Source organism: Trichoplusia ni, chromosome 3 (assembly GCF_003590095.1).
Source record: "Trichoplusia ni isolate ovarian cell line Hi5 chromosome 3, tn1, whole genome shotgun sequence".
Taxonomy (NCBI): domain Eukaryota; kingdom Metazoa; phylum Arthropoda; class Insecta; order Lepidoptera; family Noctuidae; genus Trichoplusia; species Trichoplusia ni.
This window is the reverse complement of record NC_039480.1, coordinates 9665690-9737778: the sequence shown is the minus strand read 5'-3', so window position 1 is coordinate 9737778 and position 72089 is coordinate 9665690. Positions and strand designations below refer to the sequence as shown.

Here is a 72089-nt window from a genome sequence, read left to right as displayed (position 1 = left end):
TAAAAAATCTAAGAAAGCAGTATCCTGAAACGCTTCTTCGTCTGTTATATTATGTATTTCAAATTTTATCAAGTTAGTATTTCTTATAAAATGATGTAGCGGTTTACTCACGCGTATTTATCGGGGTAGCCCGACTACCGACAGTTCGACTCGCGATCCCGCCGCGTCTGCTCATGATTAAGGACTCCGGATGGGTCCGAAACTAGTCGGGCTACCCTGATAAATACGCGTGAGTAAACCGTTACATCATTTAATAATGAATCAGTCTCACGATAGTTATTATAAAAAAAAAGTTAGTATTTCACTGCATAAAGAGAGTGACTTTCCCTTTTTCTGTTTTTTTTCCATCTTGCTTGCTTGCAATGCTTTGATAGAAAATAATCTAATTTCGTCAATTAAAGTGCCTTGTTTTGTCCTTAGCAGTCTTTAGATACATATTTGTGAAGTAGGATTTGCTAGACAAGATAGAACAGTAGTAGAACATTAATTAACCTCTCAATGGTGTATAAAAGTTAAAAATCTTCGACTCGTGATAATAAAGGACCTCAGTTGGGTCTACATATAACTAGCGGGGCAATCCCGATAAATACGCTTCGGTAAATAAATGAAAGTAACGATGACCCTTAAGCGCGAATTAGCGATGTTAAGAATTTTATAATCTCCAAACTTATAAGTAAAAGAAGTCGTGGCAATGTTTAAACATTGATTCAAATAACTTTTGATTAGATGAACTTGCTAGTTGGATGAAGAATAAGCCAACTGAAACAAATATGCTAGGTAGTCTTGTACTAATAATTAATTAAAATTCGTTTATAACATATGAGGCTCTTTCGTAGGTAAACATATTTACCGGTTCATAAGTCACAAATCTATCTAGACTAGATAAAGTTCCACTATACAAGCGTGAAAATGTATAAAATGTATAGGTACATTGTTTATACTTTTTCTGGCTTTATTTAAGATAACCTGAGTTTTCGATGAAATAGCGCTTCCGAACATTTATACTCATCATCGTCTAGCCCACATCATCATCAGCCTATATTCATCTAAGTGCCTGAGCTTTTGACAGCTTTCGTACAGAAAAAATGTCAAACCGCCATATTTATTATTTTAGAAGTTAATTGATGATTGAAAAATAGGCTCTTATCCCGTTAAAAACTAACATAATTTAGATCGTCGTCTCGTCATCATCTACTGCTGGACATAGGCCTCCCCAATAGGGATGATGACTGGGTATAAAAAGAAAAAATCTCGTTAGTCCCTCAGTTAGATAATTGAAAAGTATGAGATACATATTTTTTCCTTTTTCAGAAAAACTAGAATTGACAAAGATTAACTGCTTTAAAGTTCAGACGTAACGATAGAGTAAATTTATACTCAATCGTGACGTCACGCGTAAGTTTCATTCACTTTAATTTGGTCAATTTATGTTTGAGGGACAAACTAAAAAATACGTATCCATTGTTATACAAAAAACCGGCCAAGTGCGAGTCGGACTCGCGCACCGAGGGTTCCGTACAAACCTGCAAGGTTATATATTATGTGATGTAACTAAAAATGTATGGTTTTCGTAATTTTTCCTTTATCTATGCTATAAGACGTTGCTTCGTACCAAATTTCAAGATTCTGAGTTCACGGGAAGTACCCTGTAGGTTTTGATTCCCTTGCAAGTGTCGAAAATTTGCGGCATAAACAGCTTTATCTTTTGATTGCGTTGGCTTAGAAGTTTGATTTTTTCACAGCTTCAAGGGACAGTAGACCTGAGTAATTGATATAAATTTCAGCTTCATACCTCCACGCGTTCCCGAGAAAAAGGGTCTTGACAGACGGACGGACGGACGGACGGACGGACGGACGGACGGACAGACGGACGGACAGACGGACAACAAAGTGATCCTATAAGGGTTCCGTTTTTTCCTTTTGAGGTACGGAACCCTAAAAGCTACACGAAGGACACTGGAAAAAAAAAGTCGTCATCCCTATTGCAGGGCATCGAGATCTATCTTCGAAGTTAATTGTCAGTCTTCAAAAAATAAACCTTCTTCTAACCTTACCAATTGTACCACGACGCATAAATGTAATATTATTTTGGTTGCGGAAGCCTAACAGCGCAATACACGGCGTAGAGCGGTATGTCTATTTCACACCCTATATAAGATTACTTTAAGACGTTGTAGAAGGCTCCACGCCTACTTCTTGGCACATTCAATAAATCTATACTAATATATAAAGCTGAAGAGTTTGTTTGTATGTTTGAACGCGCTAATCTCAGGAACTACTGGTCCAAATTGAAAAATACTTTTTATGTTGAATAGACCATTAATCGAGGAAGGCTTAAGGGTATAAACCATCACGCTGCAACTAATAGGAGCGAAGATACAAAAGAAAATGTGACAAAAAAAGGGCAGGTATAAATCATAACTTATACCTTCTACCCACGGGGCCGAAGTCGCGGGTAACAGCTAGTAATACTATATATGTACATACATAATATATTCCGATTATCGGAAGACACGTAAAATTGTGGGTCCCTTCTGTTATTCAAACATCTGACAATCGTTACAGGTAGTCAGAAGCTAGAAAAGTACTATTACAAGTAATTAAGAACTAGATTTTGACCGCGTCTTCGTCCGCGTGGACTTCAGTTGGTAGCACGCGATATTTCCCGATTCCGTGGGAATGCCGGGATAAAATGTAGCCTTGACACACCCCTCCATTACCATCCCTTAAAATCAATCATTTTTCAACTATTAAAACCTGTCGTAGAAATTCCTTAAGTTCACACTCACAAAAGAAAATCCCTAATTGGTCGACCCGTTCTTGGGCTAGCGTACATTTTAATGATTCATATGGATTTGGCATAGGAACCGCTCTAGACCTCATACATTGAGTTGAACAAAAGAATCTACATTTTGTATGTAATCTAAAATTTGACTAATTTGTATCAAGGCCCTGTGGCGCAATGGATAACGCGTCTGACTACGAATCAGAAGATTCCAGGTTCGAATCCTGGCAGGGTCGTTGTACAGCCGGTGACGTTTTGTTAAAAAAATACATTTTTTTCGCCTTTGGAGATATTTTTATAGTAAAATATGACTAAATTGTTAAATATGATTTATAACTTGTTCAACTGGTACCCAAAAAGCTCGGATGATGATGATGATGGCATAGTATAATTATATAATATAACTATACCATATACATTTTTTTTTAATTACAAATCCTCCTTTGAAAAGAGGATACATAATTATTAATTTAATAAAGGATAACACACGCGTATTGATCGGGGTAGCTTAGCTATACGAAGTTCAAAACACGATATCTATTCAACATGCTACTAAATAATAAAACGCGAAACTTTGTATGTATGGATGTACGAACGTTCTGCCTCTTTAACGCAAAAACCACTAAACGGATTTAGATGAAAATTGGTACACGCATAGTTTATATTCAGGATTAACACATAGGATAGCTTTTATCCAGATTTTATGTTCCCGTCGGCGTGTTAGATTTGTAGCGCCCGAGTCTATGGGCAACAGCTAGTTAGGTATATTCTGAAAAAGGAAGGAGAATCATTCGCTTCCATGCTTCCACAGCGAAGGACTTGCAAGCTAGCAAACATATCATTATCACCAGCGTTTGCACACAAATGATTGAATTATCATAAAAAAGTTTTACTATTCCGTATTATGATCCGGCAATGAAACCCGCTTCACGAAGATAATGGCTGAGCTTTCGATAGCATTTCTTCCTCATAACATTTCCTATGTACTGCGAAGTTAGAACGAGTTCCTTAATTGGGCCGTGCCACTGTGGAAGCGAGACGCTGTGTGCAATGTATAGCGCCATCTCGCTCTTACATTGAGCATGATACTTCTTTAAGAGTTTCTAGAACTGGTACTGATAAGGGATTATGCATTCAAGGAAATGTTATATTTTCCTGATAACCCTGATCTTTGAGTACTGATTAAAGATTATACGCTCTTGAAATGGAATCTTATACGCTATTGGGGATAAGGTATATTTTTGCAATAGTGATATTACGTTGGTGGAAGTTTAATACAATTTAAGTTCTTTAGACTAAATTCGTCATTTTTTTATTAAGCCCTGTGAGTTTTACTGCTGCCCAAAGGCCTACATAAAACCTAAACATCCTAATAAAAAAGAACAATAAAACGTAGTCGTAGGTATCAATCTGATCGAAGAATCAAATCTGACTTCTATAGTCTTTTATACAAAGACGAGATAACATTTCAATTATCTTGAAGGAGATTGCATTGCGGTCCACAAATCCGATGCAATCAATTCCATTTTATATCAATGTACAATTTTCAGGCATGAACGGTTAAACGAGTCCAATGTATGAAGATACAAATCTGAGAGACAGAATGGCGCAACGATGCATCTTATGAGATTTGTTATAACCAACCTATATACATATATAAAGAAGTAGAATATACTCCATAACATTCACACAACGCCATCTAGTGTCAAACTAAGCTAAACTTGTGTTATAAGTACAAGACAACTGATAAACATATTTTTTTTCAAAACGTGCATTTTACAGATAAATGGAGTATTTGACAATTAACACTATTTAGTCTGTTAGGCAGATTTTCAAAACCTATGGGATACGTATTGTTTCTTTTATTTCGTACAATAAATGAAGGGGATACAGTGATTTATAATCTTATGGAAACATTTTTACTAGCAAGTGACGTTTTTAGCCCACACTCCCATGTTTTTTTGCTGTTTATATTCTTTACTGCAATAAAATGAGAAATACAGATTCAATGTTTTCTATATATTATAATGTCTGACTAAACACATTTCTATGATAAGATTTAGTCAAATACCCTAATCCACGAAGACACAGAACAAATGTTAGTCTGATGAGCACTCTCAAACTAACAGCTGTTAACCTCGAACCCACAACCGTACAGAAGTCAAAAATCACCTTCTTTCGTGACTTCCAACTACGTAGACTCCACACATCTAACACTATCACACCACCTCCGCTTACCAAAGTTACCACAACAATAGAATTCTTACGATATACATAAAACTGGTTCACACATACTGAAACGGATCGTTTTCACTACATCTAGTATCTCCAATACAAAGCTCTCACTATCATTATGGAGCATAATGCTCTGTACCAACATTTCCATATGAATGCCGCGAATACCGCATTATGGAAATGCATTCACCAAGTTTAATGCAATTAACACAAGAATGGACGCATCGACTTCATATATGTAAACACTAGCTGTTGCCCGCGACTTCGTCCCCGTGTCGTCCACGTATATATGTACGTTATGATTTATACCTACCCAGTTTTTTGCACATTTTCTATTGTATTTTCGCTCCTATTAGTCGCAGCGTGATAGTTTATAGCCTTCCTCGATGAGTCCCTGAGATTAGCGCGTTCAAACAAACAAACAAACTCTTCAGCTTTATATATTAGTAATATAGAGTATAGATTGACAAAGGACTACCCTTTTTCACTTAAATATGTACACGTATTTGTGTAGATCAATGTTTTTTGGCTCAAGAAAAGCGATTTTTATTGTACATTTTGATAAGGTGCTGACAATGAATACGAACTAATTTGCTAAGAACTGTTTCCTGGAATTTACGTTGGTCTCATACGTACGAATATATTCAAATTGGATTTTTAAAAATTCTTAAGGAAGGCCGGTCTAATACAACTCTGGTACACGAAAACAAAAACTTTCTGGTAAACGCCGAAGTCGATTTTCAAAAGAAAATAAAAGCTTTCAAAAATCTATCATCTAACAAAAGTATGTTTATAGCATATTCATTGTTTTTAATGTATTAACACTTACTTGGAGACAAAAACTTAACCTATTTTTTATATAAACACGTATTTATCAAATGGATACAAAAGCTAAACTTCAAGTACGTGGGCGTCAGTATACATGTCCCGATATCATACAGTTCCATACATACATACATGGTATACATTCTGACAGATACTTCAGACAGTTTACCGAAGACTTAGCAAAGTTGGTGTCGGTTACTATCGAGCGGCCGACATGTCCTAGACTAAACTAACATGAGTTTGCAACTGATAGGAGATTAGGAATAGTATTTTTTTGCTCGGGGCTAAGCTATAACCGCATAAGTAAATCGATCACAGGTTAAGCTATGCTTGACGCGGTTGGTCCGTAGATGGGTGACCATCTTTGTCTTAACGAGTTCTTCCGTGTAGGGGAGGCAAGTTAAATTGTAGGTCCCGGCTGTCATTCCTACATCGTTTTTGACAGTCGTTACAGGTAGAAGCTTGAAAAGTCTGACAGCCAGTCTAACCAATTGGTATCGTGTTGCCCAGGTAACTGGTTTGAGGAGGTCAGATAGTTAGTCGCTCCTCTACTGGTACTTAGCTGAAACCGGTTAGACTGGTAGCCGACCCCAACATATTTGGGAAGAGGCTAGGCCGAAGATGAAGAGGAATAATATTTTTGTTACATGAAACATTAGGACCAATATAATGTGTTTTCGGGACGCTGATAACAGATTCAATGTCAGGTTGTTCGTATTCGAGATCAGCTGTCGTTTTAGCGATGCAATGAAACTCGTTTTAAAGATAAATCTATTTTTCACTAGGATTTTTAGTATTTATCGTAAAAAAAAGCTTTTGTATCATTTCGTGTTTGACTTTTTTACAAATGCCTGTTTTTTCATTAAGATTTAGAATTAAGAATTTATTTCCTTTTTAGTAGAATTTTTATCCTTTATCCTAGTTTATATTTTACTTTTTTATGGATCCATCCACAAAGTCGCCAATCAGAGCGTTTTCTTTTTCTAATTCATTAATCATTACAGATACAGTATATAGTCTAATTCTCAATAACTAACCAATGTGATAAACACGGCAAAAGATTTCCAAAGTAAACAAAACGAAAACATAAATATTTTCACGGATCTCGGAACAAAATTAATATTAATAATGTTTAAAAAACTTTTGACCTTTACTATAAAGGGAAAGTAACCAAACACTTTGCGAAACGAAATTAATATCTCGCAAAATTATAATAAATATGAAAACAAGTCAGACAAAATGAATTCAATGAAAACTTTCGAATTTGATATCGTTGCGATTGTTATTTTGAGTTACTGTGCAGGTTATATTGCTTCATTAATTTATTTTTTACATATTTTCGCCTTTTCCTTTTGGAATACAAATTCATATCCCTTATGAAAATTTATCACAGTCGGTCAAGCAATTTAAGCATAACGAACCACGCCAAACCCACTGTGCGCGTCGTGTCGCGGGTTCGATCCCCGCGTAAGACAAGCATTTGTGTGTTCCACGAATGCTTGTTCTGAGTCTGGGTGTCTTTGTGCATGTGAGTTGTATGTTTGTAAACCCCCCGCGACACAAGGATTCAATACCTTAGAGCGGGAGTCGTTTTTTAAATGAGATTTTTTTTTTCCATTAAATAGTGAACAACGTCACTTTTAACGCGAATTAACTCGATAGTATAGTTATAAAATAGGTGAGAGTTTTATTTAAAAAGTTTCATTGGTTCAAACATCACCATTTAATACGAGTACATTTGCTACCAAAATCAATAGGATTTAATTAAAATCTACAAACATAGCAGCTGAAACGATTCTCTATGATGAAAACTAGATTCTGATTTTCAATTATAACTTGTATTCTAGTTAAATTTGCCTCTAATCGAACACAAATATTCAATTCATTCGGTTTGTTTGAAAATAATTATTATTGGAGTTATATATCTATACTAATATATAAAGCTGAAGAGTTTGTTTGTTTGAACGCGCTAATCTCAGGAACTACTGGTTCGGAGTGAATTTTTTTTTTGTGTTGAATAGCCTATTTATATAACATCACGCTGCGACTAATAGGAGCGAAGATACAATGGAAAATGTGGTAAAAACGGGGGAAATTATTCATCCTTGAGTGCTTCCGTTGCATGCGCTGCGAAAACGTTTCAAGATTTTCTAACCACGTGGACGAAGACGCAGGCAAAAGCTAGTATTATTATATATAACTCCAATTAAGTTATACATATTATTGAGGTTTTAGTATTTAGACTTAGACTAGTAGGTTAAAGACAACACTTGTATAAGTAAACAAAATGATAGCCGAGGCTCTAACGAGACATTTAAAGCTGTAATCTTTGTGAAAGAGATAGCACTCTATGCCGTGTAGCATGCTATCTGGCTTCTACACCTACAAAAGCTTTTTAACTTCCAAAATAAATTGATGCCTAAAACTATTTCAGTGGTAATAAGTATTTAATACGGTCGTAATAAGTATTACAAAGTATAAGAAAGTACGGGATCACATTATATAGTTTTTTCAGAACAAATCCTTCTTCGACCTGAGCTTAAAGGTAACAAAACGAAACAAATTACTGAAATTTATTTCATAAATTCTAAAAATATTTACTTAAAAAATATAAACTGATATAAAAAAATCTCATTAAATGTCGATGGTAAAAATTCAAAGAAACTATTACAAAGCATCAATATAAGTAATGTACTTTACCCAAAAATATTCCTTTTATAAAAGCCTTAAAGTATTTATAAACGTTTTAGGCATAAAAGCCTTTTCATCTACAGCATGTTGAAACCTAATGGCATTTAATATAAAAGGTTATTTTTTTACAAAAGTTAAAATAATTCTTTAGAAATTTGTATATTGGATGGTAATGGTAGCCCTGAAGTTAGGGTTGTCAGTGCGTGATTTTATGTTTATCCCCGCAAAATACAGCTCAGGGTGCGTAGAGTTCCTCAATTTGCTCAAAAGTACTAAACTGACAAGTTAAAGTCACGTCATTTCACAAAAATAGTGTCATTCCTGTATATTTTAAGTATTGTATTCCGCGTTCTTTACGTAGAAAAGTGCGCAGCTTAGCATGCTGAATTTTCCTGCCATACAAAACTTATAGGCAGACATAGTTTCGAAACATTGTGAATGTTAAACATAACTAACGAGGCAAAGGCGTAGGCGTAGGTTAATTTTTTCACATAATAAACTCGAGCCTTCACAACGTCAAACTTTTACTAATTGCGTGACAACCCTATATTTAGGGATGTCTCGTAAATAACATCTTCACTTATTCAATTAATCATCTTATTGACAGCATTGACGTCGTTCGTTGAACAATATTAATAAGCGCCATCTAGTGTGTAATACCGCAACTAAGTTGAATGATTGCCGATCATGATATAGCAGGTTTCGTAGCACGATATTTGAATTATATTGATATAGACGTGGGTAGGGTTTTGATTAAATTCCTAAATAATTTAATGAGAAGAGCGACTAGACAGAGTAAATGAGACTTTTTGATGTGCAAGCAAGACAGCGCACTTCAAGTAGAGCGACGTCTCTTTTTTGCAACTGCTATTATGTTACTGACGTATACAGGCCGAGGAGGTGAAGCCATTTATATGTCTCGCTCCTTAGCCATTTTGACAGTCTTAGACTGTTACCGTCACCGTGTCACACTAATATTTTATACGCAAAAGTGTGAGAGTGCGTTTATGTGTGTATGTGTATGTTTGTTACATCTTCACAGCCAAACGCCAGAACCGATTTTAATGAAGTTTAATATAGAGATGAAACATACAACGCCTTGGATTAACACAAAGGATAATGTTTTTGCAGACATCTAGGCAAATGAAGCCGCAAGCGACATTAACCAGAAGCCGTATCCCACTGTGAGAGCAGACACAACGAGATGAGCACTTATTTACATATTTTACCCTTCATTGGACGTGCATTGTGACGTCATCGTCCGTGTCCAATCCCGGTGAGTCTGCCACCGGAACATATTAGCGATGCTAATTCACATTACGTCACATTCACGAGAAACGCTTTTGACCAAATTTAGCTCTTATCAGGCTTGCTAAAGAACAAAGCTACGGGTATATCTGTTGATTTTGACTTTGTAAGCAAGTCTATTTGTTATCGTTATAATAATATAGAAATTTATTCAGATCTATTCTGAGATTTTCCCGAGGGACTTCTCTGAAAGATTTCCTTTTATCTTGGAAAAATATTTCAGATAATTCAAATGTATTTATTTTTTTCAAATCAATTGTTTTCAAGCTATTGGTCTACAGTCCGGATTACAGTCTGACTAGTTATTTTGGGTACAATTTACAAACAACTATGAAAGCCTCGGTTCCTTTGATAATTTCAATCAAACGCATTCAGCTGTATTCCTTCGGTAATAATGTTTGAATATGATTTCGATTGAAAGTGAATCTATATTCTGGGGGCCTACCACGAACTTTTAATTTAGTCTTTTGCTTATGTGAAAAGGAGACAACGCTCTACGCAATGTAGAGAGCTATCTCACTTCTACAAATTCCTCAACTTAAGTTTAGGAGTTGGTATGTAGTAGCAGTTAGTATGGTAGGGTTTTGAGTGCATCAATATTATCCGGAATCTCAAAGGCTGCTGACCAACTGGGCCGGCTTCCCATAATGGATGTTGAAACACATTTCGACATACTAGTAAGTATACTTAGGTATAGGTATTATAATAAGCTTTGGTCAGAAGCAGAACCTGTTAGTATTATGGTATTTGAAGACTGTTTTGTTTTATAATGCAAGGTTTTTGCGATTATTATGATGTCATGGCGTAATCTGTAAAATTTGGTCTTAAAATGACACATTGAACCATAAAAACGTGTAGGTTTTTTTAATGATAACTGCTTGGAACTCATCGAATTTTTTTTTTATAATAACTAGTCATTTCCAGTATTAGGTTTATTTCGTACAGTTACTTGTATCATAAATAAAACGTGTAACATACAGGAAAATCGAATGAAAAACTATTTACAATTCTGTGAAATAAAAAATATGGACCAAGAATACAGCATTCGTTTCAAGGATGACGGTCACGGATAAATCGTAATCGAGCGAAAGTTGTTGTTTTACTGAAACAAAACGTAATAAAAAATAGTAAGGCATTACTTATTCCCGGCGTGCCGTATAAATATGAATACAACAACGACCCCCCAACAGCCGCTACTTCGTAATAATGTGCACGAATCCAGAGAATAACAAGGAGGATAAAAGAAAAAATACTGTTCCGCAAATCGAATCATAATGCCTTCAAAGAAAAATATATTGAAAATATCACATTCACAGTTCCTTTGTACATATATGTTGAGTATGTTATGTTGGGGAAATGTTAATCATTCCATCGTTAAGGTTTTAGGGCATGATTGTAAACATGTAATAGATAGCCGAGTGTCTAAGGTCATCACACCTCACACTGTTCACGACATGTCGATTGTACATGTAGGTTCGATCCCCGCGTAAGGCAACCATTTGTGTGAACCACGAATGCATGTTTTATGTGTGTTTTGTGCAAAGGACTTGAATGTTTGTGAAATTCATTGTCAGCATACTTTTAATTGACTTCACACGAGATTTTAAAATACTGTATCCCCTTTCATTTCATTGTTTATGAAATAAAGGACAAAAAATGGACAAGTTGTAGTTTGACGGACTAAACAGTTTTTTTTAATCAAATGACCTATTCCGTGTCAATAAGTGACCTTTACAATTTGAAGCATTTTATATTATGACGTCAATACAAAATTCTAGACTTTCTAAACGATTGTATAAATGTTTTGGCTTGGAGGTCTGTACTGCGTTCTTGTCGTTCAATGTTTGGGCACACCCTTACACATCCCAGTGACCGAATTTTAGTCACGTCGGGCATCCTCAACTGAGGCCAAGCAACATTAAAGTCCCCGAATGGGTTTCCAAATGCAATTCCTATTTCCCCTCTGTCTTGTTTTTGAATTTATGAATTTCTCAGTGAGAAATGGTATTTCAGCTTTTTGATATAAGATCTGTTAGTAACATTCATATTTCCGTTTATGTTACTAAAGATTCTATTTGAAAACCGGGTAAATTCGATTCAACTTTGCAGACTAAAGGTTCATTATCATCTATAAAATGGCAAAAATACATATTTGTCTGTCATATTGGGGCACCCTAACCAGTTGTTGTGTTATCTTGTATGTTTAGTATTTATTGTTTTAGGCGCAACACAATGCTGCACATGCTAATATTTTACGTATCTACACGGTTCATAAGATACAGCTTGGTGATGGACGAAGAAAAAGTCTTAGCAATAATGTACCGTTTTAGCCTTCAGGCAATCCTAAAAATAAAGAAATATTTTTAGAAGAAGGCGGATCTAACCAATATGCACACACAATTTAGCCATAACATAAAACTGCAAAAAGCGATACTTCGGACGATTTCCTATTTAAAACTGAGTGAAACTTTAAAAAGCATTTCAAAGTAACTATGGTCTTTCTACCTAATTCTCATCTCCGGTGAACACACGGTTACGCAACACATTTTACCGCCATTTTACCTCAACATTAAAGCACACACCTTGAATTATTATACGCCAACAGTTTCAGCAAAATGTAGCGAAAATACAATTAATTCGTGCTGTTTGTTACAAGTCAGATGCATTTGAAATCCTAATATATTAGTGTCTTTACAAGGATAAGCTTAATACGAAATATGAAAGGTAATGTTTGTATCAAAACGTTACGAATTGTTCTATTTCACTATATAACAGAATTTATTCTAAATGTTTCATAGAAAATTGAATTTGTCTCTGATAAAAAAATGACTGCCGTGGAATTAAAAAACTAGCTTAGTGTGAATCGAACGCGCACTTAAGGTTCCGTAAAATTATATTTAAAAAAAAACCACAGAAAAACATATTTATATCTTAGCATATTTTAAATTTTATTGTAATTTGGTATTTTAATGATGCAAAAAAATAAAACGATATGTCTTACTGATACGATTTATTGTTGACAGGCGAAGAGACGTCTTTGGATACGAAACCCAAAAAACGCCCTTAAACTTTCATATATACATTATAATTAAATGCAATGTGAATGACTAGATGACAATGCAATCTAGTTATCATACAAGTTTTGTAGGTTGTAGGTTTTGCTAAGAAAGTGTCACAAAAACCTTTTAAAATAAAAATTCATATCGTAATCCCGATGATCCCATAGGATCGTCACCGCACCGAAAAAGCTATTTGAACCTCGATATTGGAAACGTTACATCCAGGAATGGTCATGATTTGAATCACAAAGCGGTCAACATCAACCATGACACGTTTTTGTATACGTGAATGTGGGAATACACACACATCTTAAAGGAATATAGGGTATTTGACTAAATCTGATAATAGGAATCTATATAGTGCATCTGGCTGATTTCCAAAAAATATACTACTACGAATACTACTAACACGCAGTTTGGAAGTGGCACCGGTTACAGAAAAACTACGTGGCAACCGGCTGTCATGGTATGGATGGCATGTTATGCGGTGGAATTAAAGTCATATGGTGAGGGAGGTGTTGAGTATGGATGTGGATGGATACAGGAGAAGAGGACGACCAAGGAAACGATGGATGTATCGTTTGAAAGACGATATGGCTGCAAAGAGTGTTTCTTGTGAGATGACGTCAGATAGAAAAATATGGAAGGAGAAGACATGTTTCGCCGACCCCAAATAATAATTAGGATAAGGGCAGGGCAATGATGATGAATACTAAAAACACGACAAAATATAAAAGACGGTTCCCCTACAAGCGAAACCCTCATTGAACCCTCAAATTAATTTCAATGTCCATCATAATGAAAGCACTACGAAGGACAATCTAATTTATTGTAATTATTTATCAAAGCACTTGTTACCTAATTTAGTTTGGCCTTTTTGGCTCGACCCAGTTCCAGTAGAACCTAATTTTATTAGGTTCTGTCCTCGTTTGGCTTATTCATGGTCATTATTACTTAATTACGTTATCCCAGTCATTGTATAAAACCTGACCATTTTATGAGGGAAAAATTACTTTTCGAATTTCAAGAGTAGATAAAAAAAACATACATAAAACATTCTTGTAAAAAGACGATATTTTATCGGTTTTTCTTTACAAGAATAAGCTTAAAGTTACCTGGTTTGTTCGGAACAAATGAAATTGTTCATTCTGCAAATGGTATAAATTCTATCAAATGATTGTCATGTGAATGTCAAATGATTTTTTAAGTTAAGACATTTAATGACTTGTTGAGACACACGTTACCCTGAGAAAAACGTCGAAACAACATATTTCACACATTTTTTTTTATTTCATATTCTTAAAAAAACTCCTTTAAATATCATAGTCGGGTAGATAATCAGCTTTTAAAGTAAAGCCCTATGTGTATTGTGATATACCAAGAGCAAAGTAGAACAAACTTTACAACTTTGACGTCCATTGCGTATTGTCTTACGAGTAAACTGTTACGAGGCGATCAAACAGATCAATGTAACACGTATTCCTTTTCATGTCAACAATAACCGTCATCACCTTTTAAATATTATTTAAAAGGTGATGAAAAAGGTGAAGGCCCACAGTATGACAGTGGCTTCTGTATTAAATTCTCCAAATTATTGTATTTAATAGTGTACAATTTTAAATCGTATCGACACACCTTAAAGTAACTTTATCTTTCTATTTGTGCAGTCAAATTCAACAAATATGTACATTATACATCTATACTCTATACTAATATATAAAGCTGAAGAGTTTGTTTGATTGTTTGTTTGTTTGTTTGAAAGCGCTAATCTCAGGAACTACTGGTTCAAATTGAAAAATTATTTTTGTGTTGAATAGACCATTCATCGAGGAAGGCTTTAGGCTATAAATCATTACGCTGCGACTAATAGTAGGATCGAAGGTACAATGGAAAATGTGAAAAAAAAACAGGGCAGGTATAAATCATAACTTATATCTTCTACCCACGGGGACGAAGTCGCGGGCAACAACTATTATTAATATACGTAATTTACAAAAGCTGTATTTTATTCTATTAGTTACAAGATTCTTCTCTGCACCTAACACAGTATACTTTTTTCCATACAACAGTGTCCGTCCTTCACGGAGTTCTATTGTGAATAGTCTTTGTCCACCTCAAATAGCTTTCACAGAAGTGTCCCGACTCCATTACGGGATGCACTTCTTTCAAATCATAGCGCAATAGTATATCCCATAGCTTTCCGCAATAAATGAACTGTCGAACACGAAAAACATTTTTACATTGGAGAAGGTACTTCCTGATATTAGCGCCGTCAAACAAAGAAACAAACTCTTCTTTATAATATAAGTTTGGATTACTAATATTGACTTCTAAAATATTAGTTTTATAGTTATCTATTTAATTTCGACACCCACTGGAAAATAACATTGCATTCAAAGCATACCTGAAAGTCAGACAAGGTCAGATCTCTTGGTCATCAATTATTTATTTCACACTAGCTGTTGCCCGCGACTTCGTCCGCGTGGTTACAAGATATGAGTTATGTTTTATACCTGCCCTATTTTGTCACATTTTTCTAAGTATCTTCGCTCTTATTAGTCGCAGCGTGATGGTATATAGCCTATAACCCAACACAAAGCAACATGAATCTTTCTTCAATGCACATTTAAAACATCTCATAACATATCTGACAATGTCAGTCAGTAAGTCATGTTCAACCATATTTCACTTCAACCATATTTCACTTTAGTCTAATAATACCTACCTAGTAGATAATTTGTGAAAATAGGCCAGAACTAATTACACTTCAGCGCGAGATCTAGCGGTGTTAGATGGCGAGAACAATGGATACGTAACACAAGAACTTTCAGTAGGTTAGATGTTTTAATATATTCCCATTTCTAAAAGGAAACATCTCATCTATATGAGGCTTTCTATTAAAAAACACATGTGGAAGCCTAGCAGTTCTATGTACAAAATACACGAAACACTTCTGCATCCCGATGCAGAAATGTTTCAATGTGGCTTTTTTAAAGTTATCAAGCCTATTTTAAATAATCTAAGAGTTCACTATAAACGGGCATTGAAGATAACATCGAGGAAATTGATTCAAATTTTTGGAATAAAAAACGCCCGTCGACAGTTAGCATGGTGATTCATGTTCAAACCTTTTCTATTTGGAAACAAGCCTGGGCCCTACTGAATAAGTTTAGGCTGGCATTATTATCAAAACGAAATCTTCTTAAACAGATGATGGATGTACAAGTATATTAAATTTGGATTATTATTCTACTTTTGTACTTTCTTGTCCTTCTGCACTCATTTTAACACTACATGATGGGTAGCACAGTCTTAGCGGAACAAACGAGTATTCCAACCATTCTTTGTGTCCGCAATCACGCCTCTTGGCACCGTCTGAAATAAAACACTCATCACCCTTTGGGCCGGTCAGATTATGCCTTTGTTGTTACTCTAAATTTGCATTTTTGACTAGACGAAAACTATATTAAAAACGACTATTGAAAGTCGTTTTTAATATAGTTCCAGTGTACATCGAGAGAAAAGGATGAATGTTAGTCTATCGAAAGAGAAGATCGAAGTAAAAAACAGTATTTTGTTTTACGAAACCTATATCCAATGGAATTGGGAAGGCCCGATAGCAATAGTTCTTAAAGGGTCAGGACTAGAATACTTCCGTTCAGGACTTCAGATCAGAGTTCAATAGGTTAATCGATATCCGATAAGTCAAACAGTCGTGTGCATACATTTCTAAAAAAATAAGGTAATCGTTTAATTTAACTCTAAAATCGCCCACAATTTTGCGACAGCCTCTTAAGACTCACACATACCACAAAACATGATGACACTCAAATTAAGATCACGAGAACTCGCTTCAAACAGAGCCTATCAAAGCCTCTTAAAGTAAAATTATCACTGTTGCGAAAGCGGGACAGCGCACTACAAAACCTCACCTCGTCTCTCTTACACGACTCATATAACATTACTCTAAACGTGGTGATAGTCGGGATGTTCGCACTTATAAACAAGGTAGTGTTTCAAACAATAATCAACATAATTGGAAGTTGGAGAAACTCGAAACTCGTTTAAACCGAGTTAATATAAACAAAGTTGTTATTACGAGGTCTCAGGTCGAATACAGTCGGGATTAATTTTATCAATTGTCTCTGAGAATAGTTTCGAAATAGGGATGTATTTGATTACTCGTTTTAACTATTTTGGATGAAACAATGTTGTAATTGGCCGCACGAATAACAGACCGGTTGAGGCTGCCACGCCAAACGTTAGATTCAAATCTAATGATGGAATTGAGTGATATGGTAAACTGTGAAACGGAAATCATCTTAATACTCGGGATAAATTCATCCATATTACATGGCCTATTAGTCTGTGGACTTATACTTGCCTGATTATAAGAAAAAAAACGTTTGCTTGTGTAGCCTTTTTTTTTGTTAGGCGGGGGAATCTTCATAGACCCCACTCCCTCGGGGGAGGAACTGGGTAGTGTCAGACTCTTACTGATTAAACCTGAACCGGCCGTACTACGTCATCCTCGTTTTGTGTCGGTTTATGGCAATGCGTTGTAATCCTTCACACACTGGTTGTGTAGCCTAACATACTAATTTAGTAAAGTATTTGAATTCTATTCTAATCTGATATAATTCTCTAGAGATCCTTTATAGAAGACATTCCTTACGTGTTCCACAGTCCGTCGAGTCACATGTTTGCTGAAATCGATTTTCACGCATATGTACGTTGTCTCCAGTGCCTTGATATGAGCTTTCCAGTTTCATTGTAATTGTGGAAGGGAGGCAAAACTAGGTACTCTGAAAAGCGAATAGCTAAATAGCTTGTATATTTTGTAAGAACAAAAACCTACAACAGACTTCAAATGAAAACTGCTGAGAGAAACTTTATGAAATTTTATGGGATCAAACGCCAGCCATTTATTCAGTCCAGCCATCATACAAAATCGATTCCTCCAGTTCGAAGTTATGATGTAACAAGCTTAATAAAAATATTTTTTTTTTATACTCTGAAAAATTCGCGATGCCACACTGTAACGAATGGGATTACTACTCTTTTAATCAATTGTATTTCAGATCAACATGAAATAAAATTGAGAAGCTCTTCCTTTTTTTAAGTCGGTTGAAAACGTGCATGTTAAGTATCTTGTCAAAAAAATGGATGTATTTTTTATATTTAAGATAGTCTGGCGATTTGAGTAGATCGTTACCTGACATATTATATTGTCGTGTCACTAGGGGTGTCGTTGTGGGTCGGGTTGTGACGAGATGTTCGAGGCGCGAGATGAAATACATTGCCGTACAGGATCCATAGTGAACTATACTAATATTATGTAACACCTTTTCTACATATGGAGTGCAATAAAAATATTGAGTATTGATCTGAGAATAGCAATGTTTTTTTATTTCACGTCCTGTATTTTAATGCTTTTTCCTTTCTGATTTTGTGAAGCGTCATTGGTGGTACTACTACTACTAGTAGTACTATCAACTATATAAAAAAAAAAACAAAATTAAGACCTCGTAGTGCACAGACTAGGTAAATTCGATTATTAGCTGAAAGTACATTAAAATACGCGGACACGCGAATGTTTACTCCTTAATATATTTCGTTCGTTTGATGTCAACTAAAGTTTTGGATTAAAACTTAACTACTTTCTGGAACTTTCCAAATAAAATTATAGATGTTAAAACTTTCTCCTCAAATCTGAATAAGCGTCTATTAATATTTATGATTCCAGGAAACTTGTACACAGATATTATTTTAAGTTTTATTTTACTGGTTTAGAGTCGTTTTTTGAACTGTGCACCGCGGGGTACCTGCACAAATGATGATTCTGTTGTTTAAAGTTCATGCAAAAGCGGTCAGTAAAAGGTTAGCTATAAGATCCCCCATTGTTGCACCATTTATCTATTTATTTTTGTCAAAACCTGTACTCATCTGAAGTACAATTGAGTATACAATTATTTGTTTCGGATAATTTACTATAAGACTTTACCGATTTCGATAGGAATTTCTAGGCTTCATGAAGTAAAAGAAGTATCTTGTATTCTTACCTAAAATATTTGTCAGCTGCAAAACCTAGGGTCAGAGTCTGAACCACCCGTAAGACTATTATGAGGCATACAACTTGGAACATTTTCAGATTCGCTGGTATCCTCAAGTCGTTTGCTGCTGGATCGGGTTTTTGTAATAAAATCAAATTTACAAAGTCCTTGATAAGTCCTTGACATATAAAGAACGAGCGGATTCGCGGGGCTCAGCTTGTATTATACGGTCAGAACGGCCATCACATCCATTAACTTCATTTAAGTTGTGTCACGCCAGTCAAAGGGCAAAATTAATGTGCAGCGGCCATTTGTCACAATTCGTCATTTCCCGGTTTCCACATACATTATTGACAATGGAAGATTTATTATTCAATTTCAGTAATGAAAATTATTGTGCAATTATATTACAGTGTACCATTAAGTGGGTACTGATTACGGTTCAATTTACTTACTATAAGTGGGTATTTATTATCAGACATTATATTAGTTGTCAAACGCAAACTTGTATATTGATGAATAGTATATGAACTGTAGGGGTAGGTGTTGTATAATTTTATACAAAGTGTAAAAAAACTTTATACCTATAATGTAAAATATATATTTCTTTTTTTAATTTTTAAGAAACAGCCAAGTGCGAGAAGGCCTCGGACACGAAGGGTTCCGTATTCGTTCCATTATCTATGTATTTTAAACAAATAAAAATAATGTTAGTAGCAGTTTGTTGTAACTAATATTTTTTACTGCAGCGACAATATCATTCTTCCTGTGTAAAAACGTTAACTGTCGTTGACAGTTCATGATTGACATCATGATAACAGACGATCAGACAGCAAAGTCTTAGTAATAGGGTAGGTAACATTTCATCATTCGACTACAACCTACAGTTTTTTCATAACTCATAAAGAAGAAAAAAATATAGTCACTACTCCCCCAAGAGACACTTGGTTCAGTATTCAGCACCATTAATCAGTCCGCCAGCTTTTGATCTACAGCAAGTAGGTCGAAGTAATTAAAACTATTGATGACTGTACTAATGATTTTTATAATAACTATCGTGAGACTGATTCATTATTAAATGATGTAACGGTTTACTCACGCGTATTTATCGGGGTAGCCCGACTAGTTTCGGACCCAACCGGAGTCCTTAATCATGAGCAGACGCGGCGGGATCGCGAGTCGAACTAGTCGGGCTACCCCGATAAATACGCGTGAGTAAACCGTTACATCATTTAATAATGTACTAATGATCTTGGTTAAATATTTTTCTTTTCCGCATAAATTACAGGACGCTAAGGGTTCTTACAAAGAGGTTGGATTCCCACTCTGACGACTGTTTACCTACAGTCAGTGGTACATAAAACATTCTATTCGAAATATTTTTAAGAGGTAAAGTGATCTAGAAAACTTTGGACATTTTTCTGTAATAGAATGCCACATTATTTTATAAGACATTAGCCTATAAAATACCGACTAACAAAGGGATATGGCTTATTATGGTTAACCCACTAGGACAGTATAAGATAGAAATATAGGTACTACTTCTACACCTAACCTTAAAGATACGGTGCTGCCACAACAGAAACCCTAATGCGAAATAAAACTTCTCTTACTGTAAATCAAATTCAATAAATTGACCTTGTTTGATCTTACTAAACACGAAATAAGCCCAAAAGAATCTCCCCATCTCAATATAGAGAATACTCATTCCAAAAACAAACCTTTTCAGAAGTTTCCTTGTTTGCATGACGCCCACATGGTCTGAAAGCGTTGCCAACTGTCCCGGCGCCTGTCACTCTGGCTAATTGAAAGTCGGTGAAAAGGGCCGTGTGACGTCATTACTTAATGAAAGTTCACAATGGAGTGACGAAGGGTGACGAGAGTGACACTCGGAGGCGTTTATACACCTGAGCTAATGTTGTGATAGACATGACATAGCCCTATTATGATGAGCAAAGAATGTATCTTTTGGAATTTGTTTCAAGTGGTCTCTGCAGTGGACTAGTTAGCCGAGTCGTTTAGGTCAGAGTAGGACAAGCTTAAGTGTGATAAACGAATATTTGTCTTGAGTCTTAGCGTCTCTGTGCATGACACTTAAATTTTTGTAGACCCTTCGTGATACAATGATTAAATACCCTCTAGAAGTCGTTTTTAAAATAATGTTTGCCTGAGCATTGGCTTTAACTGCTTCACTGGAGATATTGGTACGACTTAAGATACCACCCTCCAGACAGACAGAAGACAAAAGTCTTTGCTCTGGCTGGAGGTGAAGGAGCTCCTGTGGGATTCGGGCCTCGACTGCATTGACAACAATCTAATAAGGCTGAACGGCAATCGGCAATCTAGTAAGGCTGAATCTAAGTTTCATTAGTTATTGGAGCTTTATTTATTTATCAGTTTGGACGGTTTAGCCCAGCCTGATCTAAGGACAGGAGGGCGCGTGCCTCAGACCATCATCTGTTAAAAGACATTATCTGTCTTTCAACAGAAATTAGCTATGTGAGATGTATATATCAGAGCAAGTATCTCTTTTCGTATTGTAATGGGCTGCAAACAGGCAAAACCGGAGAATAAGACAAAAAGAAAATTATAATCTAAATTGATCGATATGAAAGAAAACAAATATTACTCTAGAACTGTGGACTTAGGAGCTACAACAAGCAATTACAATAAATTAAAATACATAAAATGAACATAAAATTATTTCTTTGTTTACATAACACCAAAAAGCTCAAGATAGAAACGTTGTTCTGTACCTACATTACTTTAACCCTTACACAATTTACTGAGGAACACATTGTGTAAGGGAATAAAACAGTTTTATGGACCAAAATTTTCTAGGACACAGGCATACTCGCGTACTGCCTTGTTCTCGTATTATCAAAAGACGAAAGTAGCATAAATTCAAAATGTAATAGAGCCGTCATAATATTCAGTAAAGTACCCTTAATGTACTGTGTTACGTTTTCTCATTCTTATTTTCGTATAATATTACACAACACTAGCTGTTACCCGTGGGCTCGCCCGCTAAAAATGGAAAATGATCCAACGGGAACACACACTGTTTTAATCCAGGTTAAAAACTATCTTCACTTGCTTCTTTTACCTTCTTTCATCAGTGCTTTTGTATTCAAGTAAAAATGTTACTTGCCTAGATGAGCAGATGTGGAAGAGAGACACCGCTCTACATCGATAACGTTATCTCGCTCACACATCTGCAACAATCCCTTGGTATGCAAACGATCACATCTATCCATTGCGGTCTGATTGATGTGACCGTAGTAGACAACGCTTTACAAGTGATGTATGCTGAACGGCTGGAATACTCCGAGTACCTCACTAGGGATGGTATTTATCGGTACCAAGTACCACAAAGTTCCATTGGAACAACAGACATAATATATTATGTAATTTCGTAGTGAGTTACAATGTATCTTAATGCTGTTGGACTGCTGAAGTAAAACAATTAAAATTTCAAGTTACACTTTCCAGAGTATACTTTAAGTATCACGCTTTTAATATCATACAGTAGTAAATTAACCGTACGTCTACGCCATGTTTGCAACTTCGCCGGTCCAACTCGCAGAAGAACTCTGTACAACATGATCACCATTCCAGCCTTCCTGGCCAAGTAGGCCAAGTTTCATTGTAACAATCTTTAGTGTTGATGGATATCGAAACAATATATATCAAGACTAGTATAAATAAATAATAATAAATGCGTTCTGAACCCAAAGTAAGTTGCTAAAGCACTTGTGTTATGGAATTCAGATACAACGAAGGTACCACAAACACCCAGACCCGAAACAATGTAGAAATGTGAATTTTTACATTGACCCGACCGGGGATCGAACCCGGGACCTCAGAGCTAGCGACACCTTGTAACCGGTGCGTACGCCACTCGACCACGGAGGTCGTCAAAAGTAAAGTATTAACTACTACTATTACTGCACTGCACTTCCCGTGCAGTCCCGGCTAAGAATAGGACTGTCCCTTATCTTCCCGTGGGTGTCGTAAAAGGCGACTAAGGGATACATTGGCCAAATATGTAGATAATGTGCCAACGGAATCAAGGTCAGAGAAGGAAAACTCGAAAGAAACCCTGTGCCAACCCGTCTAGCCAGCGTGGCACCAGTAGGCTAAATACCTCCATGAAGAACGCACCAGGAACCAGGCCCCTAGTCCCCGGCAGCCCCACTAGTCCTGGCCACGGTAGCAGCCAGATAAACGGTGGGGCAGGGGGTGCTAAGAATCTCCGGCAGACGCCAGGCTACCACCCCAACCGACCACTGGCCCTGGTAACACATAACGTGCGCACTTTGAGGACAGACGAGAAACTGGTTGAACTGGAAGAAGTATTGAGCAAGTTGTGTTGGGACGTAATAGGTTTGTCGGAAATCCGTAGAGAGGGTGAGGATACGATAACCTTACAGTCCGGTCACTTGTTCTACTTCCGGGAAGGAGACAGAAAGTCCCAAGGTGGTGTCGGGTTCATCGTCCACAAGTCTCTCAAGAACAACATTGTGTCCATCGGAAGTGTGTCGAACAGGGTAGCGTACCTTATACTCAGAATATCCAAGCGGTATTCGCTGAAGGTCATACAGGTCTACGCCCCTACAAGTACACATTCTGATGATGAGGTGGAAGCTGTGTATGAGGACGTAAGTAGAGCCATACACAACACCAAAACACAATATACTGTTGTTATGGGAGATTTCAATGCAAGGCTGGGCTGTAGAAGTGATGGTGAATTGAAAGTGGGGCAATTTGGTTATGGGCAGAGGAACTCCAGGGGACAGAGGCTGGCCGACTTTCTGGAAAAAGAAGGACTCTATATGATGAATTCTTTTTTCCAGAAGCCGCCTCACAGGAAATGGACCTGGATGAGTCCCGACGGTATGACCAAAAATGAGATAGACTTCATCATGAGCAACAAAAAACAGATATTCAATGATGTCTCTGTGATCAATATGGTTAAAACCGGAAGCGATCACCGCATTGTGAGAGGCACATTGAATATCAATGTTCAACTCGAAAGATCGCGTCTGATGAAGTCTACGCTCCGACCGTCTATTGCACATATCGAAAACCCCGAGAACTTTCAACTCGAATTAGCAAATCGCTTCGAATGGCTAGACAGCTGCGCATCGGTGGACGATTTGAATAGCAGGCTGGTAGACACTGTCCGTACGATTGGGGCTAAGTATTTCAAGCCCAACCGTAAAAATAAACCTCAAAAACTATCCGACCACACCCGGAATCTCATGGCTAGTCGACGTTCTATGACGCTCCAAACTTCTGAGGACGCAGAGTCATATAGGCAGCTCAATAGACAGATCTCAAAGTCCTTGCGACGCGATATTCGCTCCTTTAATACGCAGCATATTAAGGAGACGATTGAGCGGAACCAAGGCTCCAAAGTCTTTTCAAGAGACATGTCTATTGGGCAAAGCCAGCTGACGAAGCTGAAGACAGAGGATGGACGCGTAACGTCTGATAAGTCAGAGATACTACGGGAGATAGAGAGGTTCTATGGACAGTTGTATACCTCGGTCTCAGTTGAGCCACCTGGCTCGGAGGGAGACCCAAGAGCCAAGCTAACCCGACACTACACCGAAGACATCCCGGACATCAGCCTGTACGAGATTAGGATAGCTCTCAAGCAGCTTAAAAACAACAAGGCGCCGGGCAAAGATGGAATCACCACAGAGCTTCTGAAGGCGGGCGGATTGCCGGTACTGAAAGTCCTTCAGAAGCTTTTTAGTTCCACCTTGCTCGAGGGCAGAACGCCGGAGGCGTGGAACGGGGGTGTTGTGGTACTTTTCTTCAAGAAAGGTGACAAGACCTTGTTGAAGAACTACAGGCCCATAACACTGCTGAGTCACGTCTATAAGTTGTTTTCGAGAGTTATCACGAATCGTCTTGAACGCAGGCTCGATGACTTCCAGCCTACCGAACAAGCCGGTTTCCGAAAAGGCTATAGTACCATAGACCACATACATACGCTGCGGCAGGTTATACAGAAGACCGAAGAGTATAATCGGCCACTTTGCTTGGCGTTTGTGGACTATGAGAAAGCCTTCGATTCCGTCGAAATTTGGGCAGTCCTTAGGTCTCTCCAGCGGTGCCGTATTGACTATCGGTACGTCGAAGTGTTGAAGTGTTTGTATAGTAACGCCACCATGTCAGTCCGAGTACAGGAGCATTGCACGAAGGAAATCCCTTTAAAAAGAGGAGTACGACAGGGAGATGTCATATCTCCGAAACTGTTCACAGCTGCTCTAGAGGATTCCTTCAAGCTTCTGGAATGGAAAGGACGAGGCATTAATATAAATGGCGAATACATCACTCACCTTCGGTTTGCCGACGACATCGTGGTCATGGCAGAATCGCTGGAAGAACTAGGGCAAATGCTCGGAGACCTCAACAGAGTATCACAACAAGTGGGTCTCAAAATGAACATGGAAAAAACTAAAATTATGTTCAACGTCCATGTTAGACCCACCACAGTCACTGTTGAGAACTGTGCTCTTGAAGTTGTACACGAATACATTTATCTAGGACAGGCAGTCCAGTTAGGTAAGTACAACTTCGAGAGAGAGGTCAGTAGACGGATCCAACTCGGCTGGGCAGCGTTCGGTAAATTGCACAACGTTTTCTCGTCCAAAATACCTCAGTGCCTTAAAACAAAGGTGTACAACCAGTGTGTGTTACCAGTGATGACTTACGGCTCTGAGACGTGGTGCTTCACGAAGGGACTTTTCCACAGGCTCAAAGTCGCTCAGCGAGCTATGGAGAGGGCTATGCTCGGCATTTCTCTGCGGGATCGAATCAGAAATGAGGAGATCCGTAGACGAACGAAAGTCGCCGATATAGCCCGTAGGATTAGCAAGCTGAAGTGGCAATGGGCGGGCCACATAGCGCGAAGATCGGACGGCCGATGGGGCAGAAAAATTATGTTTGGGGACAAATTAAGTACCAAGGACAGTTCTCAATTAGGATAGGTACCTACAGAATGTTATTGGAAAACCAATTTCACTTGTTAATCAAATTGTTCGTTATAAAGGAATAATTTTCAAAATTTCATAGTCAATATTTGCGTAATAAATAAAAAAGACAGTAAAAGAAAAACATTACATAATCAACAAAAAAAAACAATCTTAAAGTTTGCCGAAATATTCATTTTTTTCTCACTCGTACACAATATTATAAGAGCTGCCTTTCACCACCTCCCATAATATTTTTCGGGATAGAAAGACATTTGCATTATTATAATGAGCCATTTACATGTTTCTTATATCTTGAAGACAAACATAACAGGAAACTTATAAAGTAGGACATCCATCGTGCTAATGGCCAATTTATGTAAACGCCACTCGGAAACTGTCAACCGAAAATAAAGGGATGCTTCAAAGATAAATTGAATAACATCAGGAAATCGAGGGGTAAAAGTTAAAACGTTTTACATTTTATTTTTAAGAACGACGTTTCGATTTGAAATGCTTGTTCACGGAGACGTATCACTGTCCGTATTTAATCGAACGCGCTGATAAAATGGACATTTAAAAAGAAATGAACGATCGTCTGACGTTTATGACTCAGTGTGTTAGTTTTCTGTTTCCATGCTCGGTGACAGTTTTATATCAAACACTTATTTGACTTGTTTTTTTTTAAAGAGATGCAAAATCAATTACTTACATTAACTGAAAAATTAACTTCCTATTTCATCAACATAACACAAAACAAACATTTCGTATCTATGTATTTTCCATCAACTTTAAATCTTTGAACTGAAAAAATACAAATAAAAAAACATGTAAAAACAGTATCAAAAGATATTTTTATTTCCATAATGTATCTCGGTTGGCTTGCTACACTGACAGTTGATTGCGAGACCAATGAAAACGGCGGACGATCGAACGGAAATTGGAAATCTCATGGCGTAATAGAAATTTCACTGTTCATATGCAGTATGCAGGTTTTTGATTCGGCATTCATCCATGCAGGCATGCACGGACACGAATATCTTTGTTGCGGTATTTCTGTTCTCTCGTGTTCGAATGTTCGATATTTAAAACGAATCGCATGACATTCGAATATTTAAAATGGTTTCTTTTTTTAACTGCTGGCTTGTGAATGTCAGATACGTTAGTGCAATACCAATTTGAATTCGGTTTGTGTGGATTGTAAAATAAATTGGTTTTCTGTTTTTTTTATTTGTCAAGTGTTCATAAAAATATTGAACTGAACTAGAAATTAAAATTTTATAGATCACTAGCTGTTACCCGCGACTTTGTCTGCGTGATTTTCAAGATGTGAAGAACTATGAAATTTAATAATAACCATCATCGCAAAAATTTGTAATTGTAATTTTGAAAATGAAACACTTTTTTTACATTTTAAGCTTGCTTTCTTATTTCTAAATTATAATGAATCTTGAGCGGCAATATTTTACAGCTGTTTTAATGACTTTTTCTTATTTAATCCCAAAAAGAGGGGTTTATAACTTTGAAATCTGCCTGCCTGTCCGTCTGTGACATCATAGCTTCCGAACGAATTGAACTATTTTAATTTAAACGTGAATTATGTGCGAGTAGATCATAGTAGACCATATTACTATTACATATATTTTTTATGTTTCCTGAATTTAACTTTTATTGTAATATAATAAATGTATTTCTAGTAATCCTACTATATAATTAATCTAATTCACATTGCAATTATATATATATTGGTAATATGATATACCTACTTAATATTATTTAAATAATAATAATAAATATTGTTTTTATATAATAAACCTAATTTCAGTAATGATCTAATGTTATGTAAATCAGGCAATTTTTATCAGTATTTTGTCGTAGTAATGTAATGTTTAACTTTCTTGATTTGTTTTTGAGACTTCGTGTGCGCATAAATTTTTAATTACATATAATGTTAACACCAAATGTCAGGAGCCAGCTGAAAATCAGCCTTTGTTGCACATGTACCTACTCTGAATAATATTTAAATGTATGTATTTTCTTTACTATTGTATTTATATTGTGTAACAAAAATAAATGGTTTAAATAATTTACTGCATATCATTTTTTTTTGTTCCGTAGTTATAATTGGCTTCCGTACACTTGAATGGAGTAAAACAGAAATCTATTACTAAGGCACCGTTGTCGATAAAAGTAAAAGACTTCCTGCAGTAATAAACGAGATGAAATAGTCCGGTTTGGCAAAGCATAAGGAGTAGCAAGAGCTGGTTACCAATTCGTAAACAAACTTTTGCTAAAAGTTATGACCAGTTAACAAAGCGTGGTCCATGGCGACTGTTGTGTCACGGAACTTTTCCGTCAATGTAACCTCATCGACAATCGACTACCCTCGAATACAGTTACCTACCCCCTTTTATTTGGTAAGGCGGGGGCATCCTCATGGACACCCGCTCCCTCGAGCAAAATTAGTATTAGACTCTTACCGACTAAACCTGAACTGCCGTGCTACGTCATCCGATTTTTTGTGTCGGTGTAAAGCAATGCGTTGCAATAATTCGTGCCGTTTCCTACGCCCACTTGCTGAAGTAACGTTGTTGCAATTGTGAAAAAGATATGCCGCTAAAGGCGATGTAGTGCGATGTCACGTTTTTAAAATGTTATTTGTATGGAGAAGAGCCGGCAAGAAACTCCAAATACTACATTAAGTATACCTATATATTTCCTTACCTTACCTTACCTTTTTTAAGACAAAAAGATTTTATTATTTATAACGGTACTATCTACTAAATTAGCACAACTTCATATTTGGCGTCAGTTAAAAAGTATTATCTGGGTGATTCTCCGGAAAAAAGTAACACAAATTAAGAACATGATTATCCTCACCACACTTTTCATACTGCAGATTGCTAGATTTTTTTTTTTTTAAGAATCACTCTTCTATCAACACCATTTTGCAATACGTTTAATTTAAACATCGAATTTGAAGTTGCCAGTGACAACTCGACACGGAAGTCTTGTTCAACATGAAGATTTGATAAAATCAATTATGCCAACATTGCCAATATTTTTTGTGTTGGCAACCGTAGCTTGTTTACAGTTCACAAAATAAGAGGCCATTTGTTATTAGTATCACGTAGTTAAACCTCATAGGATTATTCGCATCACGCCTTAGGATAGCTTTATCACTGTTATCGTGTTGACGCAGCTAGCAACCCTCTATATTTGTCCCAACTCCAGCCCCTTACTAAGAAATTAAGTTAAATTGAATAGGTACTCAAATATGTCGTTTAAAAATATGTTTTTCAATTATCGTCGGATAACAGATCGGTTTTAGGTTCCGTGTCCTAAGGGTAAAAGCGGAACTTTGCTACTGGGGTCTGTCTGTCCATTACCAGGCTGTATCGAATGAACCGTGATAAGTTAACAGTTGTCATTTTTCCAGATGATGTATTTAGAGAAATTTTATAACACGGTTTTTACGTTTATGAACTTCTGTCTTCTGTTTTTTTATAGCCTTTTTGACGGAACCCTCAGTTAACATAATCCGATTAACAGAGTGCCAGTTTTTCCAAAGATAAAGATCACAATATCTACATATTAGCCCATTGAATTTGATGGTGCATAGACCAATCAAATGGCTTTCAAATTCAGATTGTACGTTTTGTGCGACTACCTGCTTAAAAACAATAAATATCAAATATAAAGAAAACTCTTCTACGTGATAAGGGCGATTACGAAGACGACAGGAAAACGAAAGACCTTTGATGAATCATTTATTTCTCATAAATAAAACTAAGAGTTAAATCACACAATATTTCAGTTGGCTTGTAGATGTCAGTCCATAAAATTTACTGGAATGTAAGTAAGCCTTGCAAATTACTAATAGACCTTACGCTTTATTTCTTCGTGATTTTAATTCGGATCTCGATTCAATACTTTAATAGACAGTGGGTACCACACTATCGAACTAAACCAAGATAGAGAGTTTTCAGTACCGAGGTCGCTCGTTTTCAGAGTGATCGAGTAGCGATCGAGTGTTATCAGAATCGTTAACAATAGCGTAATAACAACTCGTGCCATTGCACGTATTAGCGCTTATTTCGAATTACAAAGTAAACAACCAACACGATCTCTATTCGATTAAATAAAACTTGATTTTGTCGGTAGCAACGCCGCCATTTTAAAGACGTAAGTTGACATTAGGTACATTTTTTACGACTCCCGTACTAGGGAATTTCATCCTTGTGTCGCCGAGGGTTTCACAATCACCCAGACAAGCATTTGTGCATGATACAAAGGCTTGTCCGCGACACGTCGCGCTGTCAAAAACGACTTGCGAATGTCTATTGCAAGACGTTCTTTTATGTTGCTTTTAACGTCCGAAAAACGTCATGTTTACTTAATGCGACTAGGTTCCAGTCTATCAGCAATTTACAGGCATTACAAAGGAACAGATTAGGTACAGGTTGCGTGAAAAACCGATCTTAAATATATATACTTAGATCAATAGATAAGGATAGATAATTAATTTTATTAATTTCATGTTCTTGTGCGCTACAGTTGCGTAGAGTATACCTAGGTTAACAATGCAAGTGTGTATATATATATGTATTATATAGATACCTACACTTTAGAAATATTCATATATATATATTAAATATCTACTTAATGTATATACTACTCTCACTAAGTTTCCATAATACAAACACAGGTGTATAATAATAATAATAAATAATGTTCAATAGAGATCAATTAAATAAGATCATACATATACGTGCACTTATAAGCTAGTTTAAATCACAACAATTAATAAATATAGCCAATAAAGCTAAATTAGAACGCATGTTACAAGTATCGTACAGACCAGTCAGTTCATTAATGAACACCAGTAATTTATTTCAGTTCCAGCTTAAGGGCAATAATATAAGGGTAAAAATATTAATGGCCGTTTAAAGGAAATAAATAATAAGTATTTATTTAAAATAGGTAGAAACTGTAGAAAGGTATGTGTGCAGGATCGGTGGTTCTCGTCCAGATTCCCAAATAAAACGTTTAACTGTGCTTTTATAAAACTTATATATATTAAAACTGAAATTATCGATACAACATGACAATCGGTGTTGCTTGCAAGAAGGGTTGAAGAAGAAGAAGGATGGCGGGGGCGTCGCGCGCCAAAAACGAATAAAAGGCGCCAATCGATAGTCTGATACACTTTGTCGCTAGATGGCGACACATTACCACTGACACTACGCACAAAATGTTTAGTCCACACTAGCGTCAATAGATGGCGCGAACATGGCCCCGGCCTTGGAAGCTGCGGCTTCCAACATGGTATCGCAAGTGATGTTACAAATCTTCGCTCGTCGGTCGCAGCGGCAGCGGACATATCTTTGCCACAGCCCGACGAATGATGCCCGAAGCAGTACGGACGTCGGCGACTCGAGTTACTCCGTCTCTTCCAGGATGAACCCGTACCACTCGCCCCAGATGCCAATTCAGGGGTGGCAGCTTGTCATCCTTGACAAGTACTAGGCTGCCTATATCGATGCTGTCTTGTTGGGTCTTCCATTTAGTACGTTTTTGTAGTTCAGAGATGTACTCTGTAGACCAGCGTCTCCAAAACTGCTGGCGAAGCTGTTCTATTCTCTCGTAGCGGGACAGCCTCAAACTTGGCCGCTCGGTGAAGTCGTCCGATGATGCTGGTGCGGTCAACGGTCGGCCGATGAGGAAGTGGGCAGGGGTAAGAGGAGTGAGGTCAGAAGGATCAGAGGATAGAGGTGAAATCGGACGGGAGTTGAGGACGGCCTCGATTTGTGCCAAAGCTGTGCTAAACTCCTCGAAAGTTAGTCTCGCGTTACCTACTATGCGTCGCAGATGATACTTGCACGAGCGTACCCCACTCTCCCACAAACCGCCAAAGTGTGGAGAATACGGAGGAATAAATCGGAACTCAATGTTATTATCCGTCGCGTAATTTGTAATATTCTCCGCTTCTCTCTTAAGAAACAAAGGAAACTCCTTTTCAGCCCCCACAAAATTTTTACCGTTATCGGAAAAGATAACGTTTGGTTTACCTCGTCTACTAATGAAGCGTTTTAAAGTTAAAATATAATCACTCGAAGTAAGACTAGTAACAAGTTCCAAATGCATAGCTCGCGTCGTGAAACAAACAAATACACAAATGTAGGCTTTGGTTAACTGAGCTCCTCTGCCTTTACGATTTAAAATATAAACTGGCCCCGCATAATCTACGCCTGTTCGAATAAATGGGAAACCAGGCTCTAAGCGATCAGCCGGTAAGTTACCCATGATAGGTGTCAGCGTCTTACCTTTCACCCGCGTACATTTGACGCACCCATGCACAGTCTTTCTGGCTAAGTTTCTCCCGTTTAATGGCCACCAACATTCACGCAAAGAAGCTAAAAGCAGTTGAGGACCCGCATGTAGTAACCGTAAATGTTCATATCGAAATAAAAGAACAGTGAAAGGATGTTTGCTGCACAATAAAACAGGATGTTTTTTATCGTAGTTAAAATTAGACGAATTACTCAATCTTCCACCGACTCTAATTATTTTATCCGTATCAATAAAAACATTCAAACTTGAAACCTGACTATACTGTTTACAACTTCGCTTTAAAGGAATATCATTAACTAAATTATTATAAACATCTGGAAATGATTTACTCTGAACTAATCTTATTAGCATTTTTTGAGCGGCATTGCATTCGCTCACTGATAAGGAACCGGTTCGACGGCTGTCCTTATCCATCTTCATGCGTACGTTATCTATAAATCTAAGTATATATGCAACTGTTCGTTTAAGTTTAGAAAGTGAACTGTATTTCTCAAAATCAATTAAGTCTCCGTATTCTGTGTTCAATAAACACGTTTGTTTACATTTTAATTCCGGTAAATTCTGAACGTCCGTAATATCGCATCTGTTATTATAATTATCTAAGTTCCGTAAATATGAAGGACCGTTCCACCACAAATCGCAATCCTTTAATAAATCTAAGTTATAACCCCGCGACAGCAAATCAGCTGGGTTGTCCTTACTACCTACGTGTAACCACACGGAATCGCCCGTGAGTTCATTGACCTCGCTCACTCGATTCTGAACAAAAGTTTTAAGTAAATGTGGTGACATTTTAAGCCAACCCATGACTATCGTACTATCAGTCCAAAAGTATACTTTACTAAATTCTAATCTCAAAGAATCAACTATTTTCTTATACAATTTAGCTCCAATTAGAGCGCCACAAAGTTCCAAACGCGGAATACTAATCGACTTTACAGGTGCAACCTTACTCTTGGCACACAGCAAACGCACTGTTACGTCGGAATTATCACTATAGGTACGTATATACGCGCACGCACCGTACGCGTCTTGCGATGCATCGGAAAAAATATGAAGCTCTGTATACTGAGTATACGCTCCACGAACGTGACGAACAATACGAATATCTTTCAAATATCTTAATGTTTCAACAAAATTCTGCCAAATCTTAACAATATCTAAAGTAACAGGAGTGTCCCAATCGATCTTACTTAACCATAGTTTTTGTAATAATAATTTTGGAATAATAACTACAGGAGAAAGAAGACCTAACGGATCATAAATCTGTGATAAAATGGATAACATTACGCGTTTAGTTAATTTTGAATAATTACTATCGATATTCGTTACGAAATAAAGTTCATCACTAGTGTTGTGCCAACCTAATCCAAGTGTTTTCGTTTGAGAATGTTCACCTATAAAATGTTCAACGGATTCGCACTGATAAGTGTCTGAATTAAATGTCCACTTGCGCAGAGGAAAACAACCAGATTGCAAGACTTCTGAAGTCTTCTGACAAATTCTAATTAATTGATGATGATCATCATCACCAGTGATAAGATCGTCTACAAAAGTATCTTCGGAGATAACTCTTGCAATAACTTTATCCTCGCATTCTAACGCTAACTGTCTAATACAACGCATACTTAAATACGGAGCGGACGCAGTTCCGTACGTCACTGTATTAAGCTGATACGTATCTAATGGTTCCGTAGGACTTTCGCGCCACAATATTAGTTGTAACGATCTTTGATCACGCTGGATAAGTACATTTCTAAAACATTTCTCTACATCGGCACACGCGACATACTTATATTGCCTAAAGCGCAACAAAATAGAAAATATATCGTTTTGTAACGCGGGCCCCGTGTACTGAATATCGTTTAATGATTTGTTTGAGCTAGTCACAGCACTAGCGTCAAATACAACGCGTAACTTGGTGGTCGTACTACTCTCTTTAACGACCCCGTGGTGTGGTAGATAATAATTAGGATGACCACAAGCACTAATTTTTGTCATGTGACCTAAATCATGATACTCTCGCATAAAGTCACTATACATAAGTTTAAATTCAGGTGAACGTTCAAGTTTACGTTCTAAGTTAAGAAACCGTTTCTTCGCGAGCGTGTAAGAATCACCCAGTGTGTCTGGAGAATCACGCAGCGGTATCCGAACCGAGAACCTACCATTATCTTCGCGTAAATACGTATTGGTAAACAATTCCTCGCATCTCCGTTCGTCCTCAGTAAGAACTGAACGAGGCGATGTAGGTATACTCTCGAGTTCCCAAAATAATCTAAGTTGCTTGTCAATATCTTGGGTAAAGTGACACTGAACATGAGTTGTCTGAGCGTCCCTTGCGAATATAGGACCTGACAGCAACCAACCTAATTTAGAATTTTGTAGGTATGGGCCACTCGGTAAACGCATTTTATCACTATTTAAAAGGTCCCAAAATATATCTGCACCTATCAGCAAATCAATATCCGAACTAATATTAAATGTAGGATCTGCAAGTTGTACATTATCGGGAATACGTATATAACCTGATTCGATGTTTATTGTAGGCAAACTGGATGTTATGCATGGCAAGATAATACAACGAATCTTGTAATAATAATCGTTTACTTTTGATCGCATAGAAATATCGCATGAATGGCACGACTGTGTGACATACTGTCCCACACCAGAGATATGTACCGAAGACTTTAAATAAGTCGCATTAATTCGTTTAGACAATTTCTCCGTAATGAAACAGTTCTGGCTTCCGCTATCTAAAAGCGCGCGAACTGTATGAAACACGTTATTATTATCAGCTACTTCCACCAACGCCGTGGAAAGTAACACCGTGTGGATCAACTTAAAATTATTCGTAGCTTTGTCACATACGAGAATTTCATTCGAATCGGGTAAAGAATGTAACGCAGTTGCGTTCTGTGTGTGCGTAGTGCTCGCCTCTCCGCGCGACTCGTTACGCACACACGCATAATTGACGCTATTTTCGAAATGTAATAAACTATTATGTTTTCCCTGGCACTGCCTGCACGGACCAAATACGCAATCGTCAATTAAATGTCCCGCTCGTAAGCAATTTCGACACAATTTCTTCTCGTTGACAAACTTCGACCTATCACTTACCGACATATTTAAAAAACCTATACACGTATAGAGGGCGTGACCTTGATTACAGAATACACAATTAGGCAAATCTTTTTTAAAATTATTGTAACGATTAAATTTACCCTTCGTAGACGCATAACTATGAATACGATTTGAACTACGTTTGTTATCGTTGTGATGTTTGTTTTCACTCTTATCATGTGTTACTTCTTTCGGCTTGCTATGATTCGCGTTAATCATGTCGAGCATGTCAGCACGGTTCCTAAGGAATGAGAGTAAATCCTCTAACTTGACCTTGTCCTTGACGCCTAAAGACATCGCGCCTTTGTGGTTCTCCCACTCGCGTTCCGAGGACGCATCGAGCTTAGTTACGATAAGGTAGATAATAAGTGTATCCCATTTCTCCGTGGGTTCATCTAGGGAATTGAGAGCTCGTAAATTACGTAGGACAGTATCAATCAATTTTCTAATCAGCATAGAGGATTCCGATTTCAAGGTCGCACTATTAAATAACGCTTTCACGTGGTTATTAACCAATAATCTATCGTTGTGAAACCGATTTTCCAATAACTCCCATGCATGAATGTAGTTAGCCGGACTAAACTCTAAGGCACTGATCACCTGCAAGGCACCACCGGTGAGCGCTGACCTGAGATAATGGAACTTCTGTATCTCGTCTAAGTCCGAACGTTTATGAATCATAGTAATGTAAGAATGTTTAAACTCGAGCCAATTGTCATACGCTCCATCGAAAATAGGCAATTTTATCTGCGGTAATTTAACGTTAATAGGTTTCCGAAACGAATTATCATCCGAAGTCCTGCTACTAGTCTCCGCGCCATGAATGATAAAATAATTGGCACTAGCCATTGCCGTAAAATAAACTGACTCTAATGATTCTACATACTCTAAATTAGTTTGCAATTCCGCATCCGACAAAAGTGATTCGAGTTCGCTCTCGATTACGTTAAATTTTGAAAACAACTCATTTATTGCTTGTATTCTGATTTTAAATTCTTCTATTTGTAAAGGCGTCAAAATGGCGCCTCGGAAGGAATCTACGAATTTTTTAAATTGTGTAATTCGGCCTTTTATGATTCCTCTTTGTTTCTTAAGATCAGAAACTTTCTCGTCGGAAGTTTTATCAGGCATATTGACGGTTTACGAATAATACGATATGAAAAATTTGAAAGTAGGTACTCACGTGCAAGCGTCCAGCGAAGCGCCGCGCGCGCCGCGCAACGATTTTGAATTCGAATAGGAAAAAACACTCACGTATACGAAAGCACAGCTTTAACACTCACGAAATTAGGAATTGGATTACGGGAACACAGACCAAACCGTTGCCTATTTCTCTCGTAAACTTTTTGGCGGTAAAAAGTATGGCGACTGGCTGGTCGAACTCGGCGTCTCTCGTATTCTTCGTATGCTGCGATCCGGCTCGAATGACCAAATTATGTGCAGGATCGGTGGTTCTCGTCCAGATTCCCAAATAAAACGTTTAACTGTGCTTTTATAAAACTTATATATATTAAAACTGAAATTATCGATACAACATGACAATCGGTGTTGCTTGCAAGAAGGGTTGAAGAAGAAGAAGGATGGCGGGGGCGTCGCGCGCCAAAAACGAATAAAAGGCGCCAATCGATAGTCTGATACACTTTGTCGCTAGATGGCGACACATTACCACTGACACTACGCACAAAATGTTTAGTCCACACTAGCGTCAATAGATGGCGCGAACAGTATGGAAGAAGAAGAGATGTTGCGACGACCCTGAATGAAATAATTTTAGTAGGGCAGGGGAAAGATGATAGTTATTAAAAACAGCCTAAAGCAATATTAAGGGTATTCACGGATGGATGAACCACAGGAGGCCAGAGACTCAGACCTTAGCGCCCACCAAAATGTAATCCCCCACCCCATCCTAACTTTATGATACATTGCTGAAGACTTTATGGATTTTCAAAAGTTCAATTAAAATAAATATAGGAAAGTACTACATGTTTCTTTTGTCTGTTAACTCGCAAAACACTCAACTGGTTTTCGTAGAATTTTCTCAAAGTAATAAGCGATGAAGAACAGTTCAAGACATGTGACGGTTCGTCAGCGTTAGTGCTTAAAAAAAAAATAGGTATATATTACAATGTTTATACAGTCCTAGATTATCTTCCAACAAATATATTGAAAATATACAGATGAGTTAAAAGGTGTAAATAAAAGCACAATATAAGGCAATCCCTCACATCACACTATCTTTGGCCTAAATGTTACAAGTTTCGTATAATACTTACTTAGATCTAAATCTCAATTCTCGTGCTTAACTTTAGGCACTACAAAACCTTTAGTATTCACTACCTGACTATTTTGAGTTTGCACAGTTTATGGTGACCAAAAAATTACTTCATAAATTAATACTCAACATTCACCAATGTTTTTAAAGTTAAAGTATACAAGTCAATAAGTAAACTTACACATTTCATTAAATGTTTGTTAAATTCTACGGTCTGAGCATCTACTACCACCATAATATTATTATTGTAGAAGCTATGGCCATCATGTTGATGACGTCAGTTGTCTGTATACAAGGCGTTCTTATTAAGTCAGAATTACGTCATTTTCCCGAGCGACAAGGTTGTCTGTTAGCAGTTTGGAGGATTGCAATGTACTGCAATAATAATAATCTAATATTAGTATTTTAAATGAAAAATATTACTATTAAACTGATTTTTAACGCGAATTATTTTTCAATTCATTTTCTAATGCTTCATAGTCAATAGACTGAAAGACGGACACTGAAATCGAAATGTGATGAATATCAAATAAATAGCGATTAAGGAATATTTAATTACTAGCTGTTGCCCGCGACTTCGTCTGCGTGGTTAGAAGATATAAGTTATGACTTTTTCTTCGCTCCTATTGGTCGCAGCGTGATGATATATAGCCTAAAACCTTCGATGAATGGTCTATTCAACACAAAAATATTTTTTCAATTTGAACCAGTAGTTCCTGAGATTAGCGCGTTCAAACAAACAAACAAACAAACTCTTCAGCTTTATATATTAGTATAAGTATATTAGTATATAGATGCCAACGATATCTTCGCTACGTTTCATCGATTTTTAATTTCTCGCGCGGAGATTTTAATATTACGATAACTCATTACCTATTCACTTTTTTGGTGTAGTGTAAAAGGCAATTTTGTTCTATATTACATGTATAATATATCTAACTTATTTGGATAAGGATTAATACTGTATTGTTAAAAATAGGTTCGTAAATAACCCATAATTTTACTGTATTAAGAAAACACATAAAAATGGTTATTGTGGGTTATCCTTGGAAGATAGACATATACCACCGCGGACTTTTTTGTAGATTTATTAAAGAGGTACAAACCCGCCATACATAGTTTTGTTGTAACTCAAAAGGTTTTGGCAGCGTTCTCGAGGAAAGCTCTCGAATGGCTTAATTTTTTCCGACATGTTTAACTAATATCGTTGTAATATTGTCAGTTTACACAAAACCTAAACTTATTATACACTAAAACCTTCCTCAAGAATTGCTCTATCTATTGTTAAAAACCGCATCAAAATCCGTTGCGTAGTTTTAAAGATTTAAGCGTTCATAGGGACATACAACATGATGACAGAAAAAGCGACTTTGTTTTATACTATGTAGTGATGTTTAATTGACTAAACGCTCGCAGACCATCAGATAGTGAATACTTAGACACATATTTAAATTCATGCATACAGTTAAAATGCCACAAATGTGCACAATTTATCTCTTAAACTCGACATCCAACTTTCTACAACTGCTTACTAAATTCAATTCAGTGGCATTCATATACATGAATTTTAAAATGTACCTCCCCATACATAATATTGCTTAATACTGATAAAGTTATTATAACTAATTTTAAATATTTAGAATATTTCGAAAATATTTTTCGTTTTATTAAATATTGAATATCATTTCAATTTCAGTAACACTATAAGAATTGAACACTTGACAGCTAAGAGGCATAATACTTTAATCGAAATCCATTTAAAACTGTTTGATCATAGAAAATAAATTACAATAATACGCTAAATTATTTTTTACTGAAACTATAACATATGATAAAGTACATTTTTTTAAAACTGTAATTTTCTGTAAAAATAAGTTTAGAATAATTTCTCACAACAAGGACTTGCTTAAAGTTAGGAACATTAGGGCACTTAATACAATATATACCCGAGACAGTAAACTGAACTTAATAAATGGAGATCAAAAATTACATAAACAATATAACATATCTCGTACAGGGAAATTTAAAAATAAATAGGTAATCAAAGTTTGACCTAGACTAGTAACAGCTAATATAATACAACAAATATTACTGTTAAAAGTATTCTTTGGCATTTTGCAAAACAGTTCAGAATCTATACAATGAAAAACAGTTCAAAACCCGATTCAGTTCTGCAATTTGAAAAGTGATACAAATCATATTAGTTTATCATGACGGCAGTGAAGAACTTTATCTATTCTTAGTTATTTTAGAATTTTAGAAACCACTGAAGCTTACTTTAGAACTCCTACATCTTAATATGAATAAACGGCAACAAATATGGTAAAGTTATAACAATATATCAAGGTAATACTGGTCAAAATGTTCTGAAAAAATCAGAATTAAATAAGAATAATAATTTTTATACAAGCAATATACAGGACCAAATCTTACAGATAAGGGACATTTCTACAACCATGAAATAAAAATTACGCAAGTGACAATACACTTCTGTTCCTCCTTTTTTGACATGCTACTTCTATACATTTAAGCAATGAATGCAGAATTCTGGTTGTATAAATGACACTTGTCTGGAGAGGACTAAGACCCTAGCACAAACAGAAAGTATTAGTTTACATTCATGATAGGGCCTGATCCCTAGATCATACCTCTTTTTGTTTAAACCTATAGTACAATAGCGACATCTGGTATCATTATGGTGCAGTTTTCATTGGCATGCGGAGACAGGCACTGTTGATACCTTGGTTCCAATTTTTCCATGTCCACTTTTATCCCTTTCCTTTTCGCCATTTCCACTATATATGCCTTCAGCTTCAAGTCACTGGAAAGAGAGTTTGAATGCATTAACATCTTTAAGGTCAGGACTGATGTTTCTGTAGAGCCAAATACCCTAACTATGCTTCTTCTGCTTTTCATATGCTTGATCTACAACCTGGTATTTTTATCAAATTCAAATTGTTTATTGCTTCATGTGTAGTTACAAGGTGTTATCAATACATTTAATAGGTATCAACATGACCCTGTTGCAACTTAAGGAACATAATATATGTATGTATCAGAATATAACACAAAGATTTTAACTAAAATTAGAAATTATGTTGTAATATTAATATTTAGGATACAAATTAAATTCTCAATAGCAAAGTAAGTTTATATATTTTTATTTTTATCCTTTAAAAACTCTTGCAAGTTTCACCACTGAACCTTTAATGTGTCTAAAGAATTCCTGACAAATTTTCTTCTGCGCTTTTAGCAAGTGATATTTACTCTCTAAGATACACATAATGCAATAAGTAATGATGTTCATAAGGTGTTTCTGAAAGCAGAGTTTCAAATTTACGTCTTTTGCACACAGAGGGTTGAGCATATACCAATCAGGTATCCAATATACATGCTAAATATGTTCAGACTACTGTGTCATCACAAAAGACATCAGTGTGGACACGGGAAACTCTCAATTGAGGATTCTGTGCTCAGAATACACAAATTGATGCGACCAAACACACATATACATCTTGTATTCTGTAGTAGATGTATAGGTATGTTGCCATATTTAACTATACTACCTAGCTCTCGGAATATGTTGATATTCAGTTTTCATATTGCAGTACTATAAAAATAAAACTGCTTTGATGAAATTTTAATCCCAATCATTATAAATGTGCAGCCAGTGGATAAACTATATACTTGCAGTATGAAAGATGGACTTGTTCAGTGTAATTATGCATGTAGGATACAATTGAGTATACCTTGACTCTATATTGCTTCTGATCTATTAATACAGGCTTACAAGTGACTTGTGACTTTACTTACCTAAATTTCATACAAAGACAGCACAAGCAGCTCAGCATAGCCATGCTTATTAAAACACCGAGAGTAGTTATCACCATATCCATCAGGCTTCCATCACTCATGGTTACTATGATAATGTATATTATATTCGCTGAAATCAACACCATAAAACCAATTTAGTAATGTAAACCATTAAGAGGGAAATATACAGGCAAACGTTTCTCAACAGTGGAACTAACTTCTATTAATCAACTTTTGTTTAAGAATGGGTATTTCGTATTCTATGTTGTTTTAGTTAATGGCTTTTAAGAATCAAATTGGTTTATCTCTTAAACGTAACAAAGTATTCATTTATAGTTATATTGTATTTTAATCTGCATGCCGAAATTACCAGGTATAGTATTTAATTACTGGCGGATGAATAACGCTAGTGAATTAAAAAAAATAGATAAGTAAGCAAGCACGACAATCCATTATTCTTATGAAGCAAATGTCGTTACATTTCTTCATATAACATTAAATTCAATAATTGTAAAAACCAAGTAATAAAAACAAACATTAAAAACAAATGAATTTTAATACATAATATTTTGAAACAGATGAGGTAAACACAAAATTGTATACTTACTAATAGGTGGAACTATAAGTGCCTCACACTACAATACTTAACTAGGATGTTGTTTACATTCTATTTAGAATATGTTTTTTAGAATATTCTACCTTAAAAAATATTAGAATGATAGCGTCAAATTGTTGTGAACCCAACAACTGATATCAATAAACACACGAAGCCCGGAGGTCGGGTCACGTCTCACGTCAAACCGTTTCGACCAATCAAACGGCGATGTTACTACGTGGAAAACAAAAATGACCAATAGAAACAGTAGAAATTTCTTATCATGTTTCGTTCAAAAATTCTTAAGTTCCGTATTATTGTAATAAAAATATGCTAAAATTTCATGCCATTTAAAGTCACTGTTATGACAATTGGTAACTGAACACATATGAAAAATAGTTCATGCAAAGCGTCTGTTAACGTAAAATTAATGTTAGAATCAAGTTACTAGTTGCTGTTCCAATAAATGATTTTGACTTATTTGATTTGATTTATCTAAGCTTCAAAGATTTTAAAATATATAAATTTATTTGTTTTCAAATACTATAGTTGCATAAAAAATAATTAATGATTAAAGAATTACGAAGAAGAATGTGAAACCAGATTCACAGTTAAAACCAGTGGAATGCCTTATATCTTCAGGATTTAAAATAAACTATAATTATTATAAATGTATTCTTTATTTTTTACAAAAATAGTCAATTGTTTGATGCATCTAGTCATTTAATTAAACGACGTAAAGTCCTGCGGGCTCAACAACGACGTTACAACTTTCTGCTTCTGGTGGTGTAGGCATACGCTTCTTAGGTATTTTCTTAGAATTGTAATTCTTTTTGAGTTTATTTGCTAATGCCTTCACGTCACTTTTCAATCTCCGATCTCTGTAATAAATGGTTTCAGTAGTAAGGTTAAATATGCCTATTTATATTTTACGATGGTTTATTGAAAAAAAAAACACTGTGGTGGTATGTGCTTGTAGTATTGCACTTAAAGATATTTAAAATTCGGTTTATACCATAACAAAGAATTTCAATCAGTGAAATAATGGAGCAATACTAACGTATAATTAATACGACAGCAGTAAACGCAGGCAGTTACAATACAGACTCCTGCGCACACCATGAACAGGAGTACTGACACCATGATGCCTTTGAATATCTCTTCGCCTTCAATAAAGATCTGTTCTGAAAACATTAAATCATAGTGAAGTGAAATCTCGGATTCGGAATCCCGTTTGAGAATTAAAAATCGAATAAGTCTGTCAGATAGGTTTGCAAAAATTTTGGTAATTTTTTTTTGTTCGTACGTTTTACTAGCGATTGACTTTGTTAGCCCCTACATTAAACGTTTCGTGACTCTCGTGCGCTTTACCGTCGTTTTTTGTTGATCTTATCAAAAATCTAATATATACGTTACATACGTAATATCTTTTGAAATCTTTCTGAAGTACTAATCCGATCTTTTTGTCAAACCCCTCATTTCTAAAGGAGTGTTACGTGTTAACTTAGCTAGTTTGCTACAGTTAGTTAAGCCAAATATGCAAAAATCGGAGTTAATCCGGAGTTATACCTACTTAATATAGTTGGTGCTTGTATTAGGATTCAGGAATGTAAAGCGACAACGCTTACACCAATAAAGCTATGCTACACTAACCAATACAACTACACAATTAGGTGTGTCCCACTAGTTTTAGTAAGTAATAATGTTTCGGTACTGATTTTTTGAACAAAGATACCTAATGTCAGGGAACGGTCTTTGTCAGTCTTCTACAGTCTAGAAGGATTCTATCCAAACATTTTGCCGTTTTATAGATAGTAAGTACAGAAGCAAACACCAATCGAGCACAACCTGACTCGTGCTGACATTTTTATATGTATTAATGTCCAGAAAATCAATACACTGAAATAGGACAAATGCGTGCAAGTGCCATTTCCCTATTGTGCAGTGCCTTTTAACTCTTAGTTACCTACTGAAAATGTTAAGCGTAGGTAATTCGTTTATCCATCTATAAGTAAGCCACTTTCGTGAGAGGTTTTCAAATTTTTGCGTATCCATCGGGATTGCCTGTCCAGTTTCGCCGTTTCAGGAAGTACCGAATCGATCCCGATAAATACGCGTAAGTAAACCGTTGTATCATATAAGTAAGCTATTTTAGTGCATTTTAGTTATTATTAACAGTGCCAGCCTGTAAGTTAAAAAGGCTGCTAAATAATAGGTAAACACACGTCACATGAAAACTTACTGGCCATGGAGTCATCGGGTAAATCATCAACATCTGTGGAATTTATAAATGTACATCCTTAGATTTTTGCTTTTTTTTTAAGTTGTCGAAAAGACACAAACTTTATCATTTTTGTAAGAATTAAATAATCTACAACGACCTTTTAAAGCAATATTACCTATTTCTGTTTTAAAACTCCGTAAAACTTAGTGCTTTTAATACTTTAAATTACACATAGCAAAGACGGTAGCCATTAAAATAATTCAAATTAACGACACTGGTTAACCCATGTCGTTTAACAATAAAAAAGCCGCTTAAAAAAACGCGTTCATACTCACGAGGCTTTGGGTATGGGATTTCAATTTTTCTCATTACTTTATCAAAATTTATAAGACAACGATCACCGACTGGGTCGTAAACGTACATCCTGAAAACAAGCAAATAATATTGGAAACAAGAAAATATTTTTAATTACTTATCAAAAATAATGATGGAAAATACTAACTGATTGCATCCACATTTTGACCCACACTCCAAAGATTCCTGTGAAATTCAAGGTAAATTTAGTTAACTAGAGATGGGGTATACGTGGTCTACACAGATAAATAGTAATAAGAACTGACTACATTATATATCTCACTGTCAAAAACAGGTCTCTTTCGATATAAGTACATAGGTTTGTAGAAATTCACATTTCCTTACAATGTTTTCCTCTACCGGTCGCCAGTATTTAGATATTATGTTATAAAGATAAAGATAAATCCTTGCTTTACGAACTCCTTTGACCAGTTAACCTTATTATTAAATGGACCGCCAAAAATTGGAAGCCCACACACATTCCATTCATAATCAAAGCTTATTATATTGTTCAGTTAGTTTAGATACTTGTAACAATGAAAGGACAATAAATAGATAAAAATGTTTTACTTACATCCTTGTTTGCTTGCAACTCCTCTGCGACTGTTAAATATAAAAAAAAACATCAATGGATAGTAATGGATACGGTTTATATAACACAATCCAATCATGTATTTGCCGGTAAAGGTAAAGATAGAGAGAAAAAAATTGAATGATATAAAAAAACGAATACCTAACGCCGGCCAGAAAAAAAGTGACAAAATAATAAAAAGCTTACCTGCAATTTTACACAAAAGTAGAATAACAAACGGCGTTGCGTTAAGCATTTTCTGTTTTATTTGCGTCCGTACTTGCGTCATTATTACTTTAAAATGTCTTTATTCACAACACAATCTGAGGTAGACACGTTTTGAAATAAATTTAAGTATTACCAACAACTCTATTTTTCCGATATAGTTGCTATTGTACTCTCGTATACCAACTATTAGTAAAATTACTGTGTTTGCAACTTTCAGTCGACATACATCTTTTAAAGCGAGGATACCAAAATAGAATCCTGACCTCGCGGGCATTCGGGAATAGAGTTATTTATTCAATTGCCACTATACACCTTTACAATCATATAATTTACTAAATACATCAGTAATTGTAATTTGAAATTCTTATTTACCCAATTTACCAGAAATATAAATAACTCATTAAACTTTGTTGTTTTATTAGAAAAAATTAAGAGCGGTTTTTATTAAGTAAATGTTCAATTAACTCTGTATCAGTAAGATATCTTAATTGAAGTTTATCCAAACTAATATTATAAATGCGAAAGTAACTCTGTCTGTCTGTCTGTCTTTCTGTCTGTCTGTCTGTCTTTTCTTCACGCCTAAACTACTGAACCGATTTGTGTGAAATTTGGTACAGACATAGTTTGAAACTTGAGAAAGGACATAGGATAGTTTTTATTACAAAAAATAAAAATAAAAAATAAAATTTATTACGGACATACTATATAATAGTGCCATCTATTGGTCAAATGTCGAGCTGTTCCTATGCTCCGTAGATAGATGGCGTTAATCGCGCAATGGTGTCATTACACGTGTTCGGTTCATGTTATTGTTTTAATTCATCGGAAAATCCATCAGAAAAATGTAAATAAACAGTAAAAAGGTGTAAAAAAAATAATATTAATATAATAAAAGTTTTACTACAAAGAAAATGCTCTAACGGAGTATAGATAATTCTATTAGTACTACGCGCAATGGTGTCGATCGTTACACGAGTTCGGTTCATGTTGTTTTAATTCATCGGAAAAAAGTAAATAAATAGTAAAAAGGTATGAAAAAAATAATAAAATAACATATAAAAAATAAAATACTACTTTTAGTACAAAGAAAATGCCCGAACGGAGTATAGATAAATAATCCGAGTTGTCACTATGGTCGATAGATGGCGTTGGGATCGAAATAGATCGCGCTATGGTTTCGTTACACGCATTTGGTTGGACATAGGATAGTTTTTATCCCAAAAATCCTGCGGGAGCGGTAACGTCTCAAAAATCCCGCGAGATCGGGAACTATGTGAGTAAAACCAAAAATCTGCCGGAAGTCACTGTTCCACGCGAACGAAGTCGCGGGCAAAAGCTAGTACTAAATAATATAGCTAAGCTTACAGGAGATTTTTTTATTTTATTTCAGGTTTTATCTTACAAATATACATCGAAATCATTGTTAATTGTTTCCTAACTACATGAGTAACAATAAAATTGGAAACGGCTTTCTGCTACCTTTACTTAAACCAAGGTGATACTCGCTAGTTAAAAATTAGCTATTCGTAATTAAAACATGACAGTAAGGAATAAATTGCGATATCCGGCGGTAATTCTCATAGCAGGAGCTGCGTGGCAAGGAACGTAGGTGTCACCTTCGTTCAGAAACATACTTGTACTACTTTTTAATTGACTTTACATTAAAATAAGTAACGACTTTAAGTCGTGGATTTGTGATTCTACTTATTTCATTAAAAATTGTTGAATAGTAAATTATCTCAAGTAAGCGGTTTTTAATGTACAGTAAAACTTGCACCATTAGAATTATGACACATATTTCGATCTCTTTTTGTGCAATGCATTGTCAAATTTAAACGCAAACATGTGTGAGCGAGTAAGCTATATTTTTCAGACTCTATTCAAATCCACCAGTGCAACGTCATCCGGTTTGCTCAACTCAAATTGAAATCAAAAAACCAGTTTATTTACCGACCACATTCACGACGCGCGCGTTCACCGTCCCGAACTTGTCCGTGTTTTCTCACAATTAAAATCTATGTCTATTCGTTCATTTAGTAATTGTAATTGTTTATCGTAGCAATCGAATAATATTGTTAAATAAAAGTGTTTTTCTTTTATTCGAATTTCGAAACTCCGTAATAAAGTACCCATTCGTAGTGCTAAAAAGGTGTGTCGTGGTTCGAATTTTGAACCGTGAATAAACTTTTGTGCATTCACGTGAAAAATACAAGTGAATTGTTTAAAAGGGTTTTGTTTGTGAAAAAGAGATGTTCTTATAAGCAAAAAGTGTGTAATCAAATCGATTGTCAGTTGCATAGTTCAGTGATCTTCGTGTGATTTCTTCAACAAGACGAGTTCGCAAGGTAAACGTGAGTAAAAGTTACGCTAAAATAACTGTTTCTAGCCTTTAGATACTAGCTGTACCACTGTATGGTTCAATTAACACGGGGAAAAGTTCCCAGTGTGGATTTCTAGCTAGATTATAATTGGAAATAGGCATTCCAATAGGAATGATAATAAAGTAGTTCCAAATGTTTTGATTTGGCATTCCTTTGTGCGTTAGTGTTAGTATCGGTCGGAGACCGGTTTACAAACTGTAATTACACAATAAAGTTTATAATGCAGCCAAGTGCTAGGTGCATGTTTTCGTGTTTATGCAATCGCACATTATTATTCAAATAGCATTCAATTTTTAGCGTTCGTTTACACTTTCGATTTTCAAACTTTCGTTAATAGTATGCAGATTTAATTTAGCGTATTCAGCCAACATTTATAACAAAATACATAGAAATATAAAAAAAATGTAATAAGAATAACCCTTCAGCTTTTGAAACTTAATTGAAATTGCTCTTATCACTTCCAAAATGAAACTTAACATATTTTAAAGCAATGGGCATATCAAACCCTTAGTTATATAAATTATTGTCCATCACAGATGTGCGAGTCAAGAATCCCTTCACATCAAACAATCACCAGTCAGCCCTGATGCAATCCGGAACATTCCATGAAGTTGGCTGAGTCATGCAGCCATGGCCAGTGGCAAGGCTTTGTATTCAATAGCGGTGGTCGCATTGGGCTTCATTTGCTTCGTAGTTGGTGCCATTGCTGTTGGACTACCTACTTGGGGGAAATTCTATAGCTGTAAGTATAATACACTGAAAAATATTGTTAAAAGTAACTAGGATTTATGAACTATGCAAAGATAATGAATATATATAAGGTAAAGCATTTATCCTAAAGGAATCCTAGAGAACAAAATCTCTTAGGCATCAAAATTGGTCTTGTTGTTCGAACATAAAATATGGTATTAAATATACTTGAACAAATTTTAAAATTTGCCTTCTATAATATTTGTTATACTAGATGATATATTCAACTTAATTCAGTCATTATTTCAAATGTATAGATCTTAATTTTAAAACATTTTGCTAAAATACCTTATTAACTCATTATGTTTTGTTGACAAAATACATAATAACATATTGGCATATAAATACAGGTCTATTTCGAATCTTTAAAATGCAATTCAGCATGACTGACAAATTAACAACAATAGAACAATTTTTAATACAAGCATTTACAATACAATAAAAAAAGTATTGCAAAATTTATAACATTTAACCACTTTAATTTTCGTTACCATAGCAATTTTATAAAAGCAATTTATAAAAATACTTCAATTTTTTATTTATAATCTAAAGTTTTGTTTATACCTTTGCGCTATATACATACAGTTTTAAATAATCTAATAGGTTTACTATTGTAAATATACAATTAATTACATTAAAATTAAATAAGGTCAAACTTATTCTTGTCTAGATGACTTGAAACCTCAAAATGTAGAGCATATTCATAATTACAGTAAAAAATCATCAAAGTGATGCACTAGTAGTTTACTAATACATCTTGTTCAATAGATCAATTAATTCTAACCATTTCACAGTCTACTTGTTAATGATATTTGCACACTTTATGCTTTCGTCTTATTACTTTGAAGTATTTGAGGCTAATAATCTAATTAGTATTATAAATTAAGTGATTCTAAAAAAATGTGAAGCTTTTAAAAAACTGAATCATCCCGACCCTACTAGGTATTCAATTATGACTTCTATAAATATTACATGTTAATAAATTAAGCCACAAAAAATTACCTAAATATAGGAATCCTAAATTTATATTTTTATAAAGAATTATTTTTTTATGAAGAGAAATTGTTAACCCAATAAAATGTTTTTTTTTTTTATATAATCTTCATGACACTTGAACCTATTTGCCACATACAACTATATAACCGTTAACCTTATAGAATACCTATTTATATTAATGTCAGTAATTTTCCTTTAAATTAATTAAACAGACAGCGGCTACAGATAATTTTTTCCTTGTCTGTAAAGCAGGAAAACAGATACCAAATCCTTTGTTTCCTCTTTGTTGTTAAATTAATATTTAAGCATTATAATAAAACTAATTTAATATACATTCTGTACATATGTAGATAAATATGAATCATCATTAAAATATGCAGAAACAAGTGTTCAAACTTAAACAAACATGTTAATAAATAATAAGATCAGACTGCATGGATAGCTGAGTGGTACAGGTCGCCACGCTAAACTCATTGTGCGCGACTTGTCAAGGGTTCGATCCCCGCTTTGGACAAGGATTTGTGGGAATCATGAAGGCTTATTAAAAAAAAACAATGTATATTCTGTGAACACATTATAGAAAATATTCCGCCCTACTTTTAATCTTCACGGTAATTAGAAATCACTAGTAATTAATTACCAATTAATTAATTTGTAATTAGTGGTAGTATTAATTAACACTAATGTCACAATTTGCACATAGATTACAACTAAACAAATTCTTGCAGATGACTCTGATATTCAGCTGTCGATCCCAGGGTACTATTGTAAGTATGACAAACGAATATTCGGTGGTGGTGTATTTATCAGTAAATTAAGGATAAAAGCTTTTTCTGGGTGAAATATTTTGGTTGAGAATACCTCAGGTAAAGTCCGCCATTGTACATAATTTGTACAGGAATTATTTATTAAATAGCAATAACTAATAAAATATAGATTATGGTTTTGGTGACGTAAACTTGATGCGAATGTTTTTGGGTATAAGGCGTAAAGTATTTTATTGTTCTGTACATGAAGAGTCGATCACCGCGGCCGCTAAAGCCCGCTAGATTACGGTAACCGATTCTATTGTATCTAGAACATTAGAGCACATTATAATGTCACTACATTACAGATTTGTGTCAGAAATAGTCAGAATATAATGAGTGCATATAAGTTAGAGAAGATAGTAATACAGTGTGACCACAGCTCGAAGATAATGGTCCCGTTTTTAAATCCTAAAAGAATCAAATGACTTCTCCCGCTCTGGGTAGAGCGGAAGGGAGTGTCAGACTTTAGCTTTTGAAAACGCCACCTATGTTCCTTCTTTTGCCATTTGTGCACCAGTAAGAGGAGGTAACGTTTCGAACAATCTAGCTATCAATATATTATGGTGACTGCGCTACAGGGATGTTGCGATTTTTGATTCGATTTATCTTATTTCTAATGACCTCACCCCATTTACGTTTCACGTATAATTTAAGCACATAAACTAATAATTGAGACGTGCATTCTTATAAACCTAGTAGTAAATAAATAACTGAGTACAAACCGGAATGTAAGGTAATAAGAGGCGTTGGTCAATAAACATTGAATATGCAAAATGCACACAGAGAGAAACGATATAAGTACATACTTTGTAATATTATGTATTCTCGTTCTAGTAATTACTGATACTCTCATATGTTTGCATACGTATGTAGGTATGTAACACGATATATATCTAAGATATTGAGTACATATCATTTCACTAAGCGCGTGTTTTACAAGGATATGGACACAAATGTTTTAAGAGAATTCGAAAAAACTTTGTTCTAACCTTCCCGCTTTATTTAACTATGTACACAGTGTGTATGTGTGTGTCTCTTTTATCTTCGAGTTTGAACGGAAGTGCAGGCCCAAGCCCCAGTGCGCGCGAAGTGGGCCAAACCACGCTCCCACCTTCGTCTACTGTTACCTTTTGATACCTTTGCCTTTCTAACGTACCTTGGCTATTTATAAGATAACCATCAATGATTGCCTGTCGATTCTTTTTAGAAATACAACTCGGAAAAAGTTTTTTTAAGACCAACCATTATTCAGATAGCACACAATTTCGACCATTTATAAATAAAGAATGTTATAAATTAACAACTAATAGATAAACTTCACCTATTTTCTTTTCATTTAAAAATATATTGTTACAAACATTAATTTGAACACATTAATGAGACACTTGGCAGACTATCTATCTACTCAATGTCTCATAGCCTAGAAGTAGCACCTATAGTATAGGCACTAGGGTAGTCTAAATGAAATAATGTATAGTTTATATCAACCTCCTTACACATTATGCATGGCTTAATCATAATAACTTACTATCGATGTAATGATAAACCTATTGACAGTTTACTTAAAAGGTATGCGGCAAAGAAACTTTAATTCAAGAGCAAGTAATTTCTAATATTAATAGGTTTTCGAACTGCAAGATGTAAAACATAATAACTATTTACATATAAATTACATTGTAGGCCGTCCACGATGTTTACTCGAGCTGGTATCTACACTGCATTTAAAAAATGTGGCACGCCCGCCAAACGGGTTATTGACCCGCGAGACCTTTGTGACAAAACTTGTGGGAGATGTGCCACCGGTCGCAGTTATGGTGGAGTGTATTTTTTTAATTTCAAGTCTTCGTACATTCAACCTCCTTTTAGAATACTAATATTTCAGACATGATACGACTAAACAGTTTTGTATTCGTTTCGTACTGGCTGGCTAACGTTTTGAATTTCGATTAAGATTCAAATCAGTATTTAAAGACGCTTCTTATTTTTCGATTCGTGAGTTTGAAATCTGGATTAAAAAACTACGTATTGTTACTGTGCTTTATAAATAAAACGCTGACTTAAGAGTGTATAATAAGACATTGAGAGAGCATTAATAAAACGTCTCTTAAGCAAATTAACCACAAGTTTCCTTTGCGCGATCCCTGACAAACAGGTCTCAGGTTCCCATCCCTGAGAAATTTGACCTTTCACGGTCATATTACGTTTGAGTTCACAACAGACATTGACTTCGACGGGTTTTATAAAATTTTGTTTGCTGAATTTTAATACATGGTAATTTCGTATTTTAGCATACGATCTCCTTATAAAATAATAATACTTCATGCAAAAGTCGCTCGTACATATTTTCACGTATTATACAAACGTTTTGATGGATTTATAATACCGTAACTTAAGTAATTGTGTTAAAAGCATATTTAGTGTAATTAATAGTGTATAAAGTTAACAAGCCATCTGTACAATAACGCCATTATATTGCTTTATATCAGACAAGCTGTATTTTCCTCCCACACTAGTAACGGTATTATCTCAAATGGAAAAAACGATGATAAGTTATTAATATTAAACCAAAAATCTATAGAACGCAGCGATTGACCATGACTTACTGAACTAAAGTATTTGGTATATCTGAGTTAATTAATAATGTAAAAACATTACACTTCAAGGTTATATTTTAATTAGGCAGGTACCTACTTGTCATAACGGTCCAACAATTGTTCCATTTCCCACACACTATATTTTTACTGACGAAAGTATTCGCATACAACAAAACATTCTTAAAGCGTAGTTTCTCTTCATAAAGAAAAAAAAAACAGAATAGACCCCGCGAAATCTGGCCCAATCTGAACTGTAAAGAATGTACATATAGTAACAATAGCGTCGTATTGAGATCTACTCGTATCAAGCCATCAATGGTCAGCATGACAACACCGCTTTTTTTGACTGGCAGACAACGACCTCGGGCTTTGAACGCAAGCACGATACGCAAAGGTCCTGAGAAAGAACCTTTTTTTGTCTAAACGTTTTTGTTTAGTAATTAGTCTTCGTATCTTCGTTGTCCATGACTTTAATGCTAAATGAAGTGTCAAGTCTGCCTTTGTAACTGTTATTTTTGTAACAAACTATTATGCATTTCTTTTTACAAGCATAACGTGACTTGTGTTTTACTGTATCGATCAAGAGTTATTCTTTGTCTCGAATCGTTTAAACACTAAACAATTATACTACTCCTTTCTTGTATTAAAAGGGTCTATCTGTCTGTCTGTCTATGTTCGTTTGGAAAGTCTAGATTTAAAATAATGATGAAACTTATTTCTAGCAATTGAGTAAACTTTATAAAAGCCTCCTTTGTGCTGTCGTGACGTTCGGAAATAGATATTTTGTTCCACTTTTCGTGTTCCACCCGTGCAATATCGACGGAACATTATCTTTAAACGATTTCGTTTATAGCTATTAATACTTTTAGTTTCATTGGTCTTTTTATAACGTTTCTAAGCACATAGAAATGCTCCTTAATCTAGGCTATCGGTTTACCAGGACTGGGCTGGATCGTAAAATTTATCGTTGCAGTTTATGACTTATTGTTCTGCAAAGTTCTTCAACGTTCACAGTTACATTCTGGCCCGCCGCTGTAAATTACAATTGCAGTCACGAATGCCTTAAACACTACTGTGTGGACTTCGTTGTCTTTCGACAAACGAGGTCTCAGATATACGTATACAATCACTTAAATTCTAGATTAAAAATGAAACCAAATTATGTATTTGTATACAGCTACAGTTCTCGCTTTTGCATACAAATTTGACGTCAGACGTCTCAAACTTTCACAATATCGTGTCTTAGCAAAAATTACAATCGTTTTTACTGTAATTCGTTCCAAACCTTACTTCTTTACCGAGAACCGTTCTTTATTGATTGGCTTCTGAGTGTATAAATATTAAATTGAAGCCTTCACAGAACATCGTATCGCTTCGCTGCGCCATTTGAATTTCTTCGACCCCACAAACGACCCATGTCCAATCTAAAACGACCGATGTGTCTCGTTTGCAAAATTTTGAAATTAAATATATTAAATACGTAAATAAATATATTTCTCGTCAACAAAACTTCTAAAATTATATTTTTCGAAGCATCGTTTAAATATCTCATTTTACGGTGTTTAGACACAGATTCTGGTGTCATTTAAATTGAAAATCATCATTAAAAAAGTTGTATTTATTATCTGTATCAATATTAAGCTTACACTATAAAACTTGTAAGTAATTAATTAAAAGGAACTAAAAGCTTTCGGACACCAGAATAGGGGTACATATATTTGCTGTCTATTGAACAGCATAATTTCAGTTATTTTTTATATTACCTAATCGTCACACGATTGCATATACTCAATGACTCAAATTCAAGCATCATTAATTTTTTTTAATAATTATTCTGAATTGTATTGTTGACCTGCACATTGTGTAGGTGAATGTCGGATACCGCGTAATCAATTGACATGTGACTTCTGACTCACGACATCATTAAATCCAGTAATGAAGGGCATAATTATTAATTACGTAACGTACCGATTTCATAATTTCTTCCTACCAGTGTAATGGTCAGTAATAATTATCGTTAGTATGAATTATTAAGACCACAATTTCATCGGTATCTATTAATGATATAATAGGTATAATAGCATTGCTATTAAAATTGAATATCCTTTGCAATTTTAGAAAAAATAACACCATATAAAATAACACGACATCTTATTCCATAAGAATTCTCTACCAGGGCCTCGATTCTAAAATTATTGAGTATTGAGAGAAGTTGTGTTTTTTGTAATCAGGGTATACCTAGAGATTTAGACGTCTAGTTAAGGTAAATCTGAAAAATTACCTTCTAAGATTACTTTGAAACTGCTTCTATGATTTTAATTCGTCATTAGTCTAAACACTGGTAAATTCCGTTCTGTCCTTACCCAAGAAATTGCAGTCACGAATTGCAATAATTGGAAAATTGTATAATGGGTTACATGTCTAGCAGCAATTATCGAGATTTCTAGAAACGACTAATGACCACTAATGCAAATTTTTAATACCTAAAATTAATTAGAAATTGATCAATTAACAACTTACAATGAGTCATAAATGCAAATTATAAAAATTACGTCACACATTCTTAATCAAACTAGCGGTTCCTCGGGCCCCGCCCACGTGTCTATTGTTTAACGCTGTAAAGCATGATCTTGTTTCTAATAAAAAAGTGTCATTTTATTCTTAAATCTATCTCAGTGCCAAATATCATTTAAATTATCCGTTTAGTACTTTTTGCCTGATAGAGTAACGACCATCCATATACATCCTTCCAAACTTTCGCGTTTATAATGTGAGTAGGAAGTACTTAAAAGCTTTCTCGACACGTCTCTTTCTTGAATACTGCTTAATAAGCATAGAAATAGAAGGAAGACCTAAGTCGTTAGACAATTAGCAAGGTCCAATTCGCAACACACTATGAATTGAATTAGTATGTAGGAAATCGTGACGAGGCTCTCTGTACTCTTAGCGTGTCGCTCACCTTCATTCTTACAGACCTTCAAAGTGTTCTGCCGAAACGCTGATTGTCACTTAGTACCAATTTTACATGCCTTCGAATGACCCTGAGGCAAATTCTTAGATGCGTTCCAAGACAACAGTTCGAATAATGTTTTACAAACGTTCGAACCATCAAATCGGCACCATGTGATCTTACAAGGCCTTTAACACAAATGTATCATTCATTCCTACCTATTAACTAATTGTAGTGTAAAGATATTTCAATAGCCAACTTGTCCAGCTTGTTGTGTTACCGAACATGTTTGCTTTATTAAGGTATTGTTATGACAAAATCCGTTTAAGTTATGTATGCGTAGGTGGTTTTAAGGTCGTGAATGATGTGTTTGCTGCCAGATAAATACTTTACGTTACATCACATGTTGCTGTGCCTATTGACGATATATTTTCGATTATTTCCTTGACCTCCTTCATGCGTAATGTGTTCTAGTCTCTCATGCGTTAGAATCCACAATTAAGCACTTCGTCGCCACTTTAAAAAACCTAATTCGATGTCTGTTTCTTATTTTGTAATATTGATACTGGCTGGTACTTGGTACTAGCTCGCACGATTGTGGATATCGGCTATCGCTGTTAAGCATCATTTTTCAAGATGAATAAAAAATCCTGTATGTGTTATTTCAGGCTATAATCTATCTTTGTGCCAAAAACAAAATCCTTTCAGTAATTTTTGCGTGAAAGAGTAACAAACGTCCCAACATCCTCAGAAACGTTCATGCTGATAATTTTCTGTAAGATAAAGAATTAACATTTCCCGCTGTCTAGGTGCTTAAGATTTATGTTTAAAGGAAATTGGAATTTCATAAAAGATTGCAAAGTGTTTATCACCATAATTTTACTACTTTCCTTTCAACAATGTACCGGAGACCACTTTCCTATCATTATCAGGTCTAGTTGAACTTGTCATTATATCTCAGTCTGCATATTATTTTCCGTTACATAATTGAGTGGCCTTGGGTGACGGATCATTTGCAGTTTGCAATATTATTTGTGTGACATGTTAAATGGGTTATGCAGCATGTTAATTAACAAAGCACGATGATATAACTAATAATTATTTATCTAAAAACTAACATTGTAAATGTGTCGTAATAAAAGGTTACTACGAAATTGTTATTGCAGGCGTAATCCAACTGGTTATGGTTAAGTTTTAAGCTTTGAGTCGGTTTTTGTAACAGTCCTGATTAGTATACAATCGTCGATCGTCAACCTCATTTCGATTAAAACTTTTTCGGGAGAAGGATGCATGTTATTATAATTGTAAGACAACATTCTAAACCACTATTTTCCTTTATTTGCAGTAGAGAACCCGAACTTCGACCAAGGCTACTTTGGACCATGGCGCGTCTGCAAGAAACTGCTCTACAACAGGGAGAAATGCGGCACGGATGTATCCAAGTTCCATCCGTCAAGTGAGTTGCTTATTAACATATATTTACGGATAGATGCACACACGTTGTTTGAAAGCCGAAGATTACAAGATAAAACCTCTTTAATGTTCTATTTATAATTTTACACCAGTTTTATAACGGTGACTTTGTTCTGTCTTGAATTTCAACTCGGATTTCGAATACACTGTGTTACTACGTGATACATACGTATATACAATTTCATTCAACTCCGCCCGACTGTAACAGTTGATTGTGTAACCAACATGAATAAAAACTTTTTCTATTTATTGTTTTGAATAGGGTTATTCAATATTCAGGTCGCCCTTGAGTCGTCCATTAGACTATTGAATCTTATCCCGGTATTATGAAACCTTCGTTTACATGTAGAGGCGATTGCGTTATAAAAATATTATAGTAAATGTACTACATACATAAATATATACGATACTGCTTTTTCTATCGTGTGTCATGTTCCCGAGACATTAATTTCCTACCGTTCAGTTGTGGTTTGGCTGACCTATTTTCGTTCGCAACGCCCTTAAATTTTATTCTTTGTTGTTGAATGTATATTTAGTATTTACTAATGGAATTTTATTAGAACTACAGTTATAATTCATTAATGTAAATTGGTTATATATAGGTCAGGTTATTGATTACACCGTATGCGTACAAGAAAGTTGAGTATTATGAAGCAATCAGTCGTGTTTGATAAATAAGTAGTAAAGGGTCAAATAAAATTGTTTTTTTAATGTATTACACCTGGTGCATTAAAACTACGGCTTTATAATGGTTCAAATTCATTAAACGTAACTTAATATTGTGCGTAAAGGGGAAAGGCATCCGAAAGGAAACAGGCGTCGTGTCGAAATAGGGAAGTCAGGGAAACGGCTGTTTACCATAATGCTTTTGCCTTTATTGATTTTTTTCGAAAACAACAAAAACAGGCACACGCAGTTTGGTATTTATTAAAGTTCCTTTATTAACCTGGATTGTTTACCGAATATTCTTAATTAAAATTAGAACGAGTGTTTGCGATATTGTAGATGACTGCAAATAAGGTTATTATTCCGTATTAAAAAGTATCAACAATCTATTACTTCATACAGAAGCGAAGGCGAAGTCCTTATAACGAAGAATACAAGTACACAAAGACGTGAAGCGAAAGAAATTGCAATAACGTGAAAGTTCTGATAAAATAGCCTTTACGACAATTACTTAAAGAATATCGCTGGCTGGAAAGAAATGCCTATCGCAAGCTTTCGGGTCACTTAAGAAATTAGATCGATTACCGCATTCTCTACTTAATTGAATTGTTTTGACGCACCTTTAAAAATGGTGACGTAGTATGTGTAACAAGAAACAGTTTTTACCTTTCTTAAAAACCTTCGGTACATGCCAGTGTTGCTCAAAATATGTATGTCAATTAGTTTCAGGGCTTAATTAATTTGCGCCTTATATTAAGAGGTTTCCTGGTCAAAGTTAATTGAATATTATTTTTATTGGGACTCCAATTGTTTTTCCTTTAATTGCTTTAAGCTATTAAGACTATTAAGGTTCGCAAACCCTAAACATTCAATATAGATAATTGAGTTTTGGGAATTCTTAAGTAATTGCGTAGTTCTATTAATTCAATTAATGTATACTGAATAACATTGCACAGTATTGCCTTGTTAAACAGACTAACTACTCAGAATCATTATTCATAAGCCATAACAGACGGAGACGACCCACTTTATTACCTTTTAATGTGTTTGACATTAAGGTGTGCTGACAGTTCACATGTCACATAGTAATCTAATTTTATTCTTACTTATTTAAGGCAAAGTTTCATTAACACCTACTGCTTGAACAAATTATGTCGGTCCTAAACTAACAAAAGATTGCGAACGTGAGAAACTTGAATAGGGAGAGATTAGGTAGCGGATATTCACAGGAATGTTCAGTGAAAAGAGCGAAGTTTATAAATAGAATTAAATTAATCTTTGAAACGTCAGGTATTAAAAAGTTTTTGATAAATGTTGGACGTTTGTTGTGCATGTACTTCATCCATATTTCTACCTTTTACCCAAATGTTGGAGGTTTGGTACACGTTGCTTTAAGGTATTCTTGAAAATAATACAAAATGTTTGTAAATGATACGAGACATACAATCTTAAGCTGTCAAAACTGTGGAAACTGTAATTGCTTAGATATTGTATAAATCCTTACATTTCTATCTCAGTGGCGCTTTTTTGTCAATAGGCAAATGAGCAAATTACTTCCAAACAGTTCAGTCTATTCGACACAAACTCGCAAATTTTACCTCTTTATCATAGAAGTATAGATAAAGACCTTGCCCTTAATATAACGCCAGTTCGTTGGGTCGACCCGTCTGCTTTCTCAGTTCAATGAACACGAGCCGATAGTTAAACATGTTAGGTAATTAACTGCTACTTAAGATTAATACCTGTTGTTTGGTATGTAATCTGTTAAGCGTGGAAGTTTACCACTCATATTTCGATATATTGTTTACTCTTTCAAGTCCAAAATAGTGACAAATAGCTCTTAAATAATGACAGAAATACATGATCTTTGAAAAGTTTGTTTGTCTTACTGTCAAGGTGCGTTAAATGGCCTGATGTTCAGTACCGTTGTACCCGTTGGGAACGGTACCCTAAAAAGGCCATAGTATTTCCTGAAGAACCAGTAAGAATAATTAACCCAGACACTTTCATTAACAATTGATTTATAGAGTATTGTGAAGTTCGTGAGACTTGAAAGTATCTTCGAGTGTGCGACTTCCATTGCGTATGTCACACGTGCCACATAAACGGTCATAATTAAAACTATTCGTATTAGCCGAGGGAAACTGTGCTCCAACTTAGAGTATCACTTTCACTGGCCTAGAGATATACATCATTATATTAAAATTATTGAAGGCAAAAGGCATCTAAGCTAAAGTGGAGCAAGGCTGGTCTCATTTGCCGATTGCCGAGTGAAAAGTGAGCTTTCGGCAGCCCCAGAAAGAGATGGCGGGCCTGAATAGACTAACGATATCCTCCAGGAAAGTCTTGCCCACGCAGTTTGACACTAATGAGTGATAATAATATTTTTTCTTCGTTTTATATTACCTTTTCTCATTTTTAGTAATCCATTTATAATTAGAAGTCATTCAATTACAAAGCTATTTAATATCGCACTAACCACTAGCCAGTTTGACAGCTCTCAAAGTATGTTTTATTTGAGCTTTAATTTGATTATAAAATCACAAAAAAAAATGATGATAGGCGTTAGGCTAGGATAATTTTGTAAAATACTTTCTTCCATATTTACTCCTAAACAGGTTAAAATAAACTTTTTTTGCACAATTGTGTACCATAATAACACTTAATTATAAGTTATCGCATTCGTAATAAGTGAACAACCTACTTCCCCAGCTCGTTCTACATTTCATGATAAGCAGCTTATTGCTTTCCTGTATTAGTTTTCCTGCATCTTATGGCAACTGATTCAATTGCTTGACTTATTATTTGAAACTTCGTCACGATTCATTACGGCTTTTAGACCTACGGATTTGGAATTCAACTGAAACAAAATAATTTTTTTCAGTAATCATTAAGTAGTACTAAATAGATCATTAATTTTACATACTTTTTTTAAGCTCTTTGCTACCTACCTACCCTAAGAAGTAGTTTATGAGCTTATGATACTTAACTTGCCTGTAACTGCAATGACGCTAGGTCGATACATTTTGGAAACCGAAATCACGGTTCATAAAATACAGCCTGGTGACAGATGGACAAACAGACAAGGGAGCCTAAATAATAGGACCCGTTTTCCCCTTTCTATATGGAATTCTAATAACCAAAAGTATTGCGTGACTAAATTGAACTCAGTATGCTTTGAATAGGGCACACCGCAGAACCCTGGGGTCACATGTCTGCCAAAATGAGGGTGTGCCTCTAAACGCAAATACGTAATGAATGTTAGACGCCAATTAATATGTACAATTTATACTTCACAGCCTCTGTACTCATGTCCACGTAATGTTAAAACAATGTCATTGTGCAGTTGACGTGCGCTTGTGTAATGCTTTCATTGTTTCCGACGCATCCTTCATTTAATGTTCGAGGTAAATGCCGTCGATAAATTGGTCGTTTGTCAATGCAGTTTTTACCTTGACCGTATCTAGTTAAGGTTTATATTAGATTGCCTTGTACCGTTGCTTGTGATTGATTCAAGTCTGTACTTACCTTCTCGAGTCAGTCATCAGCCTGGTACTATGCATACGTGTATCCTCAATCCTGTACACTCCGAAAGTGATCGTCAATTTTGGTTAATGGGATTGAATTATATTTAGATGTTATCTAGGAGCACATTTAAAAAATATATGTACAATTGATTATATTGTCGACATCCATCAAAAGTGTGACTGTTGATGGAAATTCTTATTAATTCTACACGTGTTCATTGTACCATTTAACTTAAATAGAGGTCTTAATTGACGGTTCTTGAATACTAATTCGGTTGTGAGGGCAGAAGACAGGTGCTCAATGCAACACGTTAGAATGCATAACGAGCAATGATAGCCATATTTGTCAATTGAGATCTTGGTCGCTACGCTGGGATGTATGTAGGTAACCATTGTGGTTACTGCCAACCTTATTTCATAGTGCTCGTAGCTAGATTTCTATCAATAGTGTATTATAGTTAATAATATTCATATTCTTAACAGATTTTAACCGATCTTGGTTTGGATTTGGACATGGCCTTTAAATGTCTGCAATTGACACACTGACTACACATATATAATGTGTAGTAGTGAATAATGTACACAAATGCAGTCAAATTGGAAACCGAAATCAATTGTCATTGCACAGTAGGTATATACACACTATACACTATTTCTTAACAATATACTTGATCGCGAGTCATATAAGGAAGGTGTTTGTATAAATATTTCTGCAACACAACCTAGTGACTCATGTAGTGTACTAAAGACGATTGCACGTATTCAATTACAGTATCTTTTACAAGATAGACTTGTCTTGTAGCATTTCTGATGACAATATCATTGGACATCTTCTCGTTATTGATGATGGAATAGGAAAATAAAAAGGGTCTAACTAACTAAACTTCTTTTTGAAGTTGATGTTAGAAAAAGAAAAAATAAGGATCCTCTTAAATTCAGAACTAAGCTTCTTAAATAACAGAACTAAGCTCCGTAAATGGAGGGGAAATATAGATGTTAAGAAACAACACGCGTGTCTGCCTTCCTTGCTATCCCAGTCCCTAAATAATTCTCCAAGTTGCGGATTGATAACGTTGGAAAATTAAAAAAAGGTCTTAATACCATGGTAAGAATAACGTGGTGTGAAACCTTGTTTTACCTTTAATTTAACACGACTAAATAGTACAGGATAGATCCTCATGATGACGCCTCTACTCCCTTAGGCGAGATCGATGGTTGTTGTAAACTCTGATACATCAACCTTACCATCGACAGACGGAAGGAAAAATTATTAGCAGTAAGAAGTCAGATAAAGCCTTGTTAAAACAAGTCATAAGAAGTTAGGTAATTAATATATTGTATTTATGTATAAGTATAATCATTCGCGTGACGACCGACGTGGCTATCGATGATGTCAAATCCAATGGAAGGTTTATAACTAGCATAGCGGATTATAAAATACTTGTTTAATTCAACAGTTCATATAACTAGCCACGTTTAATTGCGATAGTTATGATCACCCACACAGCTTACCCTTCTAATGAGCCATAGCAATATAATCATTGTCTTAATAATTTAAAATACATAATTGTTTGCAATATTAAGAAGAGAATATGCGATTCAGCAGTGGGCGGCTTTAATAGCTAGCATTATTGTGATGATGAGTCTTGTTGTATTATACTATTTGCATATTTTTAAATAAATTCTTGTTATTTTTTTATAGTATGTCTCCAAGGGACTAATTAACAATTCCTAATTATTATGGTTTTGATATGGTATTAGCGAATCTCCTATCATTGCGTTTTGTAAAACCTTACTATTGTGTGCCCATATCAATTGAATTTTCATCCTTATAATTTATGAGGATACGACAGATTTGCTTCCTTTCCAGGTGTAAATCAGAATAATATATGACATGTAAGCCGGTTTCCGGGTTTTCGTCGTTATTCGTGAGATAATAACGTTTACAACAATAAGTTTTAATCCTCATTAAAAAGGGCCATGACTGATGCCTCGAATAAGCTAAAAGAAAGAACGTCAAACAAAACACATTCAACTTCAGATTTTGTTACTTTTTACAGTGATTACCATTTTTATTCATAAAAACAGTACACATTACAAACCCGCCCGGATCTAGCTAGTTACGTACTAAATAATTCTATTACGTACTACCGTACAATTGCACACATCATGATAGTATCAATTGTAATAATATGCTTGATTATACCTATATTGTAGCCTTGCAATGTCATGACTTCATGAGTTGCGTCTATTATAATCCTTATTGAAGTTTTATATTATTTACCGCTACTATTATTTGTCGGATTTTCAAAAAGTGTTTTGAGTGGATGTAGAAATTATGACTTATTATTTACGTAAATCTATCACTCCACGAATGGTCTATCGAATACCCGTTATATCGGTCTGGCACGACTGACTGACTGGAAACGTAAAACCAGTTTAGATTTCATACCTAGGTCAAGTAATCAAGGGTTTCTGATATTAATAGATGATGTCGAAAATTGTTTTAAATGTTCCTTAACAAGATAGAATAATTAATTTTATGATCTTTGATTCAATCATAATTTTATTGCCCTTATTCTTAAAATTATTTAAAAGGTGTTTACGAATAAATTATCTTATTCAAATCGTGCACTGCTGACGACATTTCGCTTTTGAGTGATCGTGACTCACAACTTTATGGAACGTGCAAAAATGTCGCCTGTCTCTTTTACGATGCGTTTCAAAGTAAGCTTAAAACGAGATATTATCGATTTGCAGTGTCCGTTCTTGCAGTGCCCCTGAAACTAATCTCAATGGGTGACTTGATTTCTTGAGCAATGTTCCGCATATTTGATGCACTTGCTTGCTCGAACACCGTCTGTCGTTTCCGTCTGAACAATTTCACTTTCCAAATTTGACAATAGATGTGAATTTTAAAGTCTGTGTTATAAAAAAGGAGGTTATGATTGTCAACTAGTGCTATACTTTTTTTGTATATCATATGTCTAGTTCTGCAATGAAGCGCGCTTCACTGCCTTCAATAGGTTTTGACCATTAATTAATGAAATAAGGTATTAGGTATTTATAATATTTCTTATTAAGAATAACCTAGGTTAAAGATCTGAATATAATCAAATATAAAAATCAGAGGTGCATCGTAAATATATCGCTTTTATCTGGACTTCAAGCACGGGCTCTGGCGTTTAATATAAAGTAGATAATAACCGGTTCAAAAGCCGATGCTCTCCAAAAACTTGCGTATGACGTCATCTTAACAGCAACTTAGCTGGAATGCGATCATTGCCACACCTGTATAACAATATGAACTAAACCCCTTTCAAGTTTCAGTGTTGTACAAATATGGGCCTTGTAATGTATAAGTAAATGAAATCATGTTTTCCCTACTTGTTAAAGCTAATTGGCGAAGCTACGAAATATAGAATCCGTGTCCATAGAAGTTTCTAAAATGCATTCAAAACTTGGTGATATAAAAATGATGTGATTGAGCTAAGACCCGCAATGTATTACAATTTATACGACATATCTCGAATCGTCTAAATGGGCCCTAAGACTTGTCGACTACCTAAAACATGCTAAAACGTTCTAAATCACATTTCTACTTTTCCGTTATTTTACGTTAAGGGTAGTAGCAAGTTAGTGTGACCATAGTGTATTGAGTGAGCTCAATGATTATGGCAATTTTCCCAGTAACCATTTACTGTGTCTATCCATTGAGGTCGCGCCGTGAGGTTTCCATCTGTCTCGCGATCGAGGGACTACTTCGAAAATGATTTATGGCTTAATCTGATGTATTGAGTCCAGAGTAACAGTGTTACGAGAATTTTACAAAATTACTTATTAGTCGTCTATAAATACTGCTACATATTAAAATATATATTTCCGTCATTTAAAAAAAGGTACTGTATAGTTAACAACATTCGATATTCTTTACTATGTAGTGTAGTGCTCTACTAATCATCATGTTAGTTCAGAGTAGATGCAGATTTTTAAGAATCGCTCGCAGTTGTCTGCGAAAGATGATTCCACACCACTTCGCCTTCCCCAGATATAATTATATAGATTTCCTACGGGTCAGGAAAAGGCTTTTTGTTATCATATAATACAGACGTGAAGTCAAGCGCTAATACTATCGAAAAAAGACGTGTTTCCGTTGCATTTGATATAAGTAAGTTAAGGCTGCTTTTACTGACATATTAACCACACGCTGAACCGCTAACATCGATTCGAAATCGAAGACCTCTGATTTTGGCTTCAGCGCTGACGGTCAGCATGACTCTAAAAGCAGCTTTAAGGCCTATTTATAGATATATTGTAAACATCGAAGATAATGTATCATCCAGCTTTTATTTAATGCCATCATCTGTTATCTAGTAAATCTATTGTAAAACGTCGTCTCTAATAACTTAATGCCGTCATTGCATCTTGCAGTTTGCACACAATCATTCTTGTGCCGCTGTATTCAATGTCACTCTATTGTCTCGTGATAACCGTTTTTATATACCTAGCCTTTATGTAACGCTTAGGCACTTAATTAAGCAAAACATACCTTTAGCTTAGGTCTTCAAGTTATTAGTTCTAAGGAACACTTTGCCGAAAGACCCTTTGTTCTGACAGAACACGATATAATATGTAAACTAAGAGTATTCTTTTATTTATAACAGCCTAGGTAGGCAAAACTAGCGGTTACCGCTGTAAAGCATAATCTTCTTGTAAAGGAAATTTATTTCGTTGACAGGGATACACTAAAATGACTAACGTTGAAAACTTATTAATATTCTGTGTACATCGGTAATATAATACTTGTTATTAAGTAGACACGTCCTATAAAATAACAGTAGGTGTACGATCGCATATTATACCAAAGAGGAACTATAAACAATGTGTAGCGTATTGTTTTTGGACTGCACGGCCGACAGTTGCAATTGTTGATACTAAATCGGACGGACGGATGTCGCACCTGTGACCAAGCTTCATATCACATTAACGTTCGGTTGTACGATCTTACATTACCTTATAACTGTAAATCGATAGCGTATATGAGTAAAGAAACCTAATTTACACGCCTGGTACATTAAAAAAGGGATCCCTTTATCATTTTATTAAATCAATAAAAAAATATGTTCATACGTACCTAAGACGCAATAAGTATGGTGAAATGTGTGGAAGTGGGGTTATTAACATCACTTGTACGTAAAAAGGGTACTGTAAGTGTCGCCTCAGGAGATTAGAACTTTGTTAACGCCTTAAAAGAAAATCAGGAATAGATCTTTTTTAGTCAAATACGCTTTAGAAAAAAATAACACTATCACAGTTATGACAGTCACAGACGTGCTTTTTTAAAATAATACTAAAATACCCCATTTAAAATGTCTCGTTACATATTGAACGTAACATGTTACAAAAACGTATTTACATAACGTGGTCACTAATTAGCAAATTAAACTACAATACATGGTTAAAGAGCCATTAGGTTAAAACTGACCTGAAACATGTCACTATAGCCAACCTTGAAGCTCGACCCAAATATGCAAAACATATAGGCCACATATTATCTTACTAATTACACGTACACATAAATTCTGAACTTCGGACATTTTGTCCGCCTGACTGAGAATATTGCCAGGACCGACTTAAGTTCGTGAGGAGGATGGTTATTAGGTTAAAAACTACCCTATTACGAAGACTACGCCGTCTGTTACTCTGTCACCAGGTTGCATATTACGAACCGCGATAACCGATTCGTAAACTTTCGCAGATTATGTCACAATCGATGTTTTACAAAAGTACAAAAAAAAAAAACTGAATAAAATAAATATTTTACAAGGCACAAACGCCGCGTGTATCGCCCGTTTTAAAAGCTAATGGGAAGGAAGCCAACGGCCCTTAGAGCGCTTTTCAATTGTTGTTAAATATTATTTAATATGGTCACGTGCTTGGCTCACAGGTATCATTTGTAAAGTACTTTAAAGTAGGACACATTAAACAAACTGTCTGGTTTCTTTTATGGCCGAGGTTCGAAGTTTATGTGGTTACCAGTTTTGTGAAATAAAATGAGTAAGAGGAAAGCAGTGTTCGCGTGAGTCAGGCCCGGACGGCCTTTATGTCAGTCATTTGTCTAGTTGAGACCCGTCCCTTAGCGCTAATTTAAGTATAAAATTTATTTCCTATTTTATAATGGGTTCGCCCAAATTAGTTCACCGAACTGTCTCGTACCAGTATCATGTCTGTGGAAGCTCGTGTCGAACTTAAAAAATTAAACTGTTATTAGGACAATTTTTCAATACCTAAATTAGTGTTTGTTGTTATTCTGAGAATTCATATAGAAGTGTGTCGATGCTGTGTGGATTTTTAGTTGACTTCTAGAAAAAGAGGACCTTATTTATGTTTTTTTTTGTCTTTGTTCGCACTTAACTTCGTCATTGACCGATTTTGATGATTACATTTTTTGTGGAAAGAAGATATTTCAAAGCTGTTCCTTTGATAAGGAAGTGAGGGTTTTATAATGGCAGGTCAAAGAATACGAGGGACCTTTCAAAAATCGTAGGGGCGACTAGTGCGTTTGTAAGTTTTTTCAAACTCAATAATACTCCAATAGCCTCAAGTCCTTAGTTAAAGTGAAAATAATAAAAGCGTATATACCTATAATGTCTAATGCTGGGCACAGGCATCTTCTCATATAGGAAGGTGTCGTTTCGCTGTTGTCTGACGAAAAATAAGACAATTTACTGGACTGAGAAATTAGATGCATTCCCAGTCTGAAGACTTCTATGCGTACATTATAGCACTTAGTAGTAATAGTCTTTAAGTGTCCCTGCAAATATCTTTTATAACATTGAGAAGGATCCAGCTTAAATCAGCCCGTTTGCTCACGGCGGTTTTGCCAGATTCCAAACATAGGTTTCGTCAAGATTTTCTTTTTCCTTAACAATTTGTCCTTCCTCTAGCTAGAGTCGATGTCTCCTTGACTTCGTTAATATATTTTCGCGCAAAATGTATTGAATTTTCCAACGCTCTTTAGATGTTGACAATACGAAATATTCTTTTTCTGTCCGTCTCGGGCTCGTGTGTCTGTCTCGCTTTCCACGCCAAACCCATATAATAAAATGTGGTACACAGATATTCGAGAGCCTGAAGAAGGATGTAGGCTTCTTTTTAATTTGAAAAAAGGGTTGTAAGAGAGGTAATAGTGGGTCGAAATTTGGCTTAATATATAAAATAATAAAATACGAGTACAGCCGATTTTTGGCCTATTTTGATTTTAAGGTTAGGATCCAGGCAAAACTATTCCAGTATTCCCTCAGCGCGCGCTAAACTGCTGTCATTTAAAATATTTAACCGTATATTCCAGCTGCCGTGTACATAGCGGGCGTGGTCGCGTCGGTCGGCGTGACGGTGCTCGGCGTGTTCTGCGTGCTGTCCGTCCTGCAGCTCGCCATGATCTCCTCAAAAGAACGCGTCGCCCTCAAGTACACGCATCTCGTTATGCTGAAGCTGGCGCTGGCGCTATCAGCCAGTAAGTATATGCAGATGCCTCACAGACAGATACTACGTCTGTTATAAGAAGCCTAGAATATGAAAGAGAAAATAAACATCTAGACTTATTATTATATGTAATTCATACAACTGGATCATCCGTTGCACGGAAAGCTGAAGGTTTTGGGATTTATGTCCCCACGGAGGACGAGCTTTGGTGTGATCCACGAATGCTTGTGTTGAGTCTGGGTGTCTTTGTGCAACTTGAATTTTTGTAAAATCCCCCGCAAAACATGGATTAAATTCCTTAGTGTGGAACTCGTTTGATAAAAGAAAGGCACAGTTGAGCGATGAGGCCTTTTTCTTAAGATACTCCCTCAAATTGTTTCTTATTCTTATTTTTTCTGTTTTCAGCTTTGCTATCAATAGTAGCAGCAAGTCTTTTCGCCGTACAAGGCGATGACAGGGGTTTTTATGTTACGCAGGGCGAAGCGTTCTATGTGCAGGTAAGAAATACAAATATCTAAACCAAAATATAATAGCATTTTTTTTATAATCTTTTAGTAGCGACAAGAACTTAGAAAAGACTTCAAATAAAGAACTACTGAGCCAAACTTCATGATTTTTTTATGGGAACAAGTGACAGGCTAAGTCACGTTAAATGAAAAAAAAAAACAAAAAAAAATCAGAAGTTGTGGTGTAGCGAACATAAAATTACATACGAATTGAGAACCTCCTCTTTTTTGAGGTTGGTTGAAAACCGCTATCAAATTAGCCACCAATACGATTGACTCGTATGCCAACATTTTGTGTAACTTCTTGTTGTCACAAAGCCTGAGGTTATATGGGTAATAATTTGATGTAATGGCAAACGCAGTGAAACTGCAAAACAAACCTGTGACATTAAGTACTTGGGTTTTGAGTGTTAGTCAATTATGAATCTTAAGGTTGCACACCCAAAGGGTATATCTCACACTGTGGCTCGCACTTGACCGGTTTTTTTTAATATCATACATAACATTTTGTGTTACAGATAGTGAGTATTGTCCTAAACTCGATCCTGTTCATAATGTCGGTGTACGACACGCTGTTCGCGAGGCGCGTGGGCGGCGACCCGACCGACCCGCTCGGCGAGCCCGACGGGACCACTATCAACAACCCCGGATTTAAAGATACTAGAGGTAAATATTCATATTACATATCGAAACTTAACGACCTTAACGCTTACCGCGGGTGCTGGTTCCATGAAGCCTAGAATAGGGAATCGTGGAAGGATTTGGAGGAGGCCTTTGCCGAGCAGTGGGACACAGTGGGCTAGAAAAAAATAATATCGAAGTTTGTATGTATGCAAGTTTGTTGTTCTTTAAAGCTCGAACAGCTACACAAATTGAAGTACGTATCCACAATATAGATCAATACTTAGCTTAACTAGGTGATTTGTACATATTATTTACCCTCGTTTTTTAAAAGGTTCTGTTGATTTTGATAACTAAGGATATAGAATTATAGTGACAAATAACAACGTTACCAATGCAATTGTTATTAAAAGCACCCTATACATATAAGACTATCTTATAGAAGCTGGCAGGGTGTAAATTGTATCCTGACACAGTGACGTGAATGTTCCAGGTATATCAATGACGGACGCGTCCGGCAAGCCGTACAGCACGAACGGTCACGGCAGCGTGGCGTCCATGAACACGACGGCGACGACGCTGACGGGCGCGTCCGACGCCAGCACCATCACGCGCTCGCCGCTGCGCTCCTCGCTCAAGAAGCCGCGCGCGCAGCCGCCCGGGCTCGGCATACAGAACCCCGGCTACTCCGGACACTCGCCGCCGCTCAACAGGAACGGCAGCCAGAAGAAAGTGCGCATCCAAACCCACAGTACTGAAGTGTGAATAGTGAACGACATAAAAAACACGAAATTATCCAACTATTTAACTACTACTGTTTACAAAATCATTGTGTCACAGTGTAAGGAAATGAAGTTTGCCTATAGAACAGGAATTCTGTGTGTTAAGGACAAGTATTTTGAGCATTTTTAACAGAAACTGTCTAGAATGTTGAACTGTGCTTTGAAGTAAATTTGACTACCCAAGTTTGATAATTATATATTGAACTAATCCACTAGCGGAGATGAAACAAGCATGGTGTTACACAAATTATGGTCTTTGAATTAAATAGAATTGAATATTCACTTCAAGGAACATACTATTAACAAGCTCTAGCACTGACTAACCACATCTCAAAGTAATATTATAGGGGTTATGGAAGCGTGATAGAGCAATACACGGCCTCCCTCTACCCTACCCGATATAATATGACTTTTAGACGTGTTAGTAAGCCACCTGGATAGAATACCTTTTTTACAACATAATGTACTTGCTATTGGTCCACCCGAACTGCTTATTCTAAGCGAGATGTCGAAATGAATTGTATAATGTAAAAACGACAAGATATATCAATTTGTGCTGAGTGGGTGCGCCGGGGGAAGTGTTCTTATAACAATTATGGTAGATGGTGCCATTGGCTTATTTAATTAATGGATTAGAAACAGGGTGTGGATTCGTCTTATCTTAAACTGACATTTTCATAAAAAAAAGACACATAAATATTAAGAATGAATGGCACTGATAGTGTTTTAAAAGGATTTTTATATATAATGTATTATTCTCTATTTGTTTAGGTACTTCTAAAAAAGATAAATAATCTTGGTGTCTTGTTGTTGACTAAAAACTTATTAAAAACTAGCTTTTGCTCGCGACTTCGTCCGCGTGGTTAGAAGATATAAGTTATAATTCATACCTGCCTTCTATCTATCTTGTAGGATTCAGTCAGTGTTAGCAATGTGAGCGCAAAAAATGTGTTTTTTTACGACCGCACATTAGATACCTCAAAAATTGTAGCCTATGTGTTATTCTGATGTATAAGCTATATTGTGGTAAAGTTTCATTCAAATCCATTCAGTAGTTTTTACGTGAAAGAGTA

The 72089-nt window shown here is 35.6% G+C and overlaps 2 protein-coding genes, 1 long non-coding RNA gene and 1 other non-coding gene across 7 annotated transcripts; 2 read left to right on the top strand and 2 right to left on the bottom strand.

The window, feature by feature from the left end:
* Positions 1-2948: 2948 nt before the first annotated feature.
* Trnar-acg lies at positions 2949-3021 on the top strand. The gene has a single exon. It is a non-coding gene; the product is annotated as a tRNA-Arg (tRNA).
* A 37455-nt stretch (positions 3022-40476) lies between these two features.
* LOC113491841 lies at positions 40477-42329 on the bottom strand. The gene is made up of 3 exons (XR_003400463.1): positions 42112-42329; positions 41505-41634; positions 40477-40512 (listed from the first exon to the last, which is right to left on the bottom strand). It is a non-coding gene; the product is annotated as an uncharacterized LOC113491841 (long non-coding RNA).
* Positions 42330-42760: 431 nt separating this feature from the next.
* LOC113491840 lies at positions 42761-45823 on the bottom strand. 2 transcript variants are annotated; one of them, XM_026869013.1, is made up of 7 exons: positions 45456-45816; positions 45252-45280; positions 44826-44863; positions 44659-44747; positions 44342-44374; positions 43160-43283; positions 42761-42980 (listed from the first exon to the last, which is right to left on the bottom strand). In XM_026869013.1, exons 1-7 carry the CDS (start codon positions 45535-45537, stop codon positions 42827-42829), a joined length of 549 nt encoding a protein of 182 aa, XP_026724814.1. In that variant the 5' UTR covers positions 45538-45816; the 3' UTR covers positions 42761-42826. The 2 variants fall into 2 exon arrangements, with proteins under 2 accessions (XP_026724814.1, XP_026724815.1); XM_026869014.1 differs by lacking the exon at positions 44342-44374 and having other exon boundaries at positions 45456-45823.
* A 1036-nt stretch (positions 45824-46859) lies between these two features.
* Positions 46860-71760, top strand: LOC113491839. Of its 3 annotated transcripts, none has more exons than XM_026869010.1 (8): positions 46860-47821; positions 48394-48599; positions 50332-50370; positions 57302-57412; positions 68974-69138; positions 69513-69604; positions 70132-70279; positions 70728-71760. In XM_026869010.1, the coding sequence occupies exons 2-8, from the start codon at positions 48488-48490 to the stop codon at positions 70997-70999; spliced, it is 939 nt and encodes a 312-aa protein (XP_026724811.1). In that variant the 5' UTR covers positions 46860-47821; positions 48394-48487; the 3' UTR covers positions 71000-71760. The 3 variants fall into 3 exon arrangements, with proteins under 3 accessions (XP_026724811.1, XP_026724812.1, XP_026724813.1); XM_026869011.1 differs by having other exon boundaries at positions 46860-47827; XM_026869012.1 differs by lacking the exon at positions 50332-50370 and having other exon boundaries at positions 46861-47821.
* The last annotated feature ends 329 nt before the right edge of the window (positions 71761-72089 follow it).

Coding starts and splice junctions, on each gene's coding strand:
- LOC113491839 (XM_026869010.1), top strand. CDS start 48,488: ATGGCCAGTGGCAAGGCTTTGTATTCAATAGCGGTGGTCGCATTGGGC. Junction 48,600..50,331: donor TTGGGGGAAATTCTATAGCT/GTAAGTATAATA, acceptor AAATTCTTGCAG/ATGACTCTGATATTCAGCTG. Junction 50,371..57,301: donor GTCGATCCCAGGGTACTATT/GTAAGTATGACA, acceptor CTTTATTTGCAG/TAGAGAACCCGAACTTCGAC.
- LOC113491840 (XM_026869013.1), bottom strand. CDS start 45,537: ATGACGCAAGTACGGACGCAAATAAAACAGAAAATGCTTAACGCAACG. Junction 44,864..45,251: donor AGTTGCAAGCAAACAAGGAT/GTAAGTAAAACA, acceptor TGAATTTCACAG/GAATCTTTGGAGTGTGGGTC. Junction 43,284..44,341: donor ACCCGATGACTCCATGGCCA/GTAAGTTTTCAT, acceptor TAATGTTTTCAG/AACAGATCTTTATTGAAGGC.